We start from the raw sequence: 70,473 nt of genomic DNA on the forward strand, positions 1-70,473 counted from the left end.
AGCACACCCAGCAGCTGTGTGTGCATTGGGCTGTGTCAGTGCGTGCGTGCGGTGGGTGACGGCTGTGTGCCTGCTGACTCTCCTCCCATAGCTACAACTCTCCTATTTTAAACGATACGCCACGGTTTTTACAGCGTTCCGCTCCCGAGTGATTTGCAGCACGAGCAAAAAATATCGTTGGCCGTTTCTTCCTGATTGTATAAAGCAACTCATTAAAAGCACACATCCCTCTATGTTTGCGCCGAGGGAACTTTACGGGCCCGATCGTTGCTGCCAAAGCAAACATTTCCCGTGAATTCCACTCATCAGGTTCACGCTGTCAGATGTAGATGCAGCCGCACGTCAAAGATGCAAGCCTCGCAGTCTGGGAAGTAATGAGAGCAGCGAGCAGTGGGAGTTAATGGCCTCCACTGAGGAGCCCTTACTCATCCCGCAGCCACGCAGGGCTGAGCCGGCTGCTCCCGGGCGCAGTGATGGCCACGGAAATTCAGCCGCTGCCACCGGCTCTTGGCAGCTGTGGTGATGCTGGGATGAAGGGCGCCGTTACGCAGTGCTCCGCACCTCGGCAGCAGTGGCTGCGCCGATGCTCAGCGGCCTCTTCTGGAGCGTGGGTCACGGTGGCAGCACTGCCGGGGCCTGGATGGGGCTGAACCGTGGCTCACCTCAAGCCGGGCTCCGTGGGGTTGCAGCAGGGCAGGTTGTGGGGCTGGGATGTGGGGACGTGTCCGTGTGCCCCCAGCAGCTCCACCAAGGCAGCGCCTGCGTCACCGCCGGTTGTGCCTCCGTTGTCATGCGGGTCCATGGGATGTGTGAAGCTGCTGCCCATCTGCTCGAGGCGTTCGGATGCTGCAGCCTGGGCTCGCTTTATGTAACAGTCATCTGCCAAAAATAAGGAATTGCTAAATTTTCTTCGGTGCGTAGAGTGTGGACTGAAAGTAGAGCAAGGTGCAGGGCGGCTCTGGGGGCGGCCCCATAGCCTGGTTCTTACCTGTCCTCATCCGAAAGGGCTCCCAGCACTGCTTGTTCGTATTTATAGCTCTGTGTGTGTACACAGGTTGACAGGGAGAGCTGCTACACAACAACTCTATAGGGTGTGAATAATCTGTGACTCCAGACACGTCTGAGGTTCATTATGAAAATATATGCGTGCTTAAGCCTTTAAAGATAGCTAATAGGGAGAGGACTGTGAGGAGGGATTAAGGCATAGGGATGCTGAGCTGGAGGAGCGGGAGCTGGGGCTGCACCTCGGGGCCGTGTCCATCGCTCTCATTAAGTGCTGGTGATGAGGGATTGGGCTGTGGTGATTCAGGCCCAGCGTGGTTTGGGTTTGGGACCAGAAGCTCTTCCATTGGGAGCTCCTTGCAGCCAAGTGTGTTGGGAGGAGGGGGCAGGCGGCAGCCTTGTCAGTGCTTTCCCATCCTCCTTCCAAATAGCGGCTGTTCCTTTCTTCAGGATGAGCCATTCACCATCGGGATGATTTCTTTCTCTTGAATAACACCCAAATCCGGACCTGAACTGCCTCTTTAAAAATGGAATTAAGGCTGATGTGAATATTTCCTCTGGCTCTTCTTACCGGGACCTGCAACTCCAGACTTTGATAGCTTACATAATTTCCTGTGATGGAGATGTACTTCATCTAATTTCACTTTGAAATACATTGATTAAATCAGAACTGCTGGGAGATTTAAACTGAGCCTCTGTGGCCTGAACTTAACTGTGGGAGGTTTACCTACCTTTATCCTTCAACATTAATTTGGTTTTGCGAGGATTCTTCATGAAATGAGGTTCTGTCTGGCATGGAACTGCTGCTGCTCTCTGGTTTTATCAATTCCTCTCTCCGGCCTTAGCAACCCACAATGAAACCTTCCTGTGGCATCGAAGTGTGGGGTTGGGTGCTGGTGGTGCTCCAGCCATGGGGCCACGCTGCCTTGTGCTTTCCCTGCCCCAGTCCAGGATATGGGGCTGGAGCTCTCCCCTAGCTCTCTCCCATCTTTGCTTTCCAAGCTTCAGCCCCAGGACGTGACCCCAAGCACGGGAGGATGTGGCTCTTCTTCGAGTGATTCAGCCTTTCTGGTACCAAGCAATGGCGATAAAAGAAGCAGACATCAGGGTTGGCTGGAGATGGATGTGCAGTTCATGGAAATCAGCACCTCCAGGCACTGCCTGCCCAAGAGCACGGCCCTGCGCTCTGCTGGCTGCGGGGGAGAAGAAAGTGCATGGACTTCAGCTGGGAGAAACATGAAAACGAAGCTCATTGCTCACGGAAGGCTTCATTCTCAGCTCTGATGCAGGGAGGGGCAGAGCCCATGCTGTGAATTTACTGCTGGCCCGGGTCAGGATGAGGCGAGCAGCAGTGAGCTCGGTGAAGCTTTCCTTCTGCTGAGCGGATGGGAGCGTTGCAAATCCCGCAGCGCTCCGGGTTCATTTCTCAACATAAAGACTGAGTAAAAGCTGCCTCGAGAATAACATGTAGTCAGAGGGTGGGAACATGTTTCCTTCAAGAGAAACACGAGCGTGGACCTTGGAGACGGAACAACCAGAGCTTGTCAGCGCTCACATGCCCTAATGTGGGAGAAGCCAGGGGACCCACCGTGTGCACGGCCCAGAGCACTGCGAGCAGCCGTGCTCCTTGCAGTGCTTTGCAGAGCATCGGTGCTGTCTCTCACCATCGTTCTGGCTCTACATCCGTCCTGCAGCGCCCTGGGACGCCCAGGAGAATCTCTCCTTGATAAACGCCCCAGCGGTGCTTTACGGCTCTATAAATAGGGAATGGGAATCGCATAATGGTGGCATCCTGGCTGTACATGAAGCCATTGTGGCTCCGTGTGGGAGAGCTGATGGATTGCTGCTCACAAGGCAACACTTACGGCTCTCGAGAGCTAACAGTGCTAATTTATGTGTCAGCAGAACACACTGCGCCGGGATGGCAGAAGGGGCCGGGGGGATCCCCAGGGTTTGTCAGAGCCTTGGGCCGTCCCCGCATCGCTGCCTCCAGGGACGTGGCCCTCTAATTGCCACCATCCATACGTGACCTCAGCTGTGCTCCTGCGCTGCGATAGCATCTCCCTGCCTCGTCTGCAGGACTTAAGTAATGAAGCGGTAGTTAATTGACATGGATTAGGACATCCACTTAAGCGCCCAATGAGACGTCAGTGATTGATGCCGGGCAGCTCGTGGCTGCGTTCCCTCCCCCACCTCGGACATCGCCGGGCTCTGCTTTTTTCCTGCAGAAGCCCAAAGCTTTGGGAGCAGCTCTGCATGCCCCGGGCTCCAGCTGAGCCTGGAGTGGCTTTGCATTAAATAAAAGAAGTGCTGCAATCTCAGATGTTGGCATGCATCATCTTCCAAAGAGCTCCTGAGAAGAATAAACTCGTTTTCTACAAGTAGTTGCCTTTCATAGGTTTTCTTATTAAGTTTTCCTTGAGAAGATTGAACATATTATTCATCATTTTGTTTCTTGGTTTTCTAAGAGGCTCTCTACTCTTTTTGCATCCTCTCAAGTGAAATATTCAGAATTTCCTCTGCCAAAGTGGCCCATTCTCTGGCAAATTGAACGTCGCTCATTGTGATGGATGAGGACGGAACCATTTGTTCTGGGAGCAGTGCAAGGGATGTGCTGTGCAGGATGGGATCCCTGCAGGAAGGGATGCAGTCCCAGCCCCCTCCCTGTGCACACCATTGGCACACGGATGCAGTGCTGGCACCCAGCTCAGCCTGCTGCACTGCACGCTTCTAATTAATCCTTTCTGTCTTCAGGTGTGAATAACTTTTGGCTGAGGTTGCTCTTTCTGAGCGTTGATGCTGAGGGATGAGAGTTTCATCTTCTTTTCTTTTTTAATGAAGTGTTTCCCCTGGAGTTCCGCTCCTGTAGGACATCAGCAGCGAAGGAGGAATTATGGGGTGACTTGGGCTGAGCACGGTTGGGGCCGGCCCGCGAGCAACGTGGAAAGCAGAGATGTTGCAGGAGACAGCACATATGGCAGAGCTTTACCCAGGGGATGAGCAAAGTCTTTTTGTCACCGCCATTCTGCCAGGCTGGGACCTTCATCTCCTTTGAAGATAACGCTCTGCAAAGTTTAATCTCTCTTGCAGAAATGAGATGCGAGGCGCAGCGCTCTCTGACTCACTGGCAATCATCCCCCAGAGCCGTGCGCCCAGCAGCCACACCGGGCCCTGCTGGGTGACTCAGCTCCCCTATGGGGCTGCGCTGCCAGCTGTGCTGCCCGCCGAGCTGCTCTTCCCCTGGGAAAAGAAACGGTTCGGAGCTAAAAGGGGATTTAAACCTCTGTATGAAGGGATCAAGAGCCTTTGCCCTGGATTTCGTTCTTGCTTTCTATTTCTGTTCCTTTTGCTTTCTATTTTGGTTTTTTGCTTTTTTTTCTTCAGCTTTCCGGTCTGTTCCCTGTTTCCCATTAAGCACACCCAGCCCCAAGCTTCCCCAGCTGATGGCCCCGGTGCTCAGCCCTGGCCAATTTGTGCTCCCAGCACATGCCAGGATCCTTTTGCTTTTGCTTCCTCCCAGCTCTCAGATCGACATTTCTTACCTTCAAAGCGCGCTTGGCTTCTTCTATTTTTTACTGTATTTCTTGCTCCTTGAAAGCTATCTGTCTGCTTCCTTTGAGTAGCTTGATTTCTCTCATCTTCTCCATTTCTGTAGCAGTTATTGGGTCTTTTGAAATCCTTTACCCTTTCCCTTTATTCGTTTCCCTGTACAACTGCCGAGGTTCCATGACAGACGGAGCATCCATGTGTTCGTGGAGCTGCCTGGGACTTCCCATGAGGAGAGCCAGGGCTGGATCTCAGTTACAGCGATGTGAATTGATAGGACAGGAGGGAACGGCTTTAAATTGCTCCAGGAAAGGGTCGGGTTGGATTTTAGGAAACATTTCCAAAAGAGCAGTAATGCATTGGCACGGGCTGCCCGGGGGAGCAGTGGGGTCACATCCATGTTCAAGAACCGTGGATATGTGGTGGTGGTGATTGGTGGGCATGGTTAGGATGGATTGATGGTTGGATGTGATGGCATTAGAGGTCTTCTCCAGCCTAACCATGCTGTGATTCTATGAACAGAGACAACACCATCCGTGGGCGCTGTGCTGGTGATGCTGCCCAGCTCAGCTGCGTTTCCCAACATCAGGTTGATCGCTCTGGCTGTGGGATGGGGATGAAGGAAGTGGCACTCGAGAGGATTCAGGGCTCGTTTTCTTTCCCAGGACACCAGAGCTCCTTGGGGGATCATCATTACGAACCACATTAGAAGATGCTCTTGACTCAGGTTTTGTCACAGCGATAGCATCCTCTGTTATGTGGGATATCTCAGCAGGCAGCGCTGTGAACTGCGATGCGCCGTTCCCGTGCAGTCGCATTGTGGTACAGCAGTATAATGAACCCGTTTTAATTATTTTGTTTTAAAACTCGTTAAGCTGCTACTTAATGCACACTGAGCCGACTTATCTTATTTTTTTAGATCAAAGTGTTTCCCGTGTACGCTGTAATGATGCGCCTGAGCACATTAATTCAGAAAACAAGATAAGCACTGAGTTTCTTCATGGGGAAGCCATGGGTTCTGGCAGTCCTGAGCTGGGCTCGTGCAGCCCGTGGGCATTGCGAGGGCTGCTTTGGCATCAGAATGTCAGAAGTGATAACAGTTCATGCTGTGATTTTGTGGAAGGCCCTTCAGGGTGTGGGGAGGGTCTGCGCCTTCCTGGGAGTGGGTTTTGGGGGGAGAAAAACCTGCTTTGTTCATGGATGGATTCCACAGGGGATAAACAGAAAAAGGAGAAAGTTCCCAAGCAAAGCAGGGATATGACTTGGTTCTTTGTGACTGCGGGGAAATGCAATTCCTCTGTCAGCCTGTGCTGGGAACAAGGGGGGTCACGGTGTGGGGGCCCTGGGCTGCTGCCCCCTGTTAGTGCTGGGGTCTGGTCTGGTGGGACAGGGCCTGCAGCTGAACTCCGCTGTCCTTATTTATGCTTCCCTGCATCAGGGATAAGCTGTGAGCTGATGGGTTTAGTGCCCCGTGCAATCCCTTCCTTTCAGCAGCCCCATTCTGTAAATACACTTTTGGAAGGGGGGGTGCCCAGCTCTCAGGGCAGTGGCAGAAAGGGCAGCTCTCTGGATTCTTATCTCCATTTTTCATGCAGGCTGGAGCTTGAGATCGTGACTTTTCTGGAAGATTTTTTGCAAATGGTGCTGGGAGAAACTTGCCAGTCGGTTGCATCTGAATTGCAGGCTCTTGCTGCTGCCCGATCCCCAACGCTGCCGCAAAATCCCCGGGGGGGAAGAGGGAGATAAATGGGAGACAGGTGCAGGTTCGAGCCTGAAAGCCAGCTCTCACAGCCACCCTTTGTGCAGGCGGGACAGACGGCGAGTGTTGCTGCGGGCAGCGCGATGAAATGCCCTTCTGTCGGCTAAATGCGCGCTGTGTTCGGCCGCTGCTCAGTGCTGCTGGCACAGCCTGGGCGCCGCGGCTGCCAGGTCAGCCCTGGGTGTGTGCGCACCTCGGGTGGGCTGAGCACCACCGGGGCCCTTTCCCTGCGCTGGCTCTGTCGGTGCTGAGCTGAGCCAGGTCTTTGGGAGGCTCCGGCACTTCCCAGGGCAGCTGCCCCACGCACGGGTGCCGCGTGAGCTGTGGCTGGGCGCTTTGTGGAGCAGCAGCAGGTGGATAACCGAGCTCAGGTTTGACGCAGCAATCTGCTGAAGACGTTTCCCTGCCTGAAGGCACGCGCTGCCTTCCTGGGCTTCTCCTCCGTCCGCCCCCGGTGCTTTTCAAATCCTATCTGAAATAATCCCACACGAGCGGGTAAAACAGCCCATAACAGATGCTGTGTCCTTGTCAGAGCAAGTCAGGCTGTGCCGGAGATCTGTGGTGCTGCTTGTTATCTGTGTGTGCCGCGCAGGGTGCTCCCAGCAAGGGGATACCAGGCACCCTGCGTCCCATCAGCATCCATTAGAACATACACAGGGATGCTGGGCACCCAGGTCCCACCAGCATCCATCGCAATGCGCGTGGGGATGGTGAGCAGAATGCGTCCCATTGGCATTCATTGGAATGTACGTGGGATGCTGAGCACCCTGCATCCCACCAGCATCCGTGGCAATGTGCACGGGGATGTTGGGCGCCCCACATCAACATAACCCCAACCCATTGGCATCCATTGGAATGTTTGAAAACGGGCTGAGATTGAAACCCAGGCTGAGAGTTTGGCTCTGCTTTGGCACAGACCAGGTGTGTGGCTGCTGTGGCACAGATCTGCTCGTGCCTTTGCAGCGTGCATGGCTTATGCCCGCTCGGACTGTTTGTGGGGTTTTTGCTCTTGCTGGTGTGGCTCTGCAAGACCACGCTGCTCCTTGCAGGGTGTTGGCATGGTCTTGCATAGGGACAGCGTGCATTTGGGTGCAGGCAGCACCTCGGGTTCGGGCTCGACCTTTCTGTGTGCTGGAAGGACAGGACCCAAAAGTACGAACAGACGGGGCTGCAGCACTGCTGAGCCAGATCTGCTCCCTGACAGCCTTGGCAGGGGCTGCGCTACAGGATCAGCATATTGGAGATACCGCTGGGTATTAATTATGCCTTCCCCACTCGCCGCTATTCAAATGTTAAAATTATTTATTTGCAGCTGGGTGAGCTGAAGACAGTCACAGGAGTGCTGTGGATGGGAGCAGCTCTGCTGCTGCCTGGCACTGCGGGAGCACTGGGATGCCAGGGCAGCATTAATCCCACCGGGCTGGTCCTGGACAAGCAGGGTTATCTGCTGGTCCCCAGCTTGGCAATGGGCTTTGGGCTGCTTCACCCTCTGCCTCATTTTCTGTTGTCATAAATCCTCTCCCTTTGACCACACGAGGTGTTGTCAGTTTAATTACTTGCAGGGAGAGAGGGGGGAGCAAAGGAACTCAGGAACTGTTTAAATACCACTTTTATTAGTAGGTAATCCTAAAGCTCAGTTCTGTAACAGGGAGAGGTGGTGATGAGGTGCATTTAATTTACCTGGGTGCTGCTGAGCCGGCTGCTGCACCTGAATACCCAGTCCTGGCATTCCAGACCTTGGCAGCTGATTTCTCACATTGATGATCACCTTACAGGAACTCACGCTCTGGGCAGAGGCTGGGTGCACTGTGATGTCCTACAGAGCCACGCAGTGCCCCAGCACAGTGCTGCTCCACACGGCCCCCCATATCCCACGGTGTCATCCATCCCTATTATCCACACGTGGGAATTTGCTGCTCTCCCCCTCCCAGCCCATCCGAGGGGCGTTTGGCCCCAGAATGCAATGGCAGTGCTTTATTTCCATGGCAATGGCTCTGTAGCTTTGAAGCGAAGGACGGTCGCTGCGCTGCAGGGATGGTGCAGAAACACGGGGCTGGAAGGAGGCAGCTGTGGCCAAGGACCTGCTGCTGTCCCCTTCCTCCAGCGTGAAAGTCAGCCCTGAGGTGCAGCAGCATTTCTCCTTGCAAACCCAGGGAGTTCTGTCAGTATTCCCGTGGTGCTCTGAGCTCTGGTGTAGGACACAGAGCCTGCAGGCAGCGATGCTCCTCCTGCACCAATGCTCATGGTTCCCATCACACAGACATGAAGGTGCTGTGCCCAGCCTGGAGCAGCCAGCATCACCCATCTCAGCCCTGCCGTTCCTGCTGGGAATGGTTCTGTCTCTGTTCCGCCCTGTTTGGAGATGTAAAGTGCTCCGTTCGTAAATCATCCAAACAAGGACATAACCTTGATTCCCTGTGCAATACCAATACATTACCTAACATGAGGCATGAAATGGAAGAATGGTTCCATTTGTATAATCCTGCGTTAAAAATCAGCCTATTCTACATTTACTGCCTCCTGTGAAGTGTCTCCACAGTCATGGGAGAAGGGGGCTGGTTTTGGAGAGCAAACATCGCCGTGTGAGAGGATGCGAATCAGCGCCTCTGCTGCTCTGCCCTTTAGAGTCACACTCGAGTGCGTCTTTTGAGGCTTCCCTGAAATGGGTTATTTGCCAATGGCTTGCAAGCTGCTGACAATTTGTATTTTGCAATTTGTCAAAGCCTCTCCATGGCCCTGATCCTGGTTAATTGCTTTGACAGATGACCAAATTCAGGGATTTCCAGCACGCGGTGCTCAGCCTGGTGGTACAGCTGTTGGATTAACCCACGTCCCATGGCACCACACAACCCCGTGGGCTGTGGGACTGAGAGCTGCAGCACTGCAGAGGGTTTTGTCCCTGCACTGCTGTGCCCTTCCTGCAGGATCCGTGAATGTCATTGGCACCTGGAGAGAACGGGCAGCAGCACACTTTGCCTTGAGGCAGTGTGAGATGCTTTCCCTTCGTGGCGTGGCTTGGACCTGGGTTTGCCACACTATTTCACATAGTAATGAGGGAGATGTGAGAACAGAGGAGGTAATGGCAGAGCAAAGAGAATCTTAGAGGGGAGGTTCTTCTGTGCTTGGAGATTGCCAGTTAACAAAGTGCTTCTCTTAGTGCTCTTGGGCTCCTGGCAGTAGGTGAGGCTCCATCCATGGGCAGGGAACCAGCGTGGCCTCGGTGTTCCCAGGGGGAGAGATGGGCAGAGCCCTGTGGGAGACAGAGACACCTCTGCTGTCTGTGGGCATGACAGCATCACTGGGGTGATGTCACTGAGATGCAAAGCATGGAGAGATCAGGCCTGTGCAGCTCCTCAAGTGAAACTGTGTCTGAAGTGCCAGCCTCCCTGATCTTCAAAGCAGAGAGCTGCATTGGAGAGGATTTGGAAAAGGATTTTCATACGGGGAGGACAGATCACACAAAGCAGCGGGTCTGGCAGAAATGCTCTCAGTGCCTTCAGCTCAGGTATCTCCATCACCCTGCAAACAAATCGCCTCTGCCCAGCAAAGCGCTTGGAGCTGAAAGACACGAAATCCCCACGATGAGGCTGTGCTGCAGCACATGGGATGCTCTGGGATGCTGGAGGACGCCTGGAGCACCGTGCTCATGGCCAGGGCTGTGCTGTGGTGTTGGCGTGGGCTGTGACGAGCTCAGCTTAAAATGCAAAACGTGCCGGCTTCTCCCCCTCGTTCCGCTGTGCCTCCGACCGAGGGATTTAATCTCACTGGCGGAAATTTATGGCTGATGTCTGAGTTGGCCCTTTCCAAAAGAGCAGGGGGGAAAGGGAGGGAAAACAAATGACTAAATATTTACGTGTTTTTATTTCTGCCGGGAAATTAAACCCTGGCTCATGGTCCCTTTTAACTTGCTCTGTCTCCATGCTGCTGGAGCAAGGTGGGGGCTGCTGCTGGGGTCCCACCCCCGTGGTCCCTGTGCATGCAATCACTGTAATTACCTGGGCAGTTGCATTGAAATCAGCCAGCAACTCTTGTAGCTGTCAGTGGGGGTGTGTAAATATTTGTGGGAGTTTTTCTTGCTGGATGAAAATAAGGCCTTCGTACAGCCATTAACCCACGGGAGGAGTTGGTTGTACGTGGGCAGGAAGGTTCCTGGGCAAGGAGGGCAATAAAGGGTTTCCATCACTTCAAATCTTCCTGCTGCTCTGCTCTTTTCCTGACTGAATTTCCAAGTTTAGTTGGGCTTCCCTCACCCCACAAGAAAGAGTCTTAATTCCCCATGCTTTCCCCTCCATCCTTTGCAGTGGGAAAAATAGTTGGGGGTGGGCAGGGGCTCGTGGATAACCAAAATCCCAGTTTTGCCCCCTGGGTCCCTGTGGAGCCGCAGCTGTGGCTGCACTGAGCACTGACTGCTGTGGCACTGAGGGCACTGCTGTTCCTTGGCCTCTGCTTGCTGCCTGGCAGCGCAGCTCAAGTGGTTGGAGGAGGATTTTGTGCCATTTGATGCATCAGCAAAGATCGTTCATCCTCTGAGTCGCGCCGGCAGCCCGCAGAGCAGCGACTTGCAGCTCCTGGGGTGAGCAGGGATGTGCAGCCGGCTGTGAGAGGGGCACAGGGGCACAGAGCTCCTGAGCTTCAGCATGCCCATGGCACGGGGCTTTCATGGAGTAGCTCGTGTTGGAGCGGTGCCATTATGGATCTCTGGGGCAGACGTGGCCCTGCTGCCCGGGCTGCCCCGTGTTTTGTCACCTCTGGCACCTGCAGGACGTGGGGTTTGGAGCTTGGGGCGGCGAGCCGCAGTCCCCCCTCCTGTTATGGGGTCAGGGAAAGGGGCTGCTCCCAACAGAGCCCCGGGACCCCGCAGCCTCCAGCACTGCCGCATCCCCAGCGCCGCTCTGCGCGCATCGCCTGCGTTGCCTTGGCGACGGCAACTCCCACACGCTGCTATTTATTCTGAAGGACACTTTCTCTTCTGTTGTTGCAAAGCCCTCCAAAGATCGCGTGGCGTGGCACACCAAATCCCAGAGAGGTAACCGTGCTCTCAGCTCCTGCCCAGCGGACTCCTCCTGGGGCCCTGCCAGCCCATGGGGTGCCCAGGAGGATGCCTGGGGGGTGGCAGCACCTCGGTGGCATTGCTCAAAGCCAGACCGAGCCCTGGGCAGCGAGGGTGGGAGGAGGAATGTCCCTGTCTGTGCTTGGGTATGGTGTTTCTGCTGTGACCCACACGATGCCCAGGGTTGCATGCTGTGTCTGCTCCCAGCTGCAGGGCAGCACTGAAATGGTGCTTGGGCTGGAGCTGAGCCCTGTGAGCTGCTGCTGCAACTTGGGAATGTCGTCAGCAAGCAGGAGAAAATGGGAAGAGAAATCTGCCTTTGTCCATGAGCCACCAACCCCGAGTACCGGGGAGTGATATTTTGTCTTTGAGAAGCTCAGAGACAACAGCAGGGCCGTAGCGACAGCTGAGTTTGGGCTGGTTGCGTTTTCCTTCTCCTCCTTTGGCAGTTATTAATAAAAGTGCCTCATTTGCACTGCTTCCTTCCTCGTGGAGGAGCGGGCAGGCGGCGAGGCGTGCTGCTGTGTGTGTGCACGACCAAGCGCTGTGCTGGGGCTGCCTGCACCTCCCCTTCCTCACAAGGAGAAATTTCAGCTCGGATGGAGAGTTGGGCAGAGGCTAAAATGGAGCGTGGCGCCCGCTGGAGTGACAGCGTGGCTGTGAGTATTGCTAAGGTGAACCTGTTCTGAATGCTCTCTGGGTACCCGGACGCCTGACTTCTCACTTCTCTGAGCCGCTGACGTGCAGCACGTGGGGATGATCTCTGTTCCAAAATCTGGTTGCTTCCACATTGTGGGTCAGTGTGCAGCTCAGCTCTCGACACCTCGCACCGTGAAGCCGGCACAGGAGGGCAGATACCCCTGGTTCCCTTTCCAAACCTGTGGCACCCATTCCTGGGGACAAGGTGCCACCAACACAGAGGGCACCTTTGGTGCTGCGCTCTGAGAAATGCACCAACGATGCATTTGTTCCTGTGTTGTATTTTTATTTTTATTTTTTCGCATCTTGAAATTCTTCCTCCCCCAGCCTGAACTATTTTGGTTTATGTCGTCTGTTTCTGGCTCTTCCCTTTCTCCTTCTGCACTCTTTCCGTGCATCGCCTTTTTCCTCCCCAAAATAAATGCTGTTATGCTTTGGGAAAAGGAAAAAAAAAAGCCAATTAGGGAGAGAGAAAAAAAAAAAAAAGATGCTTTGAACAGAAAAAGACTGCGCCTCAGAGTATCCAGGTCATCTCCATTGGCTTCATTTGCTCACGCACGGAGGGAGTATACAAATTCTTCTGTCAACCAGATGCACATTTTGTGGTGCTACCAATGGCTTTATGGGGTGCAGCGCTGCAGAGGATTAGTCTATTTAGGCATATAAAGCTCTCATTAACTCCTGCTGAGTCCGACAAAAGTCTTTCTTGTGTAAATGCTGAATAAAATGAAGTAAAGATTTTCGGGCCTTGGCCTAATGATTTTTTTTTTTTCTTTCTGGGAAAAAAGAAAGAAGCAGGAAAAAAACCCAACCCTGCGTACTTCAGGTGTTTTCTCACAGTGAAGCACCGCGCTTCACATGAGCTGACATCACAGGGGGAGACATGAGTTAGAGCAGAGCTTTACAAGGCGAGATGCAACCGGAGAAGAAAGAGAGATTTGACATGAAATAGCGGTGGCACTTTACATCAAAGCAAAATTTGAAATAATTAACCTGCCGACAGTTCAGCGTGGTTTCCATTTGATCTGCAGCGAGGGCGCAGCTCAACGGCTGCTCATCATTCCGTGCTCAGGGCTTTGCTCCTTGCACACGGTGAGGCTCGGTGCTGCGTGCCCAGCCTGCGCCCGGCCAGAGCGAGGGCTGCTTTCGAGTCACGGCGACCTGATTAATGACAAGTGGGTTACGCATGGCGAAGCGAGCGTACTGTGCTCCCGTGTGCTGGCTCACGGAGTGCTTGGTGAGGGAGACCTGAAATGAAGGAGGGCTGCATCCCCTGGGTCAGCTCTCCTGGCTGCTCCTGATGCAGATGGAGGGATGGAAGGATGCCCGTAGATGTTCTTGCATGCAGCCTTGGCTTTGATGTTGCTTTGGTGTCTGTGCCCTCGCCACGTGGGCAGCAGGAAGGGGAGCAGGTGGCCGGAGCGTCCTGCAATGCCATTTGGGGAGGTGGCAGCATCCCATCCCAGTGCTGAGAGGGTTGGGAGTGTCAGGGTCAGATGAGTGCTGCTCCGCAGCTTGTGGAAGGGGTTGGTCGTGCTGCCCGCGCTCTCCTGCTTTCTAACATGCTCTGTGTCTGCCCGCAGGTCAGGTTGCCCGCTAGGAAGCCATGCTTGGATGTTGATAGCCATGTTCCACCTCGCCATGGACCTTGCCAGCTGCGAGCCCGCCGGGACGCGTCTCTCTCCACGGTCGGCACAGCGGCACAGACTGCCCCGTGGTGTGCTGTGGAGCACAGGGGGCAGCGAGGAGCCCCGCCGCCCCAGCCCCCCCTGGCCCTGTGCCCCCCGTGCCCGTCGCCCACCCCCCGTCCCCCTGCCCCGCGCCCGGCGACAGCTGCGAGGCCGCGGCTTTGCTCCACGGGATGGGCGACCCACGGCTCTGCCCGAGGTCATCGTCTGGGGCCCCACGGGTGAGGAGGACTCCCTGGAGAGCAGCACGCTGCCCAGCATCTTCACCACCGCCGCCGCCACCACCGTCACCACCACCGCCGCCGCCACCACCGCCGCCACCACCGTTGCCACCGTGCCAACCCCCAGCAGCCCAGCTCCCACGCCCGGCATCGAGGAGCCCCGTGGCCGTCCCAGCACTTCTGAGCCAGCTGCCGGCCACAGCAGTGGTGGAAAGGACGCGCGTCCACCCCGTGGCCTGGGGGACACAGCAGGTACCAGGCAGGCACCGAGCGCCGCGCTCACCCACCCGCAGGACGGAACACGGGGTCCTGTGCCGTGGTTCTGGGGATGCTCGAGTTTGGTCTGGTGGTTGGGGTGGTTTGTCTGGTGGTTGGGGTGGTTTGTCTGGTGGTTGGGGTGGTTTGTCCGTCAGCTGGAGTGGTTTGTTCGTCATCTGAGGTGGTTTATCCTTAAGTTGTGGTGGTTTGTCCTTTGGTTGGAGCAGTTGGTCCATCGGTTGGAGTGATTGGTCCATTGGTTGGGGTCGTTTATCTTCCAGTTGGTGCTGTTTGGCAGTTAGAGTGGTTTGTTCATCGGCTGGGGTGGTTTGTCCATGGGTTGGTGCCGTTGGTCCATGAGTTGGATTGGCTTGTCCATCAGTTGTGGTGCTTTATCCATTGGTTGGAGTGGTTTGTCTTGCAGTTGTCGTGGTTCGTCTTGTGGTTGTTGTGGTTGGGGTGTTTTTTTTCCTGCAGTCCCAGCTCCTCTGTGTATGCCAGGGCCTTTGGGCACATCACCACGCAGATGCTCTGCTCGGCTCTGGCTCCATCCTGAAACGGCCCAGGGTAGTGGTAGAGATGCCAGGGGTTGATGTGCTGAAGAGCGCAGCCGAGTGCAGCCCGTGGTGGAGGCTCACTGGGGTGGGTGGCAAATCAGCATCCAGAGGAGGCTGTCACCGGGTGCTGTGGCATGGGCTCCCACTGCCCAGCTTTGAGATAAGGGCGTGATTTCAAATGAGTGCTTGGGAAAAAAATGGAAGCTCTGAATCATCACTTTCATCTGAGACATTTTCTAGCAGCTTGCTGTATTCTTCCTATTATCAGTATACATCCACAAACCATCTTCCGTAATCAAATTTAGTGCAGCACTCAGTTACTGTAATACTTTCCACCAGCACGATTTGCTGCATGGACATGGATGAGAAAGCAGGTTCCCATTTATTTCAAATTATATTTGTTATTACCAATATTAAACTGTGGGATACTGTTGTACAGTTTACAGAGCATATTCATTGTGCATTGACTGCTTTTAGCCCACAGTGATTTTCTAGTGAAAACGAAAAGGAATTTTATGATCTAATCTTAATCCCAATGAATTTATCTAGCAAGGAGTGACACTGAGGTTGGTTTTTCCCTAACTTAAATAAATCATTTATAGTGGTGAAAAGCTCCCAACCTACACAACCTTGGGAAAAACGCATTAGAATCAGCTGGCTTAATTAGCAGCAGTAACGATTCCTGAGTTTTTGGAGGTTTTGGTGGAGGCTTTGGGAGCAGGGTGTGATGTGTTTCGTCCCCTATCAGATGTGCTGCTTTGTGGACATCGCTGTGCTGATGCTGGGATGCTGAGGAGCACAGCAGCCCCCAGCCCTGGGGAGGGAGGGAGGGAGCTCCTGTGGGATCAGAGCTTTCATTAATGATCTCCTTTCTGCCATGTGGTGGATACTGAAGGCTAAAGGCTTTGTCCGCTGGTTGGAGCGGGTGCTAAAGGCTAAAGGCTGCCTTGATCTCAGTCTGTCCAGCCTAGATTGAAAAGTGCCTGAGCTCCACGTTTGCTTTTGCTGCCATCATCCGTGTCGAGCAGGCAGGAGACCTCCAGCCCACGCTGCTATCAGCTAACACTGCTGTGGGATGATGGATCCCACTGCTGCCTGCTTCCCTTTGGGCAGGGAATGGCAGGAGGGAGCTGCAGGGTACCGGGAGCGTTGGGGTCACCTTCAACCCCATGTCAAGTGACCAGCTGTGCCTTGACGCCCGTTTCTCCTTCCACTGCTCAGTTACATAAGCAGCAGCGGCTGGAAGTGTTTGTTCTCTGCCTGGGAAAACATATGGTTACAAATGAGGATTAGGTAACTTGTTTGTGCTCCCGCTTTGCCTCGGCCAGCATCACAGATAGGCCAACATCACAGGAGCTCCCTGCAGATAGGTGACGTTGGAGCGGCCCCAAGGAGGGGATGTGAGCACCCATCCCAGGTTGTGATGGCACTGTGGGTGCCGTCCCGTTGGCTCCCGGCGCAGCCGACGTAGCATCAATTGGTTGGACAAGCAGTGAGCACAATCTCACTCAGGTCTTCCTCCTCTCACCCCACTCCTGCTTGGTGAAGGGGAAAAAAAGGAGACAGGAGCCATTTATCTGTGACTCACCGACAGAAAAACAAGGCTAAAAATTCCTGTGGAACGGCAAATATCCTGCTTAGGAGGAGAAAGACAGACAAGTGATTGCTTCTAGCATCCAAAAGAAAAGAGCAAAATGGGGCGTGCGGCTCTGCTGGTGGTGGGTGTTGGCGTGCAAGGGTTTCTGTTTTGTTTTTTTGCAGCGAGTAAACTGACAATCAGGTGTGTTTATCCCAGTGCCACCTATGTCTGCTCAGCGCCTGGCAAGAGTGCTGATGGCAGTCAGATGGGGCCTCAATATGTTCACCCAGGCGTAGTTTATGCTTATGCTTTTCAAAAATGTGCTTCCTTTTTTCGGGGGCTGTCATATCCATTTTACGACGGAGCATGGAAGGAGAGAAATAATTAAAACTCCGGAGTGCTGGAGAGGTAAAGGTTGTAGGGCCGCTGTGCTCCCGGCACGGCTCAGCCAAAGGGGTGAATCAGGGACTGCTGAAATCTGGGCACTGAAGCTCTCCTGTCTGTGTGATTAGAAAAAAAAAAAAAAAGAAAGCCATCTTTAATTAAACCTTTAAGTGCTTTATAAGGCAGAAGACTTTATGTGCCGTCTGCTGCTCCTAATGGTTATTTGATGGCCGGTATGCAATGGATTTGGCATCATGTGCTGTGAGCAGCGTGCTCAGAACAGGGCTTGTGGGCAGTGCTGGGGACCCCAGTGTGGCTGTGGGGCTGTGGGTGCTGCCCTGTGCTGTGCTGCCTGGAGTGTGGTATGGGCAAAATCTGCCCTGCTGGGGGTGAAGCAGGAGGGATGGGAGAGGGGCTGCTGGATGCGCCGAGATAGCATCTGCTGAAGGCTTCAAAGGAATTAATTAAAGATAAAATGCCTTTAAAACCCTGGGCAGTTGGAATGGAGCTGCCGCTTTGATGTGCTGTGCAGGGTGGGAGCTCGGCCCTTCGGGGCAGCTGTGGAGGGGCTGAGTGCCCTCCCATGGGTCACAGTGCAGATCCTGCTGTGCTGCTGGCCAGGCTGCTGCCCAGGGAGGTGATGCAGGATGCTGAGCTTTGCCCTGCATGCAGTGCGTGGTGCTCAGGGCTGGCGCAGATGGGCGCTCCTCTTCTCCCATCCCGTCTCAGCCGCAGGTGGGAAGCCCATCGATCCTGTGGGATTATTGAGCTTTCAATTCACATCTCTCCTCAAAACCTAAAAGAGCTTCTGCCAAGCTGGAAGCGAGGCCGCGTTTCATCTTAATTTGTCAGACAGCCCTCTCTGCACGACAGGAGGACTTGTTGGGCACTCAGTGGAGCTGGGCAGTGCCATGGGCAGAGCAGCAAGATCCATCGCATCCTGTCATTGCTGGGGAAGCGTGGCATGTGTGTCCCAGCTGACAGCACACCCAGCCTCCCACACATGGCCAGCACGGGGTCTGCATTCCCTTTTGTCACAGGGGAGGTGCAAGGGCTGCTGCTGTCCTGGGAGGTTCTCAAAGGAGGCTGCATGGCTTCCCTGAAGGATGGAGGAGCTGGGAGGAGGAGGAGGCTGCCTCTCAAAGCAAGAAGTGAGCGTGGTGCGAGCTGAGCTCTCTCTGCCTGTTGTTTTCCCCAGGATCAGCAGATGCTGTGTGCATGCCCGCCCTCGCCCACGTGTGTCTAAATGAGCCAGGAACGCTCCTCTTCTGCTCTCAGGAATATTTATTGCTTGGTGCTATTTGCTGTAACACCTGAGCAGATAAGTCCTGGTGCCTTTAGCATAAGCCTCCAGGATCTTCTTTCTTGGCAAGGAGATTTCTGAGCAGCAGCAGCACTGGGATATTCTTCCCCTTTCAGCAGCCCAAACCCAAATATCAGGCAGTTTCCAGGAACCTTGGCTTTTTGTTGCTGAAGAGCTGCATACTAGCTTCAGATTATTGGTGCTCCCCAGGCGGGGTTTCAGAGCTGATCTCAGGGATTTCACAGCACAGCATCACACAGGGGCCACGGATGGAGCACTGCGCTCCCCTGGGCAGTGGGGACCCCCAGAGCCCCCACCCCATGTGAGGACAAAAACACAGAGGCTCTGCTGTAGGTGTCAGCAGGGCAGACCCAGGGACATTTCCCAGTGCATCAGGTCAACCCTTGTGTTTCTTGTAGATTAGTTTTCATAAAAGCCGTTCAGCAGCACTGTGGTTAGCATTAGGACAAAATCCTGCTGATCCCCCATGGGAAGAGGCCGTTTGTAACTGTGATTGCTGCAGAACGCCCATGCTGTGCTCCCCATTGAACGTTTCTGTCCAGCAGCAGGTTTATGGGCTGCACGAGGCTTCCAGCATCAGATCCCTCCTGCCTTGGCACCAGCTTGCAGCTGAGTTTTGCCCGCTGGGGCTCAGGCAAGGAACCATCCCAATGCCATTGGTGGCTTCTGAGCAGTGAGCACTCCTTTGCTCCTGCAGGTGTTGGAGGCAGCAGGCTCAAGGTTGCAGAACACAGCGTGAGCACTGCCTGATGTGAGCTGAATGCCAGCAGTGCTGTGCTGGGCTGGTGACACTGGCTTCTGGCTCCTGCACGGGCTTGGATGCTTTCGTGGTAGCTGCGGAAATGACCTAGAAGGTTATTTTGGCTGGGGAATAATTCCCACAGGCACCAACTCCATCTGTGTTTTCATCCTTTCCCTTTGTAAGCTCTTCACTTCTTGAGCCCATTCCTTTCATTGCTGACAGTGTGCTGGGGATGTGCCCTGCTGCCCGGAAGCGACGCTCTTATTGATAAGCAAGAGGCTGCAGGGCCAACCATGCATGTCTAATTGCAATCAAGCATTCCTCCCAGCTCACCCCAGGACCCAATGGCCCCACTGTGCCAGCAGGCTCCTCAGCCAGCCTGCCCCCATCCAAGCACTCAAGCAGGAATCACCCATGAAAAAGAGCCAGGTGGCAGAGATCTCATAGGCAACCGCCTGCAGGAAGGTGCTGGGGTGCAGAATTGGGACGTTGCAGGTATTTGGAGCAGATGTTGTTTTTCTGCCTCGAACGGTAACTCAGGATTGTACTCTGCAAAACAAAATGAAGCTGTTTCTTCTTTCTTAATTTCATGCAGCTTAGAGGCCCTGATGAGGGTCTTCAAAGAGCTGAGGCTCGTGGCTGTTTTTATTGGGAAAATGAAAAATATGGTCTCCCTAACCAGTGCTGTTGAAAGAAAGGCCTTGGGGGATAGAGGTTCTCTTTGTTTTTAATTAAGAGCTTATATCTCCTGCTTGCTGCCACTGCGCACTTCTGCGGGAGCGAGACACGAGTCTCGAATGGATTTTCTCATGGAATTAATTCTGTCGATGCAGAGCTGTCCAGGAGCTGTTGCAAAAGGTGGACAGAAAGGCCAAAATTCGGTGCTTTCATCTTGGTGGCAAATAGATGGTATTTAACATACAAAATAAAAGCCTTAGCATTTGCTTGCTTTGAGAAGATTGGATTTTTTCCTCTCTCTCGGCTGGGGGAATTTGGAATCACGTTTTACGGTCGGCTGCAGCTCTCCTGCCTGAACAGAAAAGTCCATCCTTGCTGCCCACGTGGGTGCTAATGGTGGGTGTCCATAAGCTGGTGGGCCTTGTTCTGCCTAGCAAGGAGCGTAACGTCAGCATCCCAGAGCACTCCAGGCACAGATGCTGACCGATGCTCACAGGGCAGCTGTGGCTGTGAGCTGCAACTACAGGACAACGCTGGGATAATGGCAGTGCCAACCCGGTGCTGCACAATGAGCGGTTCCAGGTGGGAGAGGTGCTCAGCAGGATGGAAAAACCCAGCAATATTTCAGCGTTTCCAAGGGTTCAAAGAGTGCCTTTGAAGAGCTTTCCCTCCTGGCATGCGACACATTAAATTCTGCTGCACTAGCAGAAGCGCGGGGGTTTGGACACACTTTCAATTCCATTAAATACTTCTCCTGTAATTACCCTCCAGTTAAATGGTCACTGCGTCAAATTTACTAGTAAAAGCCTTGTAACAGTGGAGTGCTTGCAGTCCCCTTGCTGGGAGCAGGTATCAGCACTGTGTGCAGCTGCAGCTGCCCGCTCAGCGCTCGCTGGGCTCTTCCTGATGATCAGTGCGCAATTAAGCAACCACCTGCATCTGTAACGAGCTGGGGGCAGGCCTCTGCCATGCAAAATCAGGGGACTTCGGGGCTGACCCGGCTGCAGTGCTGAGCGCCTCCAGGATTACTTGAGACAGAGGAATAGAAAACGTGAAAGAAGTGAGCAAGGGCCTGGCTGCCTGCTTGGGACCATGGTTAAGGTTGGAGATGACTTCTGAGATCATCAACCATCGACCCATGCCCACCGTGTTCACTCACACAATCGTAGCCTCATTAAGGTTGGAGAAGACCTCTAGGACCCTCAGGTCCAACCGTCACCCCATGCCCACCAAAAACTGTTGCTCACATCGGCTGGAGGAGGAGCGTGCATTCCCTCGGCACCTCTCACAGCCAGCAGCATGCTGCTAATTTCTCTATATGAGCTATTGATCGGATCCTCCAGGTCCCTTTCCTCCAGACAGATTGGTTTCCTATGGCTGTGTTTAAAATACTGCTCTGCTCCTGGTGGCTCTTCTCTCTATCATCTCGCTGCTGTCCCCCTGGTGTCCCTTATGGGATGTTCCCGTGTCCCAGCACGTCCCATCCATTAACACCTCATCTTGCAGATTGGATATTCTTCATCGATTTTGCTTCGTGCCGTTCTGTATATTTCTTTGAAGGCTGGGAAGAAAGGAATTTATATGTTTACAAAGTAAGAACAAAGACAGGTTACTCCTTATCCTGGCAGGTATTGCTGTAGGGCTTCCCAAGAAGTCACCGCAGCCAGCTGTGGGCCCCATCTACAGCACTGCTTTTGGGGAAAATGCTCCCCATCCCCTTGAAATCTTCCTAGACCTCAGTGCAGAATTCATGTGCAACACAAAGGAACTATGCTAGTGCGTATGGCAGCTGATGTATGTGCCACAGTCTGCAATTATCCAGCTCTTCTTGCACCCCGTGCGTCCTCCTTGGAAGAGCTGCTGTCCTTCCCCAGCTCTGCTCTGCTGTGCTCAGGGTGCTACAAGCACGAGCTCTAATCACAGCACTGGGCTCACCCTCACTCCCCGACTCCCACCATCACCGAGGTCTGCATTCCAAAGCTGCTCCTGTTTTCAAAGGCGTTGGGCACTGGGTTGCACGGACTTTATTTTTAGAGCTTTTCCTTTTATCTTTCCCGGCGGTGTCCCACTGGGAGCTGCTCCAAGAGCACTGTGAGCACTGTGACTGCGCTGTGCTGGGCTCTTGCTGCTCCTGACCCCAGCGCAGTGTGGGGTGGCACAGTGTGAGGGTGGCACGGTGCACGATGTGGGGCTGCTCCTGCACCCTGGGAACACCTTGGCTGTGTTTTGGGCTCCGGTGGCCGATTCCGCACCCCTCGCTTTGCTTTGACAGCTGCCGTTGCCAAGTGCTCTCCAGAGGAACCTTGTCACAGTTTGTTTGAGCCAATTGAAGTGTAATTGGGAGTAAATGAAGGAAATGGGTCATTTGTGAAATAGGTGCTTGAGTCAAGGGAGGAAAATAACCCTGACTCATCCCTCCGGGGATCCGTCCCCACTGGGATGTGGTGAATGGCCTCCCCAGGGGGAGCGCAGTGCTGTGTGTGGCCCTGGGACATGGGGTGGGTACAGGGGATGTGTTTGTGCCCCTTCAACGTGCTGCTTCCCCCCCTGTTTGGTGAGCAGCTGCTGGGGTGGATCAGCAGCGCATCCTGCTCCATGCTCAGGCTCTTCTGCGCTCCCCCACATAGCATCCTCTGGCAAAGCACAGTGAGCAGTGCAAGTGAATCTCCATCCACAAGCACTCTGCCTTCAGTTTTTATTGTTTTGCACTTTTGCTGTTCTTTATACCAGCATCTCTCAGCTTGTGGCTGAAACCCTCACATCTGTTGTTTCGGAGGCAGTGAGGAGAGCTGAGCTCCAAGAGGTGCAAAAGGCAGCCCCAGGCCATGCAACCCTGGGCTGGCAATCTGCTCCACACTGATGCCCCATTCAGGTGCAAGGGCAGTGTTGTCCATCACTTTGCATTGGGTTGCTCGCTGGCAACAGGACTGGATTGGGTCCATGCTGCAGCACTGGCAGTGAGGGCAGTAAGAACGAGGGAGTGGTGGCTCTCCAGCAGTGATAACAAGCACGATGCTGGCTGTGCCCCTGCGGATGGATGTGGCTCTTTCTCACTCCTGCTCGGGTCAGCAGCACTTCTGGGCAGTCAGCATCTCTTCAGCAGTGTGTGGGCTGAATGGGCTCTGTGCATTTCTGTGCCTTAGGGAGGTGGCTCTGCCCCAGGAGTGGGGCTGGATCCGATCAACTTCTGCATGGATGGGGTTTGTCAGCAGTGGGGATGTGTGCAAGGACCCTAAACCCCTGTATGAGACTGAGCAGGGGGAAAACCAACCTCAGGACAGCCAAAGCTTCCATCTCCCATCCTTTGAGAAGGCAGCAGAGCAGCACACAGCCGTGCGTGCAGCTGCCGGCTGGGGTTGCAGCGCCACTGTGGCTCTGAAGCACCGCAGCACCAGCTGTGCCTGCATGCAGCTGCCTGGGACCCCTCCTGCGTGGGCAGCAGCAGTTCCCTCACTGCACACATTCACACCGAGCAGCAGCACTGTGCATGTATCACATAGATACAAAGCTGCTTGCTTTCCCGTCACGCTGGCATTTATTTATTTATTAAAAGCATCACCCATCAGGAGCGTGCAACATCTGTTTGTGAGAAACTGCACATCCTTGGGCCCCAGCCAGGAAAATCATTTCATTACGAGATTGCCACTGTACAGCGGCGCGGCATCACAAACATACTGTACACTGAGATGCTTTTGTTTCCAAACTGCTCATTAGGAATGATACACGAGCCAAAATTATACCCTGTGTAAGGTGAATTAGGAGAAAATGAGCCCAACCGACCTTCTTAAGTGAGCAGCAGTTAGTACTGTAATTATTATCTCTGGTTAATCCCGCACCCACTGCAAGGCTGTGCTCAAGTTTCCTGTTCCATCCCAGAGGGTATGCATCTTCACATGGCTTCCGTTCTTCGTGCCTAATTCAGGCTGACAAGGAACATACTCGAGAAGGGAGGAAACAAGAGGCCCAGCTTAAAGATTGTTTTATGTAATGCAGGAGAGAGAACTGTGCTGCTGCTGCTGCTGCCTAGGGCTGCTCCCAGCCCTGTGCTGTGGGAGAAGGGCAGAGGGATGCGATGTGCTGTCCTGGGGGAATGCCTTGGGGGTGTTCATGTACCAAGAACTCTTCCTTTTCCCTTTTCCCTTTTCCCTTTTTCTTTTTTTCCCCCTTTCCACTTTCCCATTCCCTTTTCCTTCCTTCTGCCCTCTTCCCTCTTTCCTTTCCCCTCCCCTTCCATTCCCTTCCATCCCTTTCCCCTTTCCCTTGTCTCGCTTTTTTCCCTTCCCTTTCCTATCTCTGCAGGTGCTGTGCTGTCCCTCTGGTTTCCTATCTCTGTTCTGATTCCTTCTCTTCCAGGTCTGGCAGTCCATCAGATCATCACTATTACCGTGTCCCTCATCATGGTCATAGCTGCTCTGATAACAACTCTTGTCTTAAAAAACTGGTAAGGGGCCTCACGGTGGGGCTGGGCTGGGACAGGCTTCCCGTGGAGAGGGATTTCACACCCAAACTACAGCAAGCATTGGCTGGCTCAGTTTGGTGCCTTAGGGAGGATGCTTGAGCATCATGGCTGGGTGAGCGGCCTTTGCAAGACCCTGCAGTGACGTCATCCAGTGACGTCATCCAGTGACGTCATCCAGTGATGTCATCCAGTGATGTCATCCAGCAAGCTGCCTGCATTCTGTGGCCCTGCAGGTTGCACTGCTTCTCTCCCACCTTCCCGAGGCTCCAGGGCTGGATCCTCTCTTCTGAGCCTCTCGGGTGCCACCAGTTCTAAGTGTGCCCCATCACCTGGAGCGCTCCTGTGCACCTCGAGCTTCATTTGCTCTCATTTATTCCCTTAACACAGGCTGTGCGCCTGGTAAAATAGGTTAGCTTCTTGCTTCAGGCACTCGTGACTTTACCTATTTTCCCAGAGAAACTGCCCTACTTTGAGGTCAGCGGTGCCAGCTGCCGTGATGCCGCTGTGCTCCGGGACTCAGAGGTCCCCAGCAGCAAAGCAGCACCTTGGTGGCATTGCTGAGCTCCCATCGTGTCCCAGAGCTGCGTGCAGGTCGGGCTTCCCCACGCAGGAGGCAGAGATACAGCCGTGCAGTTACTCAGCTGGTGCCTCCCCGATAGAAAGGTTTCAAATAAATAAATAAGAAAGAGCACTGGACTGGGAGCTGTTCTATCCAAAGTGCCAGAATTGCGACGTGATATCAAACGATGTTTGTAATTAATGGCTGTTTATGCAGTGTTGGGCGCCCCCCCCCCCGCCCGGTGCTCCTCTCCCCACGCAGCTGTGCGCAAAGCGGGGCCGCGCGGCGCAACGGCCACCAACGCAAAATCACACAGCAGGAGGAGAGCTGCCAGAACCTGACCGACTTCACCCCCGCCCGCGTGCCCAGCAGCCTGGACATCTTCACAGCCTACAACGAAACGCTGCAGTGCTCCCATGAGTGTGTCAGGACGCCGGTGCCAGTGTACACGGAGGAGGCATTGCACTCGCCTGGAGATTACAAAGCAACCTTCAATGGAAACAGGTGGGGTGATGCAGAGCCGTGTTCCCGTGCGCCCTGGTCCTGCTTGTCTCCATCCCGTTCCTGGTTTGCAGTAAAGCATGGCTGTGCCACACCGTGCCCTTGCAGAGTCAGTGTCCCTTCCCTTGAGCGGCTCTTGAGCATCGTGGATGGGTTTGGCACCGCATTTCTCAGTTCCCTGCCTCCACCCCCAGCCAGGAAATGTTTCTCAGATCCATCTTCCAGAATTTCTGCCGTCTCCTAAGTGCCATCTAAAGAGCTGCTGGCTTGTGAATGGGCGATGTGATTAATGAAGGAGCAGGCTGCAAGAAGCAAATGAGCCATTTGTCTGGCACGAAATAAAGATATGTTAACGAGGGGCATAATGGGAGCTGACAGAGCTGTGTGAGCCCATCTCCAGGTGCCCCCCACCCGCACAGGGAGGAATGCAGGAGGACGGGGTGACCCCACGACATTTGCCCGTTGTGTTTTTTGGTGCTTCCTCCCGTCTTGGAAGGCACAGAATTGGGATTTTCAAACCATTTTGTTGTGTGTGTGTCAGCGTGGCCATGAACCCCGATGCGCTGATATGGGGTGGGCAAGTGCTGCTCCCCTGCCTCATCCACATGCTGGCAGCTCGCTGCTCTCAGCCTTGAGGCGATGCTTTCTGGGCAGCCCCACACAGGCAGCGCACAGCCCCACATCCCACACGTAGCAGTGGTTCCACTGGGATGGGACGCTGGGGATGTCCCCATAGGGTTGCTATGGGTTGGCTGAGTGTCCCCATGCCAACCCCCCAGCCATGCTTCTTCCCCTGCTTTGCACCACCCCGGTTTCCCAGGCCAATGAGTGCCATCAAAGCATTGCTGTAGAGGTTTTGCTCTCCCTCTGATGAAGCTGATGTGCACAGCACCTCCACAGCTCGCTCGTGTTGCACACCAGCACATGCAAGCCCATTTTTCTGCTCGCTGCAGACCCTCTTCTTCTGATCGGCATCTTATTCCTGTGGCCTTTGTGTCTGAGAAATGGTTTGAAATCTCCTGCTGACTGGCCGAAGCCTGTTTTACTTCCTGGGCAGGGCAGACGCCGTCTGGCTGTTTCCTGGTAGGTACGGCTGCCCACATCCCAGCATGGTGGGGTCCCGGGGGGAGGTGGCTGTGTGCTGGGGCTGGGGTGGGCTCCATTGGCTTTCCGTTCTGCTGTTGCATTGTTTGGGGATTGTTTTGAATGTTTGTTAGCCGGCTTGGGTTGCTTTCACCTACTTGTTCCCACGAAGGTGGCAAGAAAGCAATTAGGCTTCACTGTGTTCTGCATCACAGCAGGGCTGCAGTGCCAGCTCCAGCCCCACGCTCAGGTACATGAACCCGTCGGTCCCAAGCCCCTGCTGCAATGAATCATACATTCAGTGTAAATGAAACTTCCAGCCTCCCCTGGCTGCAGCTTGCTCGGAACAGCCCGTTAAACATCGCGCTCGGCAACTGAACACAGCAATATAATGAGATTAGAATGGAAAGGAATAAAAAGTTAATGGTCCCAGGCAGTGTGCGGCTGGGGCAGGGCACAGGGCTGAGCCCAGCCTTCTTGGAGGGCACTGCAACCAGCAGAGCCTGGGAAAGCGGCTCCAGAGAGAGCCTTGAGTGCTTAGCATCCAAGTGAGTTCTTACACAGTGAGCATCTTGAGCTCCTGAGAGAGGGAACCTTCTAGGGTGAAGCCAGAGGGCTCTTAGTCCCCATCTGTTAATGTTCTCTCGTTGTTTCGCCAATTCAGCTGTTGTGGCCACAAGGACTTGTGTTGGTGAGCAGGGAACAGCACAGAGCAGGTCTGAGAGAGGTTCTGCATTTGAATGCACGTCAGAAAGCCAGCAGCCGTGGCATGCTGTACCCTTTGCTCAAGAGCTGACCCTTGGCTTAAAATGATTTTAGAAGAAGCAAAACAGAAACCAACCCAATCCTTACTGACAGCTATGGTGCCTGGAGGAGAGTGGCTGCTGCCCGCTGCAGGAAACCTGTGCAATTCCCGCTGCTGCTCCTCAGCATCCTGTGCAGTTCTGTGCCAAAGGCTGAGTCCCTGCTCATTGCAATGGATTTCTTTAAATAGTCCAAAGCTGCTCCATTACGCTTTATTAAATCCTTGAAATTCTCATTGACCTGTTTCCCTGGAATCCATAAAATTCATATCAATGCGCTCCGGAAAAATCTATCCAAATTCTACCCGAAGCGTTAGCCCTGTGATAGCATTTCAATTATTTATAAAGTTCTGTTGGGTTTCATTAATATCACCTAAATGAGATTACTCCAATGCCCACACACGTGTGCCTGCACCGGGGCAGCTCTGTGTGCAGGTGTTTGCCTGTGGGCTGTCCCCTCTGTGATTGCTGTCTGGTCGCTGGGTTTTAGCCCCAGCAGCAGTGGAAGGATGCTCTGGTGCTTGTGGGTTAGCTGCAGCTCTCCCTTCCAGCACATTTCTTGCAGTGTGTGTGCAAGGGATGGGCCTGAAACAGCCCCTGAGCAGAGCACTGTGCAGTGCACAGCGATTGGAAGCTGCACAATCCTTGGCACTGGGAGCACCTTCCCTTGGAAGGGCTTAGAGTACTTTGCAAGTATTAATTGGTGGCACTTCACAGCTCCTAGCTCTCTAATAAGCAAATTAGTGCCACCAAATGTGTACATTCAGAGCTCGAGACGTGAGACATGATGTGACCAGGGACAAGGATGGTGGGAGTGCAGAGTGGATGGGGAAACGGTGTGTAGATGAACACTGTGAGGTTGGGCATGAGATCTGTGGGGACCATTCAGGTTGTGCTCAGTGTATGGGAGCTGAGCATCGCTGCTGAGTTGGCAGCTCAGTCACTGATGGGTGAGCTGGGCCACTTGGGTGGAAGGGACAGCACTGTGTAGGTGTAGGGTTGGCACAGTGTAGGTGTAGGGTTGGCACAGTGTAGGTGTAGGGTTGGCACAGTGTAGGTGTAGGGTTGGCACAGTGTAGGTGTAGGGTTGTCACGGTGTAAGGGCAGTGTGGCACAGCCTGCTCTGGTTGCTGCAGGCAGCGCTGAGCTTTTGTAAGACAAACTGGTGGAACTCATCTGCTTACATGTCAAGCAGATGCTGAAGTTGTTTCCTTAGGTCGGGTTCGTCCTCTGCCAACACGAGCTGTTTGTGTGACACCGGAGCCGTCCCCGCTGCAGCGCTGGCCCTCTGAAGAGCAGAGAGCTGTGCCCATGGAGAACAGCTGCTGGAGTTTTCCAGCAGATTTCACCCGCCTGCTGCCAAACCCCTCCGGAGCGCTCGCTCGTAGATGAATGTCACACCTCTGCAACAGGCAGCACAGCAGCTATTTCTGCACTTCAGTAGCCAGGATCCGTTCTCGCAGGCCGGCACAGCTGCAGCAGCGATGTGGCCCGGGGCTGTTTTCTGTGCACAGTGAAGTGGTCAATTACAGCATTGGCACTGGGAGCTGAGTGAGGAGTGCTGGGGGTTCATCTGCAGAGCCGCAGCCAGCAGGGCTGCTTTGTTGGGCTTCGCACCGGCCGCTGGGCTTCTGAAATCAAGTTTGGTCTTTTGCATTGTTCCTGTCCTTAATCCCACTTCTCTTTGACTGAAAAACCGCATGGAATGAGATTATACAAAAATCTGTGAGGTTGATGGAGCACTGACCTACTTTGCACAAAGAGGCGATTTGGATACAATACAAATTGTACATCCTGCAACGCGTGCACGAAGTGGGATCCATCCAGAGCTGCGTGCGCCTTCAGCATCGGCGCAGGAGAAGTGGGCATTTGAGAGTCTGAAATCTCGGCGTGACAGTGCTGATCCGACCCCAGCTTTTTTCACAAGGCAGCCCACATGGCTGGAATTGTACGGTAATGCTGTGCTTTGTGCGCTGCCTTGTCCTCCTTCTGCCTGACAACAGCAAGTGGTTTGTATTAACATTAACAGATAATGAGTCATCGTAAAGATTGGGGCTTGTCTTCTGAGGAATAACAAGCATTCCCAGCACAGCCCCAGAACAAAAGCTTAAGGACTCGCTAGAATCTGCCCAGCTAATTAGTTGGAACGCCGGCATCCTTATTGGAGATGGTGCATGCTAGACATTGTGCTTAAAAGTGATGTTGCATTGCAGAGTGCTGATCACCAGCTAGCCAGAGGTCACAGTGCATGGGACAGCACTTCTGCTGGCACGGGGCTGTCAGTGGAGCTGCCCCATGTGCAGCAATCACAAGGCACGCCAGGCTGCAGTGCAACGCGTATCGACAGCCATAAAACCCCATATGCATAAAGTGGCCCCAGCGCTGATGGGGACTAATTGTCTTCTGAAGGTTTAAAGATCACGTAGGGAGCAATCTGTCAGAGGATGGCAAATAAATAGCTTGAGAAGAACTTCAATAGGATCTCTGTTTTTGATGCTTAACCAATTTTCTATTGATTTCTTTAGGGCATTTAACTTTAGAAAATCTTGTTAGTACTCATCATCGCCTTCTCATCTGCCAGAGCACTCGATGCTCTTATCCTAAGTATGAAAAGCTCCAGAATGATCAGAAATAAATTACACTTTGGAAAGCAGGCCGAGAAGTGTGCAGTAAGGCACACCTAAGCTCCTTACTCACTCCTGCTCTTCACCCAAAGCATCACCTCTGCACCAGCACGGGTGGGACGCTGCATCCCAGTGTTGCGTGGGGCTGGGGGCTGGGTTGGACCAGGCAGGGCTGGGACCTGTCCCTGCATGGGGCTTGTGTGGTCAGCAGGGTGGGCACCGCAGGGCAGTGGGGCTGATCCTTACCACGGCTGGTGGGCGACAGCAAATGTGACTGCAGCCTGAGAGCACTGATGCACGGCTGGGTGCGTTTCCCTGTTGTGAACTTAATCTTTTGTTCTCTTTTCGTTTTCCGCAGGATTCCATTGGTGAACCTGTAAAAAAAAAATTAAAAATAATGGGTTACCTGTCCCTACCATTTCTGTTTACCAGTAGGAGACTCAAAGAGCAGCGTTCTATGGGCCAAATATATTTTTATAAAAATGAACACGCCTGTAGGTAACTGCGTTTTTCCAAGAGTGCGTTTTTTGTTTGTTTGGAGAAGAGAAAAGCGTGCGAGCAAAGAATCCCACGAAGGAAGAGGAAACCGAGAGGAGCTGGAAGGAGCAGGACTGAGCAGCTGGACCTTGGGATACGGACTACGATTCTGAACCTGTGCCAATAATACCATTATGTGCCATGTACTGATGCAAAAGACTTCGTGAGAAGCAGAAGCTAAGTCAGTAACACGCAGAAATGCTACCGAGGACAGGGGAGGGGGCGTCTCTTCCGATGGGGTCATTGATTCCGGTCCACATGCATACATACATATGATATATATACAGAGAAAATATATACACACACAGAACACTTTTTTTGTACTGTAGCAATTTTTGAAGATCTTAAATACTCATTTTTAAAGAAAACGTCACGGGCTAAAAGTCTGATTTCTTTAACATGCATAATATGACCTAGTTAAAGCGATGTTTTCTACTTGGGCAGCTTGCCTTTCCAACCTAGATGTGTATATATAGATAGACATATACATATATATATGTGTGTGTGTATGTATAAGCATATATATGTATGTATACATATATAGATAGTTTTATTTTCATTCTGGAGATGCGTTTCCAGCGGTGGGGGCCTGGAGGGGCCGCGCTGGCAGTGGGTGCTCGCGCCGTGCAGCTGCAATGCGATGGGCTTGGAGAGCTTTGAAAGCGGGTCTGGAGCAAGAGCAGATTGGAAAAGGGGTTTTCCAGCTGTTTGCAGCCTGAGCATCGTGGGGATGGCACCGCAGGGGGCAAAGTCAGGGTGCAGAGGGGTCTGCTGGCGTCCCATCATGAGATGCTTCCTGCTGTGCTGCTTCAGAGCGCGAAGGGCAGCGGAGTTCAGACCAAAGTCCTCCGGTTCTTTTTGTAACTCACCCCTTCCGAGTGTATGAATGTTTTTTTAGAGTTATCCAGATACGCATTCTGATCATCTGCTCAATCCTCAGCTCCATTTCTTTATTCTCTGTGTGTCGTTCCAAGAAAAGGCAACTCGGCCCTTCTGGCACTGCGCATCACCCTGCACGCAGCTGCTTCGTTCCATAGCATTCTCTGTCCTTTTCTGATGGGATTTTGTATCCTGGAGAGTTTTCCCCCACCTTATGGAAGCTGCCCCAAGTAAAAGTCTTCCGTGCTAGAGGTGGATGTGAACTGAACATCCCTGGGGGCACTGGCAGCGTTCCCTGTGGCTCTGGGGCAGCTGAGCAGCCTGCGGAGCTGGACGCAGGGTTATGTTGGGTTTGGAGGGTTTTGTTCCATAGCAGAGCCGGTTCCTTTTGCAGCAGGGTCTCTGCAGGGCTCCCTGCCCCTTTGTGTGTTGCTGATGCAAGTGGTGCAGCCCCTGCCAATGATCCTCGCTATCGCATTGCTTCAGTTTTCCTTCTTTGTCTCACTTCTCTGGCCCCGATCCGCTCCAGCTCTGCCATCGTGTTGTGCTTTACCCATCGATCTTTCTATTTATTTGTATCTACTGGCTGCACCAAGTCCTTCCCGTGGGTATTCAGTGTAATCTTGATAGCAGTTTGACATCATGAGATATATCTGAGTCCCTCGTTCCTGGCACCGGGGGCATCGTGGTGAGCTCCTTCCCTTAGGGAGCCACTGCTTGGAGCTCGGCCCGGTGGAGCCACGGGGAAGGGGATGTGTCTGCATGTCTGTATGTCAGGGAGCACAGTCAGACAGCTCCAACCCCAGGCAGGGCTCCATTGCCATGAGCTTCCCCCACTCTGCAGAAGGACATGGCCCGGCCACCCTGAGGCTGCTCAGCGCTGAGCCAGGAGACAAACGTAGATGCACAATCTTCCCTTATTTATAAGGACCAACAGCACTTGCACTTTATCAGAGAAATCCTCACATCCCTATGCATGCCAAGCACACCAAGAAAAGGAACAACTGCCAGCAGGAAGGAAAGGAAGGGAGGGAGGAGAAGAGCTGTGAATGTGTTGGTTTACCAGGCAGGACTCAGCATCCTGGTGCAATTTTGTAGTAAATAGAAATGAAACCATGTTTCTTTCATTCCTTACTATTGATGAGAACCAAAAAAAAAACACCAAAAAACCATGACATGAAAACCTGGAGCTGTATGTTCCCAGGGAGGTGGTGGAGTCTCCATCCCTGGAGATGCTCAAGAAGTACAGAGATGTGGCACTTGGGGACATGGTTTAGTGGGCATGGTAGAGGTGGGTTGGGGTTGGATTTGAGGATCTTAGAGGTCTGTTCCAACCTGAATGATTCTTTGGTTGCATGATTCCATGTTAGTGGAGTAGACCTGTTGGGGAGACTTATTGCATGGGGGAAGAGCAAGAGGTTCAGTGTTTGCAGGCACGTTCTGATGAGCTGTGCCACGCCGTGGCCGCCCCATCCCACTGCTATCTGCTGCAGCAACAGATGACTGCTCTGCATGGATGCCTTCAGCCCTGTGCAGACAGCAGCTCTGCCCTGAGCTGGTGGTCATTGCTCCAAGTTCCACTGATGTGAGCCAGCCCAAAACTCATTCGTAATAACGGGGAGGCTCTGCAGATGCTGCTGCTGCCGCCGGGTGCTCAGATGTGCTGGAACTGCTTGCCCGAGCAGCCAGGGCTGGCTGCATTGCAAGGACATGTGCACATTTGGAGAATTAGGCCTTGAGAAAGGATTTTTCTTTTGTCGTTCAGCAGCTGAGCCTGCTTTCCAGCCAAACAGCAGTGGGAAGCACTGCGCCTTTCCATGGAGCGCCGGGGCCGCGCCGTGCTGTTGGGTTGTGCTTGGTGCAAGTGAGCCGGCAGCTCGGAGGGAGAGTTGGGATGTTTGCTCTGCCATAAGCTTCCAGCCAACTTCTTTTCATTTCACTTTATGGGTTTCTTACACCTTTGGTGGTTCTCAAGAAATATAACCCAGCTGCCAGATCCCCAGATGCGTAGCGGTGCGTTTGTGTTTCGCTGTGGCTGTGCCCCGTTGCAGGGAATGGGAACGAGGCCCTTCCCCGTGCCCCCATGGGGGCTGGGGGGCCAGGTGCCCAGGTGGCTGCCCATATCTCAACACCCAATTGTTTACCTTCATTCTGTCTTCCCAGCGAGAGAAATGGGCATCCCACTGCGGGTTTCATGGGAGCACCGCTGGGAAGGAGGCTCCCACAGCATTCTTGTGACTCAATTCATTTCCAGTGTGGGTAGGAATGTGGAGCAGTGACAGCGAAACAGGCGTAGCGATGACGAGAGCGCTGCAGAGATGGATTTCAGGTTACCTCTTCTCCATTGGCAGCTTGTTACAAAGGAAAGGTAATTCAGCTAAAACGGTAGTTCAATAGTAGATATTCTACACATATTATATATTTTGTAAAAAAAATAAAATAGAATAAAAATATATATGTAATAACTCAGCCCACCCATTCCAGGATGACTGCGGTTGGAATTTTTTCATTCAACCAGCTATAAAATCTGTGCGTGAGTTTTTCAAAACCAGCAAGAAATCCCTTCTCCATCTCAGACATCTGTGGGTCCGCTTCGGTCTGCAGGTCTCACCCAACGCTTCTCACCCATTTTTAAGAATTATTCTCAGCATTTCTAGGGTACATTTTTAAACAGCGTCGTGAGTGGAGATATTTACTATGAGAAAAAGTATACGTTGCACAAAAATGTACACTAAGGGCACAGATTTCTGACCCAGATTCCTCTATTTTAGGTTCCGAGGGGTTTATTTTATTTTTTTTGTGTTTGATAGGACATGTACAGCGGAGTTTACAGTTTATTTTTATTTTGCCAAAAAACAAAAAACAACAACAAAAAAACATTTTCTAACATGAGACAGCTTTTACTTTGTAACCGGTTTTACATCACTGAATATTTCTTTTTTTTTTTTTTTATTTCCTGGGAAAATTCTGTAACATCAGGCGTCGATGCGCGGCGGTGCATCCATGGGGCACGCAGCCCAGCCCTGCTGATGTGTACAGAGGCTGCGGCTGATGGACGGACAGATGGACAGGCAGACAGACAGGCAGACAAACGGACAGATACGCAGATGGGCCGATGGACAGGCAGACGGATGGACAAATAGGCAAAGTGACAGGCAGACAGGCAGACGGATGGACAGGCGGACAAACAGATGGACAGACAGGCAGACAGGTGGACAGGGAGACGGACAGGCAGACAAATGGACCGGCGGATAGACAGGCAGACAAACGGACAGATAGGCAGACAGATGGGCCGATGGACAGGCAGACGGATGGACAAACAGGCAAACTGACAGGCAGACAGGCAGAAGATGGACAGACGTGGACAGGCGGACAAACAGATGGACAGACAGGCAGACAGGTGAACAGACAGGCAGACAAACAGGTGGACAGATGGACAGGCAGGCGGATGGACGGACTGACAGATGGACAGGCAGACGGACAGCTGGGCACGGCAGCCCCGTGGCTCTGGGCAGCCCTGGCACTCCGTGTGCCCGGGGCTGGGCTGCCCTCGGCCGGCTGTGGTTCCACACAGGTGAATATTTTATTCCGGAGTGGTTTTTTTTTTTTTTTTTTTAATTTGTCTCTGTACTTCGAAGCTGTGTATTTGGAAGCACTGTAAATGCGACCCTATACCGATTTCCCTGTGTATATTTAGTACTCTGATGTTGCTATTAAAACTGATATGAGAACCACGCGCCGGCTCGTGACTCGCTTCCTCTGTGCTCCTATCTGGGGTTACATGGCAGGAGGCACCCGGAGCATCCCCAGCTCACTGTGCCAGCCCAAGACCCCCCCAGCAGAGGCAGAACCCCATGGGATCACTGGGTTTCATGGGGACTCGTGGGTTGTCTCACCCCAACGTGGGGATGGCACGGCCGGGATCCTCCAGCACCGTCTGTCCTGGAAAGGGGAAGAAGCCAGTGCAGCTTTGAAGCAGGGATGGCTGCCGGTTTCATCTGCTGGGGGTGCTGAACCCTTCCTGCAGCAGTGAGCTGCTCATCCCCAGCCCAGCCAAACCCTGCTCCAACGCTGTCTTGTGTGGGAAAATATATGGGAAAAGAGAGAGGGACGAAGTGAGATGCTCTTCTTTTTAGGGTCAAATTGCCATCTTAAATCACCGTGACAGTGTGTACAAGCCAACGGAATGCGAATGGCCCCGGTGCTGCGCAGATCAGTGGGGAACTCCGTCGGTTTCCAAACACACGTGGGATTTCAGGGCAATGAAATACAGCGTTGGGATCTCATTCCTTTCCCTGCTATTCATCACAGCTGGAAAAGTACTCACCGGCCCCAGCTGCCGGAACAAAGGAGAAATATTGTGCTGAGACACACAGCCCGGAGCTGGGGCTGAGGAGCAGCCCAGGAGCCACGCAGGTCTCCCATGGGCAGCGATGCCACGCAGGAGGGCTGCTGTGGGGCTTCGTGTGCTGGATCGCTGCCCACGAGGAGCAATGAGCAGAGCTGAGTCAGCCAGCAGCAGGGTGAGACTGCAGAACGGGACGGGAAACAACACACCATCATCACCACACGCTGATGCCGCAGCGCACAGCTCTGTTAAAAAGCAGGACTAAGCGTTATCCAAGTTTAATGATTGTAATTATACCGGGGCGAAGTAATTACTGGGGATATTTTAAGCATCAATCAACACGCTATTTTGAAGAACGGATCCCTGATTTATCCAGGGCTAGGTGGTAAGCATCAGCTCACAACAATGCTCCTCCAGAAAGAGGAACCGACCAAGCAACTTTGTCAAGATGTGGGTGCTCTTAAGAGCAAATTCAGTCGTTTGGGTTTTTTTGGTAAAGGGGCAAAAGGACCCCAACCAAGGGGACCCAGTGGTGCCTCAATGGAGCCAAACTGCAGGCTGTAGGCTGCAAGCAGGACGTCGGCATGGCAGTAGCAGTAACCCCACTGCAGGGCTCTGAGGTTGGCAGGGGGGATTGAGGCTGGGTCAGGGTGACAGTGGTTCCTGTGGCTCCCTGGCTGGATGTAACACACTGTCTGCATCATTTTCCTGATGGATCATTCTTAAATCACCCAGGACAGGCTTCAGAGCCTGGCACTGAAGCGATAGAAGGCAATTCAGTCCAATAAATGGTGGAAATGTGCTATGCTGAGTGCTGTTCCTTATTAAAAGTTTAGATGTGTCACACGAGCTGACTGCTCTCCCAGCCAAGACCTGCATGTTTCACACTGCTTTGAGGTGCTGTGAGGTCCCTGTGGGCTCAGGGCACTGCAGCATCCTGAGGGTGGGTGGCTCTGAGCAGCCCCTGCTCCTGCGCCGTGCCCTGGAGCTGCAGCTTTGGCATTCAGAAACATCCAGGTACACCCAATAAATAACGAGTGCGGAGAGATTGGTTTATTACTGCAAGGCAATTTGTGGTAATAAGAGGTTTGGAGCAGCAAAGCCTCTCAGTGGAGAGCTGAATTATGGCAGGAAGGCATTGGGAAGGAAGAGCTTGGATCTGCGGTGTGCAGGAGGATGCAGAATGTGCTGGCAGCACTGGGCTCCAGGGTGGGGAGGCCAGGAGGGCTGCCTCCAAAACCCCATTGCTCCCCATGGGCAGACAGGGAGAGGCTCCTTGCTGAGGGGCTGAGAAATGGAGCTGGGGAGCGGAAGCAGAGTGTGAGGGCTGCCACGGCGAGGTTAGATCTTGTCTGGGTTTTATTGGCACTGCTCTGATCCGATCCCCGGAGCTCTCAGACCTTCCTCGCTTCTGCCAGGAATGACAAGTCAATATATTTTTAATAAACTCACCTGATTGAAATCCTCGCCGTTCCCGTAGCTCTGTTCATACTCCAAGCATGATATTAACTGAGAACTCACATTTATCTTAGTTCCTTGTCAGACCCAAACGCTGCTGGAGTTCCTGCAGGGTTGTTATTATCCTCCTCGTGCTGATGCTGAAGATGGCAGGATGTGGGCTGACAGTTGCACAAGGGAGCGGTGCAGGGCTGCAGCGGGGGTCTGGGGGTCTGTTGGAAACTGGAGGCTGCTCATCCCACCTTTACCTTCAGAGTGAGAGGCAGCTGCTCCATGCTTCCCTTGGAGCCTCCTCTCCACCCTGCCATGGCTCAGGGCCTTGGGCAGACCCAGCCTGGCACTGCCTTCCCCCGCAGCTCGGAGCTCGTGAGGCTGCCAGCGTTCTGCCCTCAGTCTGCACAAAAGCACAGCTTGACATTTATTTTTCCTTATCTCTTTCTCTGTCGTATTTTCCTTCCTCTTGCTTCAGACTCTGTGCTGACACCCAGACCAGCAGCTACAAACACAGCAGCGGATCGCAGCCAACTCCATTTGTAAAATGGTTTTGTGAAGCCATGAGAAAAGCAATATTCGTGTAACAGCCCATCAACCTGTACATTGAAGCAATTAGCTGCGACCACAGTCCCTGATAAAGAAAAGCCCCATGTTGGCCAATTTGCTTTCGATCAGCCCAGAGAGGTGCTCAGGGAGCATCCTGCAACCCGCAGCACGCAGCCACTCGGGCTTTGCACCGGGATTTTTGCACTGTTGCTCTCCCAGAGCTTTTTGGGAGGTGGATCTGGGGGGGATGGGTATCAGCAGCCTGGCCCCATTGCTTGGTGATGATGAGAGCCCTGCTCCCTGCCTGCTGGCAGTGTGTGTTCAGCTGCACTGCTGCATCCCACCGACCCTGCGCATGGCACAGGCTGAAAAACAAGAGCCAGAGATACATTGAAAATACAAACCCAACCTTTCCCCTCAGGACAGGCAGGTTCCCACGCTGTCTGTCGTAATTGATTCCCCAACCTCCTCTCCTCCATCAGAGGGCAGCGACCGGGTGAGGGACCCAACACCTCTGCCGAGGTGTGAACCAGCAGGGGATGGAGCAGCAGAGAGGCACAGAGAATCATCTGCTGAGTCCATTGCTGAGCAATTCTCCCCTTTTGAGCCAGGTGAGAAAAGCTGTGTGTGGTTCTTTCTGCGCTACCCGCTATGCCTAAGAAGACTGGCACGTGGTGCAAGCCCTACAGAGCAAGCCAGGTCCCAGGGAGACAACACACTGAGATCCTGTGCTGTGGGGAATCACAGCCCTGTGGCAGCCCAAGCACGCAGCACCGGGGCTTGGGAACATCCTTTCTTTGGGGCCATGGGAAGCCAGCAGGCAGCAGCAACTTGTGGGTGGCAGTGAACCAAAAGGCTTCAGCGCATCTCATGGGTCACAAAGAGGAAGGACAAAAGGCCAAAAAGATGTGCCTTTTGCTGGAGACCGTCTGATGGTGTTTGTAACCCTCTGAATTGACTTGGAACAGTTTGCTCTCCAAGTTGCGCCGGGGGATAGAAAAGCACATTGTCAACTTGGGCTGAGTTTCAGGACTTGCAGAATGGAGAGGAAGCAAAGGTTCACCAGATCCATGACTTTCACTCCCAGGACACAACTGGGGCTGACTGCAAGGAGGGACATTCCCAAGGAAGTGGGGATGTGGGAACTGTGCCCCTGAGCAGAGAAACGTGGTGAGGGGAAGGAGGTGGGGAAGGGAAGGAGGGGCGGCGGGAACAGAACCGAACGGGCATTTCTCAACTTAAACAAAGTTTGGAAGAGCTATTAAAGCAGGAGATCAGTGAAGGGGGAAATTGAAATGTTAGGGGATGGGATGGGAAATTAGGCACAGATAATGGCGTAATAGCACCGGAGTTTGAAGTGCCCTCAGATAATTTGTCGGGAAGAGCTGTAAAACACTCCTGTGTGAGGCTGTGCCTGTACTGGGCGTCCCTGGGCAGCGGTGTGATGGGCACGGTGACCTGGGGCTGTGGGTGCTGTCACCGCTCCCAGGCGTCACCCATCAGTGTGACCATCCCACAGCGTGAGCCACGGTGCCCCTCTCAGCTCTGCCAGGCAGTGCGGGCTCCAAGCACGGATAATTCTGGCAGTGGGGACCGGGATGTGCCAGGCTGTGCTCAGCATTGCCTGGCAGCTGCAGGGATTAGAGCTCAGTCGAGAGATTGCGCTGGGGATGTGAGAAGGTGCTTTGAAATTAGTCCGAGTCCAATGCCTTTTGATCTAAAGAGGATTTCGAGTGGAGCGAGAACACCCAGCCCTCCTCATGCCAGGAGCAGCAGCTGCCTCCCTCCAGCTCAATCCTGGGGTTGCAGCACCTCAGGGTGGGAGTCTGCAGCTCCAGCAGTCACAGCATCCTCACAAAGGCACTGCTTCAGGGCACAGCCAGATCTTTAAAGGCCATCACTGCCAGGAGTGGGGGCATTACTCACAGATACCCCCCATGGTGCACCCTGGTGGCTGGAAAGGGAGTGTGGAGAGAATCCCTCCTGCATCCCAGAGACCTGCAGCTCTCCAGTGCACTCATATAACATGGGAGTCCACTGCAGACCGTGGTTGTTAGCACAGAGCTCATCCTGCAGAACCTTTACCCAGGCCTACGGGAAGCAAAGCGTGGATGTAACGCACATAATGCAGTGCTGAGCAAAGTGCATATGTGAAATGGAAGGAGCAGCCGTGCGTGGTGGCATGGAAAGAGCAATGGGGACGGACAGAGAGCCCATCAGTCACACTTGCTAGTGAGAAGGGCTTTTCTACAGCTAGCAGGAACTTGAAGCACCATTTGGTCTATGAGGCAAGAAAATCCCTGCAAAGCAAACCGTGCTGCCTTAGCAGCCAAATACAATGACAGCCTCAGTCAGCACAGAAGCTCTTTAATTCCAGTGCAGGGGCTCAGCACCAGCAGAACCAGCAGCACCTGGGCCAACGAGGCTCTCAGCCATCCATCCCCACTTGTGCTCCCCTCCCAGATGGGGTCAATTTGGTACTGATGGCTGGGAGCACACAGCATCCAGCCTGCTGGGCAGGCACTGCAGCTTGGTTGGGTTGGAGATGATTTAAGCGCATGGGAAGAACCAGGGCTGCCTGTTGGTGCCTCCTGGAGCTGCTCATCCTCTCCAAGCACTGATGTTAGGTAGGTGGTGGCACACTGGGGGTTGTGTGGGCTATTTGGGGGCAGTGGGTGATGCATCTGGTGGGTTCTGTGCAGCTCGGGGGCAGGTGGGTCACTAGAACATGCATGTGTTGGAGGGAGGCTGGCATGTTGGCTTGTCCCCATTGCAGGCTCAGTTCCTTTTGTAGCTCCAGCAGCTGTTAGCTCCTTGCAGAATATTTTCCAGGGCTGATGCTGAGGAGGAGAGAGCCCAGTGTGTGCTTTGCTCTAATTGCAGCTCTGCCTGCCAGCAGAGCCTGTGCTGTTGGGCTGCAGCCTGCTGCCTCCCACCACTTAGAGCTGCTCACAGCACCAGCCCTGCACTGCTCTGCCCAAAGCAAGCGCAGGTGGAGAGCTGCTGGGGGGGCTGGGTGGGGGGTGAGGGCTGGGGGTGCTTCCTTGTGGCTGAAGCAGAACAGAAATAATCCAAATTGGGTTTCTGGCTGTGGCATTTGCACTACGTGCAGTAACTTATGTAACTGGCGGAAGGAAGCAACGCAGCAGAAATTTTTAATTATGTATTTGACTGTAATATTCTCAGTTTGAGTTCATGCAACGCTGGTTAGTTACTTCAGTTAATTAGAAATTTTACAGATGGATAAAAAGATTAAAAGCCACTGAAAAGAGCAGGACGTTGGAGATGACAACATCCTCGCTGCCCATTTGTGCAGGGGGATGGAAGTGCTTCAGACTCCCTGCTGGGGCTGTGGTGGTGGGGTGCTGTCTGCGTGCCATTGGCTTTGCTTGGGGCTTCTTGGGCAGCAAGCTGCAGGCTGAGCCTTTGTAGGGATGTGAAGTGAAGGAGAACCCAGTGGTAAAACAGCACCAAAATCCACTGTGGGCAGCTTTGATCTGAGTGCAGTGTGAGGGCAGGAGGTGGCTGGGCTGCAGGTCTTCTTGCATGGGTTGCCCAACCCTCACGTGCAGATCTCTGTGTTCTAATGCAAGTTTGGTTAATGGGTTTTTGCCTTACTGGCACTTCTCTCATTGAAACTGGGTAGAAAAACCACTTTCCAAACTGTCCTTATTTTTGTGATTTGCTGCAGTTAATATATGGGCTTGGTTATCACAGCTGAGGGCTTTAGAGGGCTGGTGGCTCATGTAGATGCTGAAGTCTCCCCTGAAGCTTACAGCGCCTTGAGTCACAGTGTTTCATCTTAAAGTATTTGAGATGAGTTTTATTTCTGTCCCTTGACAAGTTGTCATTACGCGCAGCCCTTATCTGACTCCATGATTTATGGGTAAGATCCTCAAATCCATATTTAAAATTACAATTAAACAGCATTTTGTTGCCTCCTCAGTTGAGATAGAAGCACTATTAACCGTTGTTGCCCTGGAGCTCAAGTACTTCATTAGTTTAGGGAGCTCATTTTTTTTCTGTTTAATCTTCCTGGGGTTCTGATGCTATATTTGCTTGTCAAGTTTCAATAATAATAACAAAATCTGCTCGCTGTGATCTCTGGTTGCTTCCCTTCAAAGTCTGAGGTGACAGCAGCTCGGTGGCTCCCTTTGGACTCAGGCATCTCTCACAAGGATGCCCCCAGTGCTCTGCTATGGACAACTGAACCAGGGGTGGGTTGTGTGGTTGTTTTTTAAGGAGGGCCAAGCCATGCACTGGGGTTTGTGGAGAGATCCAATCCTTATGGACAGTGCAGTGAATTTCTCTTTAATGGAGCCTTGAATATTCGCTCGGTATTTACACGAGCGTTGTAACAGCTGCAAAGGAGTCGTTAAGAGCTGCTTATGGATATAATCCAGATTTCAAAACTCCTTTCATGTGGCTGTAATCTCTCTGGAAATGCACATCTATCTGGTCAATAAAGCGCACGTACCCCTCTGCAAGTTTGAGGGCAGCCTGGGAAGGCCATTGAAGATAACTAGACCGAATCTGGATTAAACTGTGCTTGTTTCTGGCTTCTGTTGGCTTAGTTTGCAGCTTAATGCTGTTTCCAAGCCATATCATGTGAGCTAATTAACTGCTCAGCCTGGGAAATCAAATGCATAACTGATAAAATCCATCGATGCCCCTGAGAAAAGGTTCTCTTCCCCCCCAGCTGGGATTGCTGGGGTTGCTCAGGCTGGCAAAGAAATCCAATGATGTTTCCCATCTCCCTGAAGTATCTCAGCCATACTTTATTACATGGACCAGAGGACTCCTGTGGGAGCAGTTCATTGACCATCAGAGTGTTTTGGGGGCTGTTGCAGGTTGGTGCTTTATTTGCTTGGTTTTCAGTTCTATAGCCATCCTCTGCACCTCCTGGCCAGGACAGCCTTTGTGTCAGCTTTCCTATTGCTGCACACAGGTCTGCCATAACACCATGCTCACTGCCTCTAGCTAGGCTCCAGTGGCTGCTGTTTCGTGTCTAACTCATGTATGGAGTTGAATTTCCCTTTGGGGTTTTGCTCATGCTGCTTCTGGTCACCTCCTTTGGGTGGGCATCCTTCAGAACCCCCTGGAGAATGGGCTTCCTGTTAAAGGTGACCACGATGCCAAAGGCTTTCTCAGGAGTTTGATGATAATGCGGTGTTTAACATGAGTTAAACCAGACACAAAGATCTGAAGATCCAGATTCCTCCCCGACTTCAACATTTCTGTTCGCCCTGCGCGGAGAGACACTAATTTGAGCTGGCAGTAATTCATGTTCACTTTTCAGGACAACAAGGCATCAGAGAATAGTCTGGAGCGAGGCTGAGCTAAAGAATAGCTGACAGGCACGGGAAGAGGGATGTGAGTGTAACTGCTCATAATAGATCGGAGCCAAAAAAAAAGGAAGAGGAAGAGCTGGGCTGCCAGTCTGCCCTTAGCCATGCTTTCTCTGAGGTTTCCATGAGCCTTAGCTCTTGGTTTCAGCTCAGGCTTGCTGTGGCAAAGCCAATTCTGCTCATTCCATTACTCTGTGTGCCTGAGACTCTTGAATATCACATGTAAGAAAGGTGAGCTTGGGCTGGAGTGCTTTTCTGAGAAGCTGGGGATGCTCCTCAGGTCCCCAGGTGCCCTCTGCTCCCCTGGAGCTGTGCTGAGTGCCTGCACGGAGCTGGGCTCCCTCCTGAAGCATTTACATAGCAGCTTAAACCCAAATCTGCCCAGTGAGAGGGATTCTAAGAACTCTGCCCTGCTTCCAAGCTGCAGAAGTTTACTGTAGCTCACCTGCTCAGTGTGACAGCTGATTTGGAATGGTTTCCCCAAAAAGTGGAGGTTCGTTGAGCCAGGAGAGCTTTGCTTGTAACCTCACCAGTGCATCCCATGCTGGGTCAGGCCTGGCAGGCTGCCTTGCAGTGAAGGACTCCCCTTGGAGCAAGCCCAGACCCACAGAAACGTGTCATTTCCTATCAAACCTGCCTTGCTTTCTGCTTCATTCTTCTCCTGGCAGTGCCCATCACTGCTGTTTGGGGCTCTGGTTATGGGGCTCCCCCTGACCTGGTGCAGTGACAGCCAGGATGAAGGACTCTGAGGATGTTTTCCCACACTCCCAGACCATACACACTCTTCTTAATTTCAAGAAGCATTCATAGCTCCTTCCTCCTTTTTGAGTTATTGCCAGGAGAAGGCTGTGAAAGGAATGAAGTGAGCAGGAGGGACCCTGAGTGCCGCATAGGGAAGATTGGGTCCTCTGGGTGCTTCCATGCTGCCTGGGCACCCAAGAGGCCCTGAGAAACAGTGCTCAGCAGAAGGGGTTCTCCCTTCTTCCCTTGGAGGGGAGAGGTGGTGGTGAGGGGGAAACCAAAAGCTGCAAGTCAAACTTGTAATTCTACTTGGCTTATTGCAGCTGATGCAATAACTGTATCTGGGGAGCTGGGAAGTGAGAGGAAACGAATGGTTTAATTTGAATCGATATTAATTTTATGCAATCTAATTTTTTTTTAATCACTGCAAATGCTATTATCGTATTCGGGATCTATCAAGAAGATGGGGGGGAGGAAAGAGGGGGTAAAAGAAACCTTTTAGCTGAGGAAACACGTGGCTAAAGAAGCAGAGTGCGCTCAGGTTGGGAGGAGAACTGTTTGTTAGGTGCTAATTCCTGCTGTGGAGGGAGCAGTGCCCTGCTCTGCCATCAGCTCTGTGCTGTGTCCCAGGCCCATGGCAGCATGGGGAGCAGCGCTCCATGCAGGGCAGTGCTGCACCACCCCAGTGACACTTTGCAGAATGCATGGATGCATTTCCCTTCCTCCTTTTCCCTGCCACGGTAAAGGAAGTGCCTGAGAATCAGCTAAGAAAAAAGAAATGAATCCATCCCTCTTGTCTTTCTGAATAGACAGCCATGCAACAAGTAATTAAACTGCCGCAGGCTAAAAGGAGCCCTTGTTTGGATCCCTTATCTCACTCTTCACCAGGGATTGCGTGTGAGCACCCTGAAGCAGCACAAACTCCTGCTGATACGGGGAGACCGATTGCGCCCCGATGGCGCACCGCAGCACGCTGCAGATAAGGGCAGGCTTTTAATTATGGCATCCCGTATCTGTGCTCGGGTTTTCAGCGATACATTCCAAGTTAAACTGCTCTCTTGTTATGTAGGGAGAGGCGGAAGGCGTGTGCCGGGTGGGATTTGTTCTGCTTTTATTCTGTTTTGCAGTCGGAAGCAGAGATGGGGGGGAATTTATCACCGCTGGGGTGGGAGCCATTGCAGTGCAATGTGGGCTGGGATGCTCTGCGAGGTCCCAGAGCGTGGAGAGCTGGGGATGCTGCGTGGGTCGGGGCTGGGAATGGCAGAGGGAGCTGGATCTGGAGCCAGGAGAGCAGGCGATGGCCTTTGAGCCATCAGCATCAATCGTTCTAAAGCAGAGCGCTCGCAGGCGCCTGTTTTCATCTCCTTTTAAAGCCTCTCTCCTCAAACCCTTCACCAGTCAAGGGCTGTATTACCAAAGTGCAGGCATTAATTGGGAAATGTTGGTACTGTCTCATATACACCAAGGACAGCTTCTTGAACAATCGCCGCTGTAAAGCATTAAACATAGCATTTATCTTTCTGGAAATTGGTACAGGCTTTGAACATTGATTTTTACCTTAGGGCTAACGTGTTACGTTTGGGAAATGGCTGTAGAATAAAGGATGTTTTGATCTGTTTTGCTTTAACCTTTTAAAACAAATCTCGAGCTGCCTGCGCGCTTCATTACGCATTTTTGATCACCTGCAATGTTTTGAGGAAGAGGAGGGGGGTGCGAATGCTGCTCGCTGCTCCCGGGGCACGGCTTGGGCTGTCTTGCATGGACCTTGCAGATGAACACAGATCTGAAGGGGCATTTCTTGGCAGCCGGGCACAGAGATGCTCAGGCAGTGACACAGCCGTTGCTTTCCGGCAATGAAAGCAGATCAGGCTGAATAATGGGTTCTTCCTGCGTGGGCTGGTGGCTGGGAGGCCATCGGGGAGGGCTGCGTGCGTGACTTCTTCCTGAGAGCAAAACAAAAACCCACCAGAGACATCTGTCCGAATTTTAAGGTCATTTCCCCCCCCCCCCTCCCCTCTTTTGTATGGTAATATATAAGCTGAGCAGAAGCAATTCTTAGTAAGTGCCTTAGGACAGAAGAGCTCTTTTAGGGAATTGGCTTTGAGATGCTGTGTTTCCCTTAAAGTGCAGTAAATAAATATACTTCCCTTTCTGGAAAACATAGAGAAGCTCTGCCATGAATCTTCCAGAAAGTTAGACCTCTGGAACATTAGGTTTTGTATGTAATCAGTCATGTTAAGCGTTAAGAAAGAGAGCAAACGAGGAAACCAAACAGAAAATCTCTTGAATGTGGAAAAGTTGGAGGAAGTTTCATTTTTCACAGCTAATGATGGATGAATGGGGCCGGCCTCTGGCTGAGATCTGCATGGAGATTGCATTACAGTAAAAAATGTGTGCATGCCTTTCACATGCTCTACTAAATTCCTCGTGTTTACACCTCCTCATCACTGCCAGACAGACATTGCACAGCATGAGCTCTGCAGTGTTAGCAGGAGCCTGGACCAGCACTGCTGTGGGTCCTCGGTGCATCTGCAATGATGAGTGCTGCTGCCTCGTCCCTGGCTGGGCAGAATGGAGAGAACTTCATGTTCTTTTAGAGGAGAAAAATAAGATCCCTGTGTAAAATAAGGCTGCCTACTTCCCCGCAGATAGCCCTGGTTCTAAAATTAAATGGACCTCTTCATCTAGTCAACCTGCGCCGCAGATAGGGATGTGTGATGGATGAGTGGGTAACTGCAGGCTGGCCTTCGTGTAAGGGTTCATTAAGAAGGAGGCAGAAGGGGAGGGAAAAAAATACCCTTCTCCTTTAATATAGGGAGTAATTTCCTTGAGTTGCCATTTGGTTGTGCTGGAGATGAAGTCTGTGCCAACAGGAGAGCAGCCAGCAAGGACTTCTCAGGGCAAAGCAATGGGGTATAAAAGGAGTATTTGGATGTAACTTATTCGGAATTCATAGTTCCCTTGGAGCAAATCTCACTTTTGAGATGGGAACGCCCTCTGACAAAGTGCAGAAGCATGTCCTGTGTCCTCCTGGGAAGAAAGATGTGATCTGCATTGCTTTTGGGGTACAAACCTTAGAAATGGCTGCGGTGGGTCTGTTTGGGTCCAGCACTGTCCTGACCCCAGGGATGCCAAAAGGAGCCGGGGATCAAACGCAGCCCTTCCCTTCATCTCCTGTGCTTCTCCCCAGCCTAATCCTTAATTAGAGATGTCTGCATTCCTGTTATGGTTCTCCTGCTTCAAAAGCAGCAGAGGTCAGGAATTCAAGCAGCAGAGCTGCCTGGCATCTGCATTCCGTGACATCTTCCCAAAAGCAGCAAAGTTGGATGGTGCTTCAAGTCAGTCTGTGAAACTTCTCATGAAGTCTTCCCACAGGCAAGGCTGGGAAGAGCGAAGCTGCCCCATCTCTGAAAGCCAAGAGGGGGGAAAGAACCATAAAAATGGTTCTGGGATGGGTGATAGAAGGATCTGCTGAGGGTTGGGGCGGTGGGAACGGGGCTGTGTGGGCTCCTTGGGGTGGTGTGGGCATGTAGTGCTTTCCCCACGAGCCTGCAAAGCAAACCCGATGGAGCTCAGCTCAGCAGTGGGCAGGACTGCAGCGATGCTCACAGCTGAGCACGGCGTGTTGTGCCAACAGCAGCCCCTCCTGTGGCCTTTACTGTGCTAAAGCTGCAGAGAGCACAGAAAACACAGCGAGTCAGGTGGCAGAGCATCACCAGGAGCCAGTGTTTCCCAGCAAGATGTTGGGTTTATTTCAGCTTCAGTAACAGCAAAACATTTCAGTGCGTTTCTGACGTCTTCCCATCGAAACGCAATTATGCTTCGTTATTCAAATATTTGGAAGAAAGTTCTTCACCAACGCTTGCTACGTTAATTTTTCCTGTTAATTATGTATGCGTTTATAAATAGCAATATAATTAATATTTAACAGTGTTTTTAGGACAGGATTTCAAAAACGTGTTTAAAGAATTTGCATATCTGAAATGCTACCTTCTAAGTGGAAGGAGGATTTTCTTCTCTCTCTTTACCATTTATCTCAGATGCTATCTGCACCTCTCCCTAGGGAAGAGATTTTTAGTGGGTTTTGGTGTTTTTCTGTTGTGTTTTGTTGTTGTTGTTGTTGAAGTATTTGTAGTAGGATGCATGAATTGGGTGCTGCTGGTTAGCCCTGATCCCGTTTGTTTCACATGGGGAGGTCGATGAGGACTGAGCTCTGCTCCTGTCCCAGCAGCAGCCATGCATGGACCCAGACCTGGGGGGATGTGTTTTGGGTGGGGGGGGTCCCTCTGTCTGCCCCTCCCCTAAGAGGTGTGCAGTGCCATTGCCTTTTCACATGCCTGCCCTGTGTGCCCTCATGCGATGCTGCTTGCCTCTGAGCATAGTTTTGCTTGACTCTTTGCTTTCTCACTGCTCCCTATGAGGAAATTCCAGGGGTTCTGGCTGATGGTGTGTGCAGTGTGAGGTCCCAGGAGTAGCTGACGTGCCTCAGACAGGGCGTAGCATCTGCCAAAGCCAAACACTGCAGTGCTTGTTGTGATGCACCGTCCAGTATTAATGATCGCAGCTGCAGTGTGCATGTTGTGCATCGTAACCAGGAGCCCCAGGCAGGTAGCTGGGCTGCTCAGCACCCAGAAGAGTGATTTTTGGTAAAACTCATCACCAATAGTGGTCCAATCTTCAGAAAACAGTCATATTTTTTTTATCCCCCAGACTGTTCTGTGGAGCAGAATGGAAAAGAAAGATATCGGTGTGATTTAAAAATGATGATGTGGGTTTGCAGCCTGCTTGTTGGCTTCCCTCGCTGCTGTAGGTGCTGTTCTTCACATCTGTGTTTTCCCAGCTGTGGTACCCAGAGCATCACTGCCCCATGGTTCCCTGTCTGCTCTCACCTCAGGAAAATCTGCACATGCTGATGGCACTTGGGTCATCAAGATTAATAACAATAGACTTGTGCTGTTGTGTAGTCAGGGAAAAACACCTGGAGCTGCTCTTCTATGACTGATTAATTAAGAGGGGAAAGAAAAAAAGAAAACAACAAAACACGCAGTGGTTCTAATTGGCATTTGAGTTCTTTCTGAGTTTTAACATTCATGCTATGCAAATATATCAATTTCTAACAATGTCTAACAAGATCATTTGGAAATGAGTCTCCCTTGGGGACTGCAGTCGCGGCTCTGGGAAAGGCCTGGCTCTGTTTGCTCTGCGTGGGTCTGCAGAGAGCCGGGCGCCTTGGAACCAAGCCCACACTGTGCCCCATGTGAAGGGGCTTGGATGCCCCATCCCGTGTGCTTCCCCTGAGCCCCAAAGCATCTGGCTGTGGGGCTGTGCTTCTGCACAGCCAGGCTTCATTTTGTAACATGGTGATGGAGGGGATGGATGGGGCGCAGGAAAGCCCTCCGCTCTGCTCCTTGCCGTGAGCGCAGTTATAGAGAAGCACTGAGCCTGAAAACTTGGTTTGCTTTGCCCTCCAAAGGAAGCAACCGGTGCTGTCATGTCAATATAAGGTGTTCCTGGAGGTTTTGTTTACGCTGGAATGATGAAACGAGTCTTCATCATGTTTTAATGTGCTAATTGGGGGTTATTACGGCCCATTTTATTTACGATTATATTACAGATATAATACTCCGTCTCATTTTGCTCAGAACTAAGAGCTTTGAAAGGATGATAATTACCTCTCGTGTAAACCTATACTTACATAGAAAAAATGACATGTGGAATGAAAGGCCTGAAGAAATGGCATAATATGTTTGCTCTGCACAGACGTGCAGCGTGCACACGGGCTGCTCTCCTGGATGTGTGCAGTATTTACATCGGAGCAGTTCATTAATGCTGTGGATACGATGCTGTGCTCAGGCCCTGTGCTCTGCCACATCTGTGCTGTTGGTTTAGGATTGAGCTGATGCTCAGCATGCTAATGCTGGCTGGAATGGGATGAATAATTCAGCGCCCATTCTCGTGGTGGATGGGTTTTGCCTCTGCTTCTGCTTGGTTGAAATCGTGCATGGGTGCAGAGGGCTTCTGAAGGGAAGGGAATGGCTCTGAGCACCCCAATGGAGCTCCTGTGCTCATTGCTTCAAAGCTGTCAGAGCCTTGGAAGGAACCAACAGCTCCAAGCAGCGCAGGCATCAGCCTGTGTTCCCTGAGGGCTCCATGCTCAGTGGGGAGCGCAGTGGGGCACTGATGTCTCCAGCAGTGGGGACAAGCTGCGTGGATTCCACTGCAGTGAGGGTGGTTATGCATAGGAAGAGATTACCCAGGGATGTGATGGATGCTGCATCCCTGGAGGTGTGCAAGGCCAGGCTGGATCAGGCCCTGGGCAACCTGGAGGAGATGTGGGTGTCTCTATTCATTGCAGGGGAGTTGGACTAGATGGCCTTTAAAGGCCCCTTCCAACTCAGAGGAGCCTATGATTGTACAAAGGGCATCATGCTGCAAGCAGGAGCAGCTGCTTTCCCACCATGCTTACAACCACCATCCTGCTTTTCCTCATCCTCTTCCTCCTCTTTGTTTTTCCCCACAAAACCTCAGGGCTATATTTTTCTTTTTGTTATTTTTGCCTGAAGCAATAAACCAAAGCCCCGCAAACTGTGAGGATAAGTCCTGATTGTTTCTTATTTAAAGTGATTAAGCTGATCTGCTTAACGCTCATCTCCAGCCGGGGATGCAGCGGGGACAGCTTGGTCAGTGCCTGCATCCATCACGGCAGGGGAAGGACCACGTTTGAGCCCAGGGCAGCACGGGCCCCCCGAGGGATGCGCAGTGCCATGCGGAGAGAACTCAGGGCGTTGTGCTGGAAGCGGTGCTGGACTCTCGGTGGGCAGCACTGCAAGCAGGGACGTTGCTGAGCTGCGTGGAGGGTGGAGTTTGAGCCGCGTTTGCGTATTTCGCTTCTGTTTTTGAAGTTTGCCAGGAGACTTGCTAAGGAGGCTAATGCTGAGGTTTAAGCCTTTTTCAGAGCAAAGCCATCTGACCCAGTTAAGTCACCTGTCCCCCAGCATAACAGGATCTCTTCTAAACCCTTCAGCTCTGCTGAGAAAGCCACTGCAAATCCTCCTTCCCGAGGCACGGCGTTGCGTGAGCAATGGAGGGCAGGGCGGCCAGGCGTCTCGCAGGCTCCCCGTGTGGCTGCATCCCTCCCTGCCTGGTTTATTTTGGTACCAGGAGGGATTTGGATTTGGATCATCCCTGCCTACCTGGGGGTGCAGCTCTGCTCCATTTCTCAGTGGCTTCTGCTATTTTATTTTCCTGAAGTGTGCGCTCACACTTAACTTGCAAACATCTGCAGCTGCTGGGGAAGCCACTTGCTCCTGTATAATCCTACCAGGAAATGAGTTTGCAACACGGCTGGCCTGTTAAATGTGTTTCTGCTTTAATTAAATCCACGCTCATTTTGGATGCAGCCGTGGGTGGGAGCTTTTGTCCTTATCAGCATGGCCGCTGCCCCCCCCAGGTCCGAGGGTTCCACATCCCATGTGCTATGGGGCACTGAGCAGAGCATGTGAAAGAGGTTTTCCAAAGCTCTGGGCTTCCAGAGCATCCCTCACCACGTCTGCTGTGAGCACCTGGGGTCCCGCTGCTGCTGCAAGGGCGCTGCTGGCAGCTCACAGCCCGCCAGTGCTACAAGTGGGCTCTGGTATGAGCAGCCACAATCTTCCCAAATATTTGCATTGCAGCAGATGTTACTTTATATTTGTTCTTTCCCCGAAGTCTTTGGTTATTACGGAGAGGCAGAGATGCCAGGTGTGGCTGTAACTACCAAAATCAGGGCTCGTTCAGCGCTTTGATGACATCAATTAGATTCAGGGTGCAAGTGCCAAGATTTTTCCAATTAAGGCAGGTGAATTTTCTCAGTCTATAATAATCTCATTTGAAGTGGTTCAAATTAGTTCAATTTCTTTTGTATGGAGGCGCACATGTACATATGTGTGTGCAGTAGAAAAGTGCTTGCTGTGCTGAGACTTCAGGCTGTGAAATCTGTCTGTGTGCACTGTTTTATCTGGAAAAGATCTGCTCTCTGCTGATGTGTGTACGTGATCCAAGCTCCATGCATCATCGCTCAGATGCTCCCCTGTAGCACATGGATGCTGCCACGTGTGGTCCCCAAGGGCACGGCTCCATATCAGCAATGAGGTGAGCTGGTTCCTCCTGAACGTTTCAACCCAAGTAGAAGCAAAAGGGAACTTGACCTCTACAGGGGGAATAACTCATGGGCACAGTCAATCTGGAAGGGAATTGTTCAAATCCAGAGCAGAAATGCAACCACCAATCTGCTTCCTTCCTTGCTTGTGAGCACCAAGTGTGGCCAGGCACGGAGCAAACATCCCGCAGCACTGGGAAGAGGTCTTGCTGTCCTTGCTTTGCCTGTCAAGTGGATAAGCAGCAAAGTGTAACCTTCAGTGCTTTCGTTCAGAAAAGAACTGCATTCACTTTTTCTTTCATGAGAGAGCATTAAATCCGAGAGGATTTGTGGTTGAAGCGAATTTCATATCCCAATTTCCCCACTCAAGAAATAGAGTACCGCATCCAAGCGGCGTCAGAAACAGTTAGAGGGAAGAAAAGGGAGCAGAAACTTGCAGTCTGCACAGAAGAAGAAACTCAAAGTCTTTGGTGCGAAGGGAAGAGGCGTATCTCCCTGGAGAATATGATAATTTATAATGAAACATTATCTTACAGACCCATATGTTACGTTTTCTATTTATGGCTAATTTGCTTAAGCATTTATAATGTGCGCCCCAGGGGAGGGCGGTTTGTCTCTGGGCAGCTGGCTAGCAGGGAGGGGAGGAACGCAACGCTTCCATCTGAGCATGCCAGCAGTCTGGGAACCAACAGCATCCACCAGCAGCGACGCTTGGGTTGGAGCCAGGAGAGCGTGCACGAAGATGATGAATGCTCCTTTCAGCCTTGCTGCGAGGCTGAGGAGATCCTGGGGTATAAAGATGAGAGTCGACGCTCGGGGTGTGACGGCGCTGCTCTTCCTGCCTGAAATTCAGCCACAAACATTTCAATCACAGCCTCAGCGAGGGGTGGATAACCCAGATGACTCCCCCATTCCCTCTCTGCATCACTGAAGTATTTTCAGATCTGATCCCAGACGTCTCAACAAGATGTTCACAAATCGGTGCAGGAGCGATTCTCCCCTCGATGCTCGAATTTCGCCCTTGAGTTCCCTGAACGCAACAACAAAAAGGAATGTCTCAAGGTTTCCTCCTGCTATTTGACCCACATGTCTGCATCCGAGCACGTCGGGGCACCGAGGTCAGCTCAGCTCTGTACTCAGCGCTTCGTTTTGGAGATGGCATCAAATGTTCCTCCTTGACAAGGCAGAGCCAAAAGACAAACGAATGAAGGGGGAGAAGGAAGCGGAAAACCACAGGGCTCAGTGCAGGCGAGTGGGGAGCTCTGAATGAGGAAGCAGGGTGCTCACCCCAGCACACTGGGAAGATGGATGGCATGGCAGTGGTACTGCCGTGGTCTCCCACTCATTAGAAGTAGTAATAATGCTAATTAAGATGTTTATTCCTATGCAAACTCTCCATCCTCAGCAGCACACGCAAAAGGTCGTGGAGTCCAAATTCTTCCTGTCCTACGATCGGTTTGGTGCTTGCCTAGCACAATACTCATTGCCCATGCCTGGAGTGGGGTCACTGCCTGGGTTATTGATTAAAAGCCTGTTCAGGATCAATAACCAGTCCTGTTGCAGGGCTGCTGCCTCTCCCATGGGTGCAGCAGTGATACCAGCAGCACCAATACCAGCCCTGTGCCTTCACCCCCCGGTGTGCCTGCAGCTGTCTGATGTGCAAGTGGGGGTCCAGCACCTCCCTGATGCCGTATCAGCATCCTGGAGTCAATTTCAATGGAGGAAATCAAAGCCAACTATTAAAACTCATTACCATTTTTATCTCTAATGCTGCAGATTCTATTTGCTGTAATTTTATTGGAATTGAAATGCATATTGTATTTGTGCAGGCAAGGATATCTTCTTTCTCCTCGTTTTTGCTCTGAGGAACACTCAGTCACGAGCACAGCAGTGAGAACACCAGCCCAGCACATCCGTTGCGTGGCTGATTCCCAAGGAAAGCACAGTTTTGAAGTGCTGAGTATCAGCGGGCTGCAGGCTCACCAGGAGAGCTGGATTGCAGAGAACAAAGTTCAGACCACGTGCAAACGTTTCAGTGCGTTCCAAGCATCAGCACCAAGGCAGCCGCTGTCCTCTCCAGTGCCTCTCTCTCTCCTTGTTCCCCATTCAGGTGCATAAGGGCAGTGTGGGGTGCAAGGGGGTGGATTTGTACTGCTTCTCCCCCTCCCTGTGCCCACTGTCATCTCTGTTGGTGGCTGGGATGGGGCTGGTGGCAGTGGCTTTGGCCCCAGGGCTCTCCTGTTGATGGCAGCACGGCATCTCCTCAGCTTCTAAAAGTGGCCATCAAACAGTAGATTAATGCACTCCTGTAAAGCTGAAGACCTCAGATTTCTTTTCCAGGGCTGCGCTTTGATATTTTGTTCAGGAAGATGAGAAGAAAGAAGCAGAGAGGGAAAGCCGTGCGCTGGTGTGCTCAGAGCTCAGTGTGGGGATGATGCAGAGTTGTGCTGTACAGCAGGGATTTTGGCACAGGCATTGCAGGGGGGGTCAAGAATGGTGAGGATGTGATCAGTTAGCACTGGTCTGGACATGGGCACGAGCATGGAGGTGGTGTGATGTGATGTGTGGGCCATGGCAGCAGCACGAGGGGTGCAGCCACAGTGGGTTCCTCATGTCTTCCTTTCCATCTCTCTGTTTCCTTCTTCCCTATTCAATACCAGGATGTTGCTGTGATGCTTTTTTTTTTTATTATTATTATTCTTGTGAAAACAGAGTATCTCCCAGTTTACCAAAAGAGAACAACAGTATTGACTGATACACAACAGCACATTTGGTTTCCCATTATATCTTAATGGAGCGTAACAGGCGTTGTGCTGGGGGTGATCGCCCTGAGCATCAGTGCAACAGCTGCAGTGGGGGTGGGCATCCCCAGGGTGTGCATTCCTACAAAGCAGCCACTCCATGCTGGTCCCAGCACTGCTTTGCACCCTCCTCCTGTATTTAGCTCTCAAGGAAGAGCAGAATTAAGATGCTGCAGTGCTGCTCTCTCCAGAGCGATGGGCGTTTGGTCTCTGGAACCGTTTTATACCTCGCAGCTATTTATGAGTTTCACTGAGACGTCGTTCTGTGTATTGATGCAAAAGAATTCACTGCCTTCCCTCCCTACTCCAGGGCTCTGCCTCGCTGTACTTAAAGCTTATGGCTCACTACGCTTAGGATTTGTTTCTCCAGCACTGGTTGCTCGGAAGTTTTCTTCCTGTGGGCCACAGATGTTAATTCCAGCTGTATCCAATCTAAGAGTGCGAGTTGCTGATTTACGGATGGGAAAAGGTGTTTCAGCTGGAAGCAGGTAACTTTCACCACGTTTCCTAAGACGCGTGAGGCACTTCTTGTGATTTCTCTGTGCAGTTTGTCATTGTTATGCTGCTGTAAATCCAGCCTGGCGATAGGTGCAGCAGATGGTCGGTGGCGATTTATATCGTAATGCTTGGGACGTGCGTGAGCGTCCCATATGTGAGAACAGCAGTGGAGGTGTTGGCCCTCAGCTGAGCACAGCGCTGCCATTCTGCCCTGTGTCTCACGGTGTTCTGTCTAAGAAGATGGGGAAGAAATGGGGTAGGGAGCAATGCGCAAGTTGTAGGGCAGGAAAATCCCCTGCAAGCCAGGTGAGATTTGGTCTGTTGGGGCTGCATGCACTGAGCATCCTTTGGGTTGCTCCTTAACTGTGCAAATCCAGGCAGAGCTCTTCACTGAGTTACTACCAGACACGGATGGCAGAGAGCTGCCTCTGCTCTCCCCTGTGCAGGGGAAATCTGCCTTCCTCCCTTTCTTATACCAAAATGCCACACTTTCTGGTGAAACACATCCTCTCCACAGGTTGTAATAGGGAAATCTGCTCTTGCGCAGCAAGCAGAGGCTCTTCTCTGACAGCCAAATTAATATTCATTATTCATTAGGGAAGAAAACGCTGAGCTGTTTATCATTGCTTCATTAGATTTAGCCAAATACAAGCTAAACGTAATTGCTTGCATAAACTCCTGTGGCAAGGCGTGCAGTTTGTAGTCAGAAAGGAAGATCTTAAGGACGTGTATACAGCAAAAAAGTCTTTCTCCAGTCTTTGTCATCTCCTCTTCTGTTTGTTGATGAGCAGCAAGGCAGCAGAAAGGCAGCGCCAGCAGCAGAGGCCCCAAGCTGCTCCCGTTTTGTTTGGCCATTTTGCAGTTCCAGGAAGGGAAGTGCTGGCTCAGACAGCAGCTCAGCATGCAAAGAGGGGCACCACCAAAGCTTGGCTGAACCCGCTGCCTATCGCAGCATCCTGCCTCTCCCCAGCAGTGCTGTGATGCAGCATCACTGGGCTGGGGATCCGGCTTTGGCCTCCCGGTTAATTAAATTAATCGAGGCTTCCCCGGCTCTGCTCTCCCATTAACAGTGAGCAGTGCAGTGCCCTGGGGAGGCTGTGCGTAGCCCCAGCCCCAGGGATGCCCACAGCAGAGGAGTGCAGCTCAGCACCCAGGCCTTGACCAGAGCTCAATGCTTCTGAAATGCACCCGGAGAAGAAGCAAAGGCTGTTGAGCACTGCTTGCTAATTACGAAGTGCATTCATTTTAGCACCCTGCTATCCCATAATTGATGTTGGCTACCTCTCACAATGAGCCTGATTTAAATGTATACATGTTTCTCCTTCTCCTGCAACCCTGCTGGCGGTGAGACACCTAATTAACAGCAGAGCTTTCAAAGTCTCCCTAACAAATGCATCCCTGTGTTTCTTAGCACAAGGACTCTCATTAGCAAAGTTGTGCTTTGTGATTATTTATACCTCTTCTATAATTAAAAATTCTAAAAGCTAATTACAATTATCCATCAGGTTTCTCAACATGCCAGGACCAGAGACCTCAGCCTCCTCACCCTGCAGGTTTCCATGGGCATCCCCTTGTCCTTGAGCTCGCCCTCCCCACGCTGCCCCCCCCCCGGACCTGCCTTTCAGCTGCCTTGCCCTCTTCCATTCCTCTCCTCCTTCTCTTGCTTTGCTTTTGCGATGCGCTCGGCTTCCTGGCTGCCAGCAGTGCTGTTTGTTTTAATGGCTGGGAGCAGCAGGCGATGCCCAGCGCCGTGCGTTGGCTGCGTGGCACCGACCCCAGCTCCCGCTGTTGCCCATTGACCCACGTGGCACTTTCCTTCTAGGTTGAGGCCAATTATTCCCGTTGCCATGGCAATCCAGAAATGGAGCTTTCTCAGATGGGAGAGCTCGGGTTTGGGCTGAGCTGGAGGTGCTGGGGTGGCTGTGGGCTCCTCATTGCCCCTCTGGTCCATGCTGGGTGTGGGGATGCGCAGAGCTGCTGTGGGCCACACGAGTTCCCCAGCCGAGCTGAGTCTGGGAAGTCATAATCTTAATATGAACATCTTTAAATATCCCCACTAATGGGCTCATTCTTTAATTTCCTGAAGCAATGACAGCTTCAACAGACCCTACATCAAAGCTAAGATGGGATCTGTCACTGACTGGCTGAATTATATTTCATCCTTTATTTTTATCAGCTCCGCTGACTTATTTATTACATTTAGAGTCCAGGCTAGCTTTTGTCTGGCCTGCGCCTCACTGCTGCTCGTGGAGAAAAAGCAATAGTTTATAATGCCATTTTCACAGCGTCCCCATAATTTGGGGCCACGTCTGAGGCTTCATTTTGAATGAAACTCTGCAGATAAAACTGTTATTCACGGCGATGCCTGCAAAGTCCTTGGCAGACCCCGGGGAACACTGCCTGCTTGTAAAGGGCTTTCCCTCAGATTTATTTTTGTAGAACAAAGGGCAATTTTCCCATCTTCCCAGCAGCAGCCTACGTGGCAGATGCTGCTCAGGGTTGCTATCTTTCAGTGTATTTTGGGGTTGTTTGTTATGCTGGAGACAAATCCTAGGCTGCGTGCGCTTTGGGCTCAAGCTCTGGGAGTTGCCTCTGGAGTTTGCTGGCAGGATGTGGGGTCACCCCATTGCCAGCCAGGATGCTGGGAGCAGACACACAGTGCTGACCTCCAGCAGGGACAGGGAAATTTCCAAGCGGAGATGGAGAGCAATGAACCATCCTCTCCCAGAGCTGTGCTGGGGAGTGGAGTCAGAGCAGTGAACAGCTCTCCAGAGCATCTCCTGAGACCCAGCGAGTGCCAGAGTTAATATATTTAATATATTTCGTGTGGACTCTGCCAGTCATTAGGAATGTGCTTGTTCTGTCATTGCTCCGAGGCAGTCACGGTGAAGCATTTGTCCTCTGAGTACACGGGGAGAAATTACAGTGCCCTGAGCTGAATTGGTCAGCCAAAAATAATGTACGGCTTTATCCTCGGCAGGAAATTGGACATTGATTGGAGGACAGAAGTTCGGAGCAAGAGTTAAAGCAAAGTGACATTTCCATACATTAGGGAAGCGGGTGAAGTCGGCCCAACGCAGTGTGTAAATCTCCGAGCTCTGGTTGCAGGGCTTTTGCCAAGAGCCTCCTCCCAGCCCCAGCTCAGGGCATTGTGCTGCCTGGGGCTCGTACCAACTGGCAGCACATGAACAACTTGTCCTGGTGCAGGAGCATTGCCCAGGGCCATAGGATGCCTGCTGCAGGAGGTGACTTTACAGGAGCAATGAGGTGTAAGCAGCTGGCAGGACTCAGCAGGGTGATCTCTGCTGGGAGGCGCTGGCCGTGCATTGCTACGCTGCCAGCAGGAGGGGAACAGCCTGGGGAAGAAGAAGCCAACGGTGCTGAGAGCTTCCCAGCATGGCACTGCTGCCAGCATTGCTCCCAGCACAGACTGCTCCCATGCCCTGGGCACAGCCAGCTCTGCAGGTCGCAGTGAGGATCAGTGATTGAGTGCTTTGGTGAAACCCAGGCTGTGGAAGTTATGGGTGAGATGCTGCAATCGTTATCACGCTGATTTATCAGTCCTAGGGGAGGTGATGGATCAGAGCACCTCTGGTGAACCTGAACACAGCTGAGCCATCACCCCCAGCGCAGCAGATGCAAGGAGCCGCTTCTGTTTCGAGATGTACATTTTTTGCACCAACAGCAGATTTCCCCATCTTTTAATATAATAATCTCCTTTAAAAAATCTCCTTAGCCATTGTTTATGCGCCTTCGGTTTCTGTGCCATATGGAATATATATTAGGAAGGAAAAAAGGCACTTCTGGCTTAGGTAATTATGAGATTGCTTCTATTGCTGCTGACACAGTGGTGGCAGTGCGTGGGCCTGATCTCCTCCCTGGCTGCTCCCAGAGACCTGAGCACAGCCCATATTGGAGTTCTGCGCTGCCCACGCCGGCAACAACAAACCAGGAGCTGGGCTGCTGTGCTGGGGAGGCAGGAATCACCCTGAGTACAAGGCCTGTAACACTCCAACTACAAATTTCCCTGGGAACTTGTCCAAGATGACAACTCCTATCACCCTTACCAGGCTGCTGGTGTTAATGTCATTAGTTCCACATGCATCAAGCTGGAGAAGTGGAAGCCTGCATTGTTCTGGCACTTGCAAAAGAAAATTCACAGTCAGTTGCACGGCCGTACGTGTGGTACTTCACAGGAACAAAGCCTTCGGTGCCTTTGGGATACGTTCCTGCAACAGAGGTGTGTGTACAGAGCTCCTTGCTGAGCTCTGTGTGCATGGAGAGGCTGCCTGCCCTCCCTGAGAGCTTCTGCATCACAGCCCATGCCAAGCACGGGGAAGAATTCTCCACTCTAAGAATACTTCAGGCAGCCAGCAGGCTCTGAAGCACCTCCCCGTCTGCCCTTCCTAGGGATGGCAATGATCTCTGAATATGAAATTAGGAATAATTACAATCCATTCATTGCTTTTAATAGCGAGCCCAATAATTCCAGTGCTCTGGCAGAAGTTCTCTGCAAGTTTTCTGTCCTGCTCGAGATGGAGCAGTTCCCACGCCAGCTGAATTAGCAGCTTTTCTCAGCACTGCTGTCTCACTGTGGAGGTATTGAGAGTCTCCTTGTTTTCCTGTAATTGATTCCACTCTGCTTTTAATTAGCGAAAGCAGGATCAAACTCCAACTCTCTGGTAATGAGGGCATTGTCTCTCCCTTGTTTACATTTCCCATTTAAAGTACGTTGGGTTTTTATCGCATTTCATTTTTCCCCTTCCAATAAGTCACTGGTAATTACCTGTTCTCATACGGATGGGATGCTTATGTTCTAGCCCCTTCATTTTAACAGGCTGCTAACAGAACAAGCACCAAATGACCCTGCACCCACTTCCAGTGCTGCAATGCCAGCAATGCCATGCCTAGGACCCCACTCCCTGCCACCATGCAGGGCCCACAGCTCCCTGCTGAGCAATGGGTCCATGGGGACTTCATCAGGGTCACTCAGTGCTGGGCACTGCAAGAGCATGGGGGGGGTGAGAGCTTGAGAGCTCTATTTCACAGCTGACTTTCAAACATCAGCAGTAACTTCAGGAATTCTCAAGCACGTCTCAGGACAGCGAGCCATGTGCTCTGTTCCCAAAGCTAACATCAATTCAAGCAACAAAAAAAAGAAGCTGATGACTAAACAGCACTGTAGGCTGAAGATCACAGCAGCATTTTTAAGCCTCTGCCTGTTATCTTTGGGCTGTGGCTCTCTGATGAGTAACAAAATATTTGCTTTTCCCCCCCCCCTTTATGGATCTGTCATTCCACTGGCAGAATCTTGTCCTATTGACCCAAAGAACCTCAATTTCAAAGCTATTAAAACTTAATTTTCCATAACGGGCTCCCGAGACAGGCACTAATGTTTCACAGAATAACTCATCCCTTCCTGTGGACAAAAATAAAAGAGTGGAAGATGAAAATACGGGTACAAAAGGAAGCGTGGGACGCAGCCAAGCAGCAGCACCCTGTGTGCCATCGCTGACATCCCCACGTTCTGCCCTTGCAGCACAGGAGCAGGACTCTCCTTAGGCCAAGCGCAGCCCAGTGCCATGGGAAGCAGGAGGTGTTTGCACAAGACATCTGCCATTTGCTGATAAAGCACTGGGAGATGCCACGCTGGGTTCTGCTCCACATTTGGACCCACAGCAGCTGCAGAATGGGGTGGGTTTCTGTGGTGAGGCTTTTCTCACAGCACAAAGCAGAGACTTTTGGTTTCTCTCCATCCTCCCTCACGGCCAAAACCTCGCATGCCCAAAACCCCCTGCTAATGCAGTGGTTGCTGAGATCACCTCCAGGATCTCTGATCTGAATTTTGGGTGGTCCTGAGTGGAGCCAGCAGTTGGACTTGATGATCCCTTCCATCTCAAGATGTCCTGTGGTTCAGTGGATCTACTGTGTAAGGAGCTGCAGGTGCCAAGTGAGCCAATGCCACCGAGCTGTCAACCCTTTTCCAGAACTCACTGAAGAGGAAAGGCTTCAAAGGAAAAGGCTTACAGTGAATTTCAGCATCTGGAGGAAGGGAACAAAGCATTTCTAACAGGAAATGCATTTTTCCAATTCATCTCGAGACAGCTCCTTTTGGAGGCTAACACCAGGCTGCACTAATTTCATTAATGAACAAAGCATACAAGGAAGGGCACAGTGAAGGAAAACATGCCATTTTCTGGGGCTGGCATCTCATTTTGAGATCCTGGGTAGCTGCATATGGGCCATAGAGTGCTGCAGGGCCAGCCAGGCACTGCCACTGCACATTCTCAGTCATGGCAATGCCTTGCTGGATAAGTGCTGCTTAAACCCTACAGATACAGTATCTGGAGTGGCATTTCAAAAGAGAAAATTGAGACAAGATTCATTACAGGCAGCAGTAAATGTCAAACATTTTATCAACTGTGTGAAGTGCCATGTTAAGCTGTCTTTTCCCCCCAAACCTTGATTAAAACCATGAATGCCTTTTTGATATTAATGTTATTCTCTGCTGTTTGCCACGTGTTTGGCTCCTCGTGGCAGCAGTCAGCTCGAGGCTGGCAGAGCAGCTCAGTGCATGGAGCAGGGCTGTGCTCTGCTCTGTGCAGGGAAAGGAGAGGTTTTCTCACCAGGAAACCCCAGTCCTGCACGGGGACAAAGCTCTGAGGGCCATCCCAAGGCAGCTCTTTGCTCCTGCTGTGCTCTGCTGCAGCCCCAGCCCTGCTTGGAAGCTCTACTGCACACATTTCTGTTTTGCAAAGGGAGTTTTCTGCAGCAGGTCCTTCTCGCTAAGCTGCGTTTAATTAAAAGCTAGCTTTTTGTTTCATGTACTAATTAGCAGTCTTTGTTTGCCGCCTAGGAGTCAATCAATATCTAAATCCATGCTCTAAATCCAGCACCATAACAGCCGGATGGAGGATTTCAAAGAATCCCAAAGTTGTTGCTGTTGTCATCTCCTGCGTGACTGCAGCCAGCAGCAGAGATGGCCGTGGGGAAACAAAGAGCTCTCAGATTTCCCCAAAGGCTCCAAACTCGCAGTAAAAGCACACTTTCACATGGATTTCCTCCAGAAGTTTTACGTATTTCAAATGGCAGCGTGCCTCAGGAAGAGCCCCCTGCAGCACCTGCTGGGCAGTGCTTGCTCCACCTGCACACCTCTCTGTGCCCCCACCCTCCACTGCTTTCTTCTCTGACACAGACAGAACCGGCTTTTCCAACAAATTATTCATTGGGAAAATTATATCTGCTATAGATGCATCTGATCCTCTTAAAGGAGGCCACTTCTGATAGCATAACGAGCTCATGAAAAATACATAACCCAGAGTGCCTCTGGAATATTTATTTATCCAACCAGCCTCACTCACAGCATCAAACCCCCAACAAGGGTTGGGCTGCTTCGTCTTGGGTGCTCAGTGCTGGTGTGCGACCACAGCACAAAGCCCACAGGTGGGCAGGGGCTGCTCCTGCTGCTGCCATTGCCACCCTCATGGACATCATCAACCCCAAATTGGGATCCTTGCAGCTGATCACACCAATAGTGATGCTGTTGCTTTGATAATTGCCTTTCCGTTGATAGCAGTGCCGTTCTCTTCAGTGGATGCAGTGACACAGTAAGTTGCACTGGGCTGTGGCACAGCAACAAAGCCGTAAGTTAACTTCATAGGGACCAGTAGGTAAAATAAACGGTAGGAAAGGAATCAACTGTGAGGATTTGCACTGTTAGGAAGCAGATGGGGTGCTGTTCCTTGCTGGCATTTTCAAATGACTTCATCTCTGCTGCGGTGGGCTGGAGGATGATGCTTTGCTCAGCACAGCACAGATCCACTTGCACCGTGCCACTGCTGTAAATTGATGTTATGAATCCATGCTATTGAGCTCAGTCTACAAACTCACTGACACCAGCATGGTTACCCAGTAGATACAGAATCATGTAGTTGTAGAGTCAGTGAGGTTGGAGGAGACCTCTAAGCTCATGCAGCCCAACCATAAACCTACCACCAATACCCCCCCACTAAACCACATCCCTTGGTACAACACCTAAACATTTCCTGAACGCCTCTGGGGACAGTGACTCCAGCACTGGCTGTGGAGAAGAAATGCTCCCTGATCTCCAACATGACAACTCCAACTGATGCTTACACCATACACCCTATAAATGCCACGGAGCAGAGTCACTTCAACAAAAATCAGACCAACCAGGCTGGAAAAGGAACAAACAGAAGCCGAGTGAGGGTTTGTGGTACTGCAGAGATTGCTCAGCTGTGATCAGGTGGCTGTCTAATGACACCAGTGATGTGTGATCTGTGGGCAGTGCATGGTTCAGCCTTCACAACGTGCTCAACCAACACAGGGCAACCCACCCCAACCCCAAAGCTTTGGTGGCTCTGCTGATGGGCAGCGTGGCACTCTGCAGCACTGAGTTATCAGAGCTAACTGCTAGATTTAAACCTCCCGGCACCACTAAAGTGGATTAGAGTCAGCTATTTAATTATCTTAATAAGGTTTTTATTTATTTTTTAAGCACGGGCTGGGAGCTGGAGGTTAACACAGGCACGGGGAAAACTGATGGCTGGCAATGCACGTCATCCATGCTGTTACACAAATCACGCCTGATTCAGAGTTATATAAAGCTCCTTATATTGTAAACAATCTTGTTAATAAAAGCATAAGTGCAAGGTCCAATGTAATCCAGCAAGTGTGACTAACTGGATTTATAGGCTCACTCAGCATTCAGGGCAGAGGCAAAGAGATCCCCCCCATCTTAGAGGAACTGATTGTTGCGCAGATCCTCAGCATTGATTGCTGCCCTCCAGAGAAGGGGAATGTCACAGAAATAGGCTGGCAGGATTTTTGTATCATTTTTTTCCTTTGAGTAAAGCAATGATTATTGGGTGGCTGTAAGCCCTTGGGTGCTGTCACATCACCACAGCTTTTTAGTTGTGCCATTTCTTGCAGCTGGGAGTCAGCACTGGTGGATGGCACACCTCTCTGGAGGAGTGGGCTTCTGGTGGGCAGAGCTGTCGGGGGGGAGGCTCTGAGAACAGAGGTATTTATAGAATATCACTGCGATGGCGCTTGCAGCATTTGGGACATTAAGGAGAATTAGTAGCATTTGCTTTCCTAGCTATGCAAGCTGCTGGATTCCCACCTTCCCCGACTCCTCCTGACCAACTAAGGCACAGTGCCACCCCTCACTTGTAAACCTCTCCTGATTGTGTAGCCCTCAGAGGCAGCCCACAGGGAGGCTTATGCTTCCCAGAGCTGTGCCAGTGACAGAGCAGAAGCCATCAGTGGTGTGAGACCTGCCAGACCTCCTCCCTCTCTCAAGGAGAAGGTGATATTATGAGAATGCACTTCTCATTACTTATTCCAGGAGGAATTGTATTCTTTGCTTGTTCTAACACTCAGCACCAATGCTTTCGCAGCCCTGCTAGGGTTTGGGTGCCACGGGCAGAGCCATGGGGCTCAGTTGGTTGCTCCCCATCCCCACCAGTGCCCATATGAGCACCATGAGCTCAGTGCCACATGTCCTCTCTCCCACAACCTCCTCAGAGCCCCAAGGGAGAGCCATCTGTGCGAGGTGACATTTCCACACTCAGTACAGCAACATATGCTTTGCATGAATGAACTCAGACTGCTTCAGGGCAGGCAACAGGTAGGGGCCATATAGCTGGGCTGCTCTGGAGCTGTGCTGAGAGCCTCTTGGTTGGCCCTCATGGAGCACAGGGCCAGAAATGCTGTTGAACACCAACAAGTGACCTTTCCAGCTCAATCCTGGCTGCTCATGCTCAAAACCATCCACTCACCGTGGCTGCCCAAGCAGGGTGAGCTGTGCTGCTTCATTTCCCATCTCATTTTTCCTTCTCAAACTCTCTTTAATGCTTCTACTGCTTGAGAATTGCACTGCCCCCCACAGAAGCCCTCCACAAACTCCTCATTGTGTAAGCAAGAGAGGGACCTCATAAAACCTCCTCCATTCTGAAGCTTATTTAATTAAAAGCTAGTTTTATGGTGCATGCACTAATTATAACTTCCTAGCCTGAGGGATTGGGGTGAACTTGTTGCTTATCATTCTATAATTCAAACCTACTGCAATCAGTTTGGATAATCAGGCATTTTCCAAATAATTCCTCTATATATCCTGCAATGCTACAATGAGATGGAAAGCACCACAGCAGTAGCAAGGTGGTAAAGTCTTCAGCTACAGAAAATGAGAACAAACCCAAAAGCAGCAGACACATATGCAGTAATGAAAGAAAAGAGCTACTTACCCTTAGAAAGCCCTAACTATGCAGGGATCTCCAGCAAGAGATGCCTTCACCTCCACTGCCAACCCTTAAATGAGGGCTGGGAAGGGGAGGATCCTGCCTCCACCCTTCCATCACTCAGAACACTGCATGCACCTGTGCTCCCCTGAGCTGGCCCTACCTTCCCAACAGGTGCTCCATCACTGCTTCAAGCTGTGACTTTGCACTGCCACTACAGATGCCCACATGCCCCATTGGAGAGCCAAGCATTCTGAGCCAAGATGCCAAGTGCAGCGGGACAGAACAGAGGAAAGCCTGCAGTCACACAGCTGGGAGGAGGTGGCAGGGTCTCTCTGGGGCATTGAAGTCCCATCCCCACAAGCACAGGAGCATAGCAGTGCATGGTGCAAACCTCAGCTTGCCCTGGGTGTGGAATGGCACTCAGGGTCTCCGTGCTCCTTATATTGGGGCAGAGTGGAGGAACCACAGGGGAAAGAGAAAGACAAGTCTACATGCAGAGTAGAAAAGGGCAACGCTGAATTTATTCTGGAGAACAGAGCTGGGTCTCCTGAGTGCAAGCAGCTGCTGTTCTTCCCGAACACAGAGCAAAAGATTCAGGCAAACTCTCCAGGGAGTTTTTAATTTTCTATCTGCTGATTTCAGAGCTGTTTTCACCCAGAAGTGTGCATTGTGGCTCTGGGAGCTGCACACACACTGATGCATCCAGGGGCTCTGTGCCAGGCAGGAGCAGAGCGTGCACAGCTGCACCAGCGCTGCCCCATCCCCAAATCATAGCGTGGCTCTTAGCCCCACTCTGCCCAAAGAGAGCCTCATGACTGGGAGATGCAGAAATGTTTTCCACCCCAAAGCAGCTCTGGGTCCCCAACTCCACGTGCAGAAGTGATGATTTCAGCACTGCTGTGCTCCTGGGAGAACCTGCCCTGCCTTCTCACTCTCGGAGAAGTCACATCTGCAGAGTGCTGATGGAGATGGGCAGAATATACTGACAGCCACAGGCATGTGGTTTCTGAGCACTGGCATTGCCACCCTGGTGACCCCACAGTGAGCACAGAGCTCTGTGTTCCCTGGGAGGGGATTTTGTGCCCTCCTGAACTCTCATTCTGCGCTTCAAAGCGTACCTGCAATTAGCTGCCTGCTCCACTTCCACCGGGGAAGACGATATTTTTTTCTTTGGTTCATTATAAATAAGCACCCAGGGAAATATTAAGTCAGGAATTAAATTTCAGCTACTTAAGCATTGACACAAGAGTACATCATCTGAGTATCTCAGTGTGAGAAATAAGACAACTAAAGCTTATGTAAATAGAGGAGCTTACACGTGGCTCGGCTCCACTCTGCTGAGTCCCTTCAGTGAGTGCTGTGGGGCTGCAGGGCCCCCAGTATGCCCTGGGGAGCTGGGGCTGTCTGCATGCCCCCATCCCATGGCTGCTCCTTTGCTTGGCTCCCATCCTTGCCGCAGTGCTTGGGGTTATGGCATCCAGTCATTGGGTGGCTGTGCCCAATGGAAGGTGGATGAGGCCACAGCTCTGCATGTTTGGTGATGCAGCTTTGCATGCTCAGCCATTTTTCTCTCTAATTCCACTGCAATAAGGTGAACTCATCCCGTGCTGCTCTGAGACAGCACAGGGCCCCTAATGGGGCTGCAGATTTCCTCCAGAGCACTCATTCTGAGCATCCCTCTTGCAGCTGCCTCTGCTTTTGATGGCTGGGACGTGTTGTTATCATGCACCGCTTGGTCACGTCAGGCACAGAAATAACTTCTGTCTTTCCAGGTGTGCAGATGTCAGCCCTTGAGGAAAGCTGAGTGAGTTTGGGAGGGCACGGCCCCAAATCAGCTGGCTGCCATCAGCCCGCGCAGAGCCCTGCTCAAAATGCACTGAACTGCTACAGAGCAGACAAGTTTTTAAGCATATGCTTAAACGATGTGCTAATTAGGGCCTGTGAGAACTTGTGCAGTAATTACATTTTTCCCAGCGAATGCTGCAGCTACTACTATTTCATAATAGAGCAAAAGCAAATATGTTTGCTTTCTAGCCTACCTTGTGCTTTAGAGAGAATCACCAGCCGCCTCAGAAAAGTGAATTTATTATTCACTCAGAAGACACTTTCAAAACTCGGGGACAAACAGCAAAGTCAAAATATCTGCTTTCAGCACACAGCTGAGGCTGCAGGAGGACTCATTCCTGGAACAGGAGCAGTGCAGAACGAAGGGACAGCACGCACTGTTGGAGAGCAGGAGAGCATCTCTCAGCTCAGGTTTCATTGGCATCACCGCTGCGGCGTTACGGTGTTTCAAGGACGCTGACAAGATGATGACAAGAAGGTCGCTGCCAGTGCCTTGTTCCTGTTGTTGGGTGACATCCTTGGGGGACTGCCGCATGCCAAGGGGGTTTGAGGAGTGCCCAGCTGGGTTACTGCAGAATGAAGGCACTGCAGATCTGTTTCAGGCTCCTGCCCCGTGGGATCAGAGCTGCACAGTGAGCCGGGCACTGCTCCCAGCACAGAGCTGCAGTGGCATTGAGGGATGGGGAAGCGCTTGGTTGGGTGTCTGCAGCTGGGACCCACATCCCCACCAGCATCACTGCGAGGTGCTGAGAGCTGACTGAGCAGCACATAGGGAAGCAGTTCCACTACAGAGCAATCGTGCATCTCTGCAGCACGCTTTTTTAAAAGGGGGAGCTCTCCTGTTCTCCTAAGGAGCCCTGATAGCATCTTTACGGGTATTATACACACAGTAAATACAGGTGTTTTGTCTGAATGCCCTTAAACATTTCCTCCTATCAAACTGTGGCCATTTTCAGTTGAAACTGTGATAACCGTTCCTGGAGAAGGAGTGGCTGGTATGGAAGGAAGGGAGCAAACAGCTTCAACCCCTGAGCTGCAGAGGGGAACAGAGGCCCCCAGCCACCCACACCTCTGTGCCTTCAGGCTCCAGGACCCCAGGAGAGGAGCTGGGAAGGGCGAGGAGCTGCAGGACTCTGAGCAATAATCCCTTCTCCACAACCAGCAGAAGCACATCGTAAATATTCATCTGCTCCAAGGAAAGCATTAGCCCTTGTTTCACCGAGTGGAACTAACCAAAAAGCCACGGCAGTTTCTTGAAAATGCGAGGTGAGGTCGGCAGAAGCAGTTCAATGGCAGCTTATTAATTATGGAACAGCTTTGCTAACGAGCGAGGGCTGGGCGTGCTGCTTGGGCTCAGCCTGGGGACGCAGCTCCCACGCACACATGGAAGCATCCCATGCCTCGTATATAATATACATTCCCCAACACCTCGAGCTCTGCTGTGCTTTCAGCACTTCACTTCTCTCTTTTTCAGGTGTCGGAGGCTGCAGCCAGGCCAGGTCCTGTTGTGCCACCAGCTCTACGCAGCCGTTTGGTGGTGATGACACCGAATCCCACGGCTGTAGCACAGCTCTCAGCAGCATCTTCCATATCATTATGACATGTACTCAGAGCACTGCTGTAACTGAGTGCCCAGCACTCAGCCCTTCCTGGCTAATGAAATCCTGCAAGCAATTTGTCTCGAGCCGAGCGGAATATTTTTGCATTGCAGATAATAAAAGTAAAAACTAATAAACACTTGCCCATGCAAATGAGGGGAAGTGCATTACTTATGCTAAGTAGATTATGTACATTACTTACAAGTAGATTACTTCCATAAGTGTTAGTGGACGTGGAAATCAAAGCACGTGGTGTCCTGGTGCAGGGCTCCTTTTTGCGAGGGGCAGAGTGGCGGATGGCAGCTGGGGGCTGTTCTACCTTCAATTTTTGTTTAAAACTACACTTATCCTAGATAATTTGAATGGAATACCACCTGCTCCCAGGTTGCAGGACCAGCTGGGTTGCAATGTCTTAGCATGAACTCAACTCCTCGTTCCTGAAGGCAGAGATGCAGGATCTGGTTAATGTAAGCCTGCAGAGATGATGTTTTAATTTCAGCAAACAGGAAAGCTGTCACACAGTAATGTGAGCAATGGACGAATCATTAGGAGCATTATTATAGACACATTCATCCCATTAACATAAATAGGAGCAGATAGGCACGGCTTCTGATGTCTCCCTGATCATTACTGGGGAACAGGATTCCACATCAGTCACTAAATGTATTACCATTATTTTATTGATCGTTACTAGCACAAACATGATGAGCAGAGCAGAGCAGGGCAAACCTGACTTCTTGCACAGAAGACATTGGTTTGGGGCAGGGAGAGGAAGCAGCCCTCTGCCATCTTTAAAATCCTATCACCAGTCGAGAGTTTCATCGTATTATTCATACTGGGAAGTTAAAAGAAAAAGAAGAACGTTGCCAGAGTAGGCCTGGATGTTTTAACATGCCAATGATGTCCTTTATTCCCAGCAATGGAGCTGCTGGGTTTTTAGATTTGCACACCACGCTCAGCTCACTGCAGTGCGGACGCCGTAGCCCTGCAGCTCAGGCTGGAGTCCGGCTGCATTTTCACCACTGAGCAGCCTTCAGATCTGTGATAATTCAATTAACCTGCCCCATTCTTCTGCTTCTGTTGTAGTGGGGGAAAAGGACTCGGACACCCAGGGAGTTATTGCACTGCCTGAGCACATCCATCTCCAACACAAAAGTCACAGAACAGTGATTTCCCCGCCTGGAAATCTCATTGCAAGAGAGCTTAAATTATAGATCACTTTCATAGACATGTGTCGACTGCTCAGGGTGAGAGAGGACGCCGGGTTTTGTCTGTGTGAGAGCAGCATGGCCACAGCCATGTGCCACTGTGTGCCCGGTGACGTGGGGCAGCATGGAGTTACTGCACATCATTACGGCTGACGGCCGGCTGAAACCAACAGATGCTTACACAAGGCCAAATGAATTTCAGAAAGTTTAAAGGTAAGCTTTGACCCTGGCACTTGTCAATGTGATGCTTTGCAGCTCTAAAAATAGAGCATCTCTGATAGAGGGAAGATATTTTGGGAAAAGCTAGTTACTGCGGCCAAGCCTGCGTCGCACATCGATTTAAGAAGTGCCACAAAAGAGCCACTGTGTGCCCTTGAAAAGCAGCACTGTGTCCACCAGCATGTGGGCAGAGGGGCTCCACATCCATCCATCCATCCATGGAGGACTTTGCAGCGCGGGGCTGGGAGCTGCTCTGCACTCCAAGGCAAAGCACTACAGCTGCCTGGTGGTGCTCAGAGGGAAGGCCGAGCCCTGAGCTGTGGCTGAGGATGCTGAGCCCAGCAAAACGTCTCTCTGCACCTCCTCAGGGTGTGCTGCTCGGGCAGCTCAGCAGATTGGCACGGTGGTGACAGCAGGGGCGGATGCAGGGAGCTGCACGCAGGGAGGCAATAGCGTGACGTCTGTCGGAAGGTGACTTCTGCACTTTGCATGAGAGCAATGGGCAGCGTGCGCTGCTGGTTATCGCTCACTTGAC

The 70,473-nt window shown here is 51.9% G+C and overlaps 1 protein-coding gene across 1 annotated transcript; it reads left to right on the forward strand.

Annotated features, from left to right (window-relative positions):
• The first annotated feature begins 13,242 nt into the window (after positions 1-13,242).
• AJAP1 (adherens junctions associated protein 1) lies at positions 13,243-29,912 on the forward strand. Its single transcript, XM_042831825.1, has 6 exons — positions 13,243-13,256; positions 13,640-14,217; positions 23,841-23,928; positions 24,767-25,009; positions 25,960-26,089; positions 29,875-29,912. Exons 1-5 carry the CDS (start codon positions 13,243-13,245, stop codon positions 26,030-26,032), a joined length of 996 nt encoding a protein of 331 aa, XP_042687759.1. The 3' UTR covers positions 26,033-26,089; positions 29,875-29,912.
• The last annotated feature ends 40,561 nt before the right edge of the window (positions 29,913-70,473 follow it).

This window comes from Centrocercus urophasianus, unplaced genomic scaffold (genome assembly GCF_019232065.1).
Source record: "Centrocercus urophasianus isolate 14NV4802_14NV808 unplaced genomic scaffold, USGS_Curo_1.0 seq_36, whole genome shotgun sequence".
Classification (NCBI taxonomy): Eukaryota; Metazoa; Chordata; class Aves; order Galliformes; family Phasianidae; genus Centrocercus; species Centrocercus urophasianus.

Excerpts from the sequence above, each read along its gene's own strand:
- AJAP1 (XM_042831825.1), top strand. Across the intron at positions 23,929-24,766 it reads ACTCTTGTCTTAAAAAACTG|CTGTGCGCAAAGCGGGGCCG; the intron begins GTAAGGGGCCTC and ends CTCCCCACGCAG. Across the intron at positions 25,010-25,959 it reads GCAACCTTCAATGGAAACAG|ACCCTCTTCTTCTGATCGGC; the intron begins GTGGGGTGATGC and ends TGCTCGCTGCAG.